Genomic DNA, 72089 nt, shown 5'->3' with positions numbered 1-72089 from the left:
GCTCTGCGTACCAAAGATTGCTGTGCTGTGAACATGCTATGCTCCCAGCAACTGTCTGTTGCACAGATCTCCTACCAGGAGGTAGTAAGTGCAGCAGGGAGAATTTCATTGAGCTGTTTTCAATTTCCACCGAGGACCTAGCTTCGGCACAAAACACATATGATGAATGTAGCCAAAAATACCATTGTCCTCCTTGCACTTTTTTTAAAGAAAAGAATAGAGAAACATAGCTAGTCTTATAAGCAAAGCAAGCCATAGGAATATATCAAGCCTATCGCTAACGCTGCCCAACACTAAAAGCTGCTGAAGAAAGTGCAAAATGGACACTTAACATAGGAGCATCACTTAGAAAGTGGGTATTTTTTCTGAAACTCTGGCAATCAATGTTAAGTTTACAATCTAAACACAGTGATCTTTGGTATCCTGCGTTACATAGCTACTGGATTTAAGAGGCACGGAATTGCTGGAAGCATTCTTTGTCAAGAGCTGTAAATCAAGATCTTAAACATTTTAAACTATTGTACTATGGATCATATCCTAATTTGCATAAAAGTGTTACTTTAAACATCCTAGTAATGCACAGCCCACACAAAAACCCTTTACTATTTCCTTTGCTTTCCTTACTAATCTCAAAGTCTTCAATCCCTACGCAAAAAAAACCTGTTTTGTATTGCTGCTGAGTGTTGTTCAATTTTTATCATCTTCCATCTTACAGATACCTGTTTTGTCGCAGATAATTCAACAGTACTGAGATTCAAGTACTCTGAGAATACTTGGTATGGTATATCAGACACAACATAGCCTGTAAAAAAAGGAAAGAAGTTTTGATAAAATCTGATCTAACTCTGATTCAGTTCATATGGTTTATTTACCTATTTTCTCTTCCAGTGTTTAGGTTAATTTGCAAGAATTGCAGTTCAAACATAGTTAACATTTTCTCTACAATTTGGGACTTCTCCCCTCTGTTTCTGTGTATGAAATATGGAGAGATAAGAAAGCTCAGAAAACAAATCTGCTCTCAGTGATACTTAAGTTTGCAAGATATCTTGTTATATTTTAGCAAATCTGACACTATCCAAAGGCAGGGATCAATAGCCACCAAAAAGGAATTTCTCAAGTAGTTTGTGAATACAAGAAGGGCCACAGGCACAGAAAGTGATGACATTGCTTTTGCCACAAAAGCCAGATAGTACAAGTGCAGTTAGCTCTCTAGGGAAGCATAAATTCTATCTAGCAGTGAAGTCTGAAATACGAGGGCGAGTTAATACAAAAAGAAATACAGTAGGAAAGACTGCCTCTCACATTTAGTTGTCCAATTAGAATCCATCTTAGGCCATCTGTAAAAATAATTGAAATACAGTAAAATCATGGAAAATTTCTCACAGCTCATTTTCTCTGGACAGGTGTCCACCATCACAGAAACATCATGACTGTTAATGCTAATTAGGTTTCTTTTCAACAGCCTCAGAAGGAATAGAATTAAAAGCATTAGAAAATGAAAGACTTTTCAAATCAAAGTGTTCTCACTTGCAACCCTTCAGTGCAGGACTGAGGCTTACTAGTGACATGGAGGGTGGTAACATGATCTTTGCTCATGCTGTTTTCTTCTAGGGTTAGTAAATGAAAGCGCTTATAGCCCTGAGGGGCACTTCAGCACTAGCAAGAAATTCTGAAGGCTGTGTAGAGATGCTAATGAATATTGTGCCTTTTATGTTCACAGTAAGTACAGAGCAAGACAATGGAGGCTAAACATCATCAGCGTCATCTGCTAGTAGTTCAATGCCCTGTGTGCAATGAGCAGGTAGGTCTTGGCCTTGCTGAGGGTTGAACAGGTGCCTCTGTAAAAGCAGACCACAGCCACGGCTAGCACTAATTGGCTCCCTTGTTGGCACTTTTAGTAGAGAGACCAACTAATGAGCAGGAATGAATGCTGAAACCCCTAAATACAGCTGCCTGCTAAGGCACAGGCAAGAAACACAGCTAATATGGATTATATAGAAACAACTGGCCCTGCAAGTTTCTGTAGTCAGTCCATTCCAAATATAAACAAATGATTTTCCTCTTTACGGCTCCCCTCACTGACAAACACTGAAGGCATTTAAAACTGAAACCACTCAATAACAAGTTAGAGGACAGGTACGCGCCCCGCCTTGATTGCAGCCAGGTTGCTACACAACCAGTGCAGCATATATCAGCAGCCATTTATGGGTTGTCCCCTTCAGTGTTAATCTCTGCAGAGAGCAGAGCTATCAGTAGGCATTCAGAGGGACTGATGACTTTTCTGTCTCCTGAGGTTAATAGGTATGGAAGTAGTGAAGCTGCCAACATGGGGAAATAAAGATGGAAAAGCTTGTTTTAAAGTGCACCTTAATGTACTGGGGAAACGAACAAGTAATACTAAATATTTTAAATATATATTCTGTCACTATCCATTTAGCTCAGAGTTTTATAATACTTCCTCCATCACTACATGAAGTCTATTTACATTATTCTAAACCTACAACCCTTAAAAGCAACATTACCTTGGGAAAACATGCAATACAAATCACAGTATTCCCTTTCACAGCCCACTGCACAGGCTTAAGGAGAGACATCTGATGAATGCCTCATATTACTTCATTTAAAGTTAATGAGATTTAGTCTGCATATCTGACAGAACACTACAGAGCAATAGATGATTTAGGCAAATGCTATTGGCATGTGAAACCTTACATATTAGGTCTCTAACAAAGTACTCGTAGTCAGCTGGAATTAAATATGGCTGCCATACTATGTGAGGTAGGCAGTGTTTATACAGAGCGGTAATATAAGACTAACTGATACAGCAGAAAACAGCAGACAAGTTTTTTGGTGCGCAGTTCTTCCCTCGGGTTATTTGCTGCAGTACGTTCTTCACCATTGTATCTGTAACGTTGCAATTACCACGTACCAAAATACTTCACTGCGCTTTACCAGCCACTACATTCACCGTCCCTAAAACACACCTGCTCAAAACATATGATACAAAATAATAAAAAGATAAGAAAACATTTTGTGTTTCATCTTTTTCCTATGGGATATGTACTAATGTTATGGTTTATGCTGGTAAGGTGGAAAAGCAGTTTAAATGTTACGTGCTGAAAAGTTATTCTTAAAACAGGGCTTAAGTAAGACTTAGGTAGTTTCTTTGCACAGAAGTGTATTTCACTCGACGAGAAGAAGTGTGTGGAGCTTGTTCCTGGTTTGTGAAGAAAGAACTTTCATCTTCAAGGCATTCAATTCAAAGTCTTTCTGCCAATTTCAAATTCACCACCACAAAAATGATATATTCCATATTAAAAAGAGAGGAGTATACCCCATAGATTTGGGAACAATGTGGAAGACCAGAGAGGTAGTGCATCTCCCAGCATCCCCTTGAAGATAAAGAATAAGATATATACTATGGAACTTCTCACACTGCAATGAGCATACACTTGCACGTTATAGTGGATTATGCATCAAAGCAGCTGAAAATAATGCCTGTGAAAGCTAGAGGGATTACCCCTAGTACCTGAAAGCAATACAACTAGGCTGACTACAAAGAGGAAAAAAAGCATTGACAGAGCTCAGAGGTAAGATCTGAATCTAAACATACAATGCCTTAGCCTACAAATTTCCTTGAAACAAGCCTCTCCCCCAGTAAGTTATAAAAGGCAGCTAACAATAAGCATTTTATTAGAAGGAGAGCCAGCCTACACATTTTAATGAAATTCAATTCATTCTCTAATTGGGTCACATCAGTAAAAATATATGCAAATTTATGGGCTCACAATGAGTTTGCAGTAATGAATGCCTAATAAATCATTTGTGAAAAACAGTGGTTTTGTATTCTCCCCCCAAGCCCCTATCCTGTCAGTACACAACACTACACATACCCTGCTGAGGTCTGGTATCAAGTACACCCAGCACACATGCACAAAAAAGCAGGACGTAGCTCAAGACTGTTGTTTCCCTTTGAGCTGCTTGCACTAATGGGAGGAGGTGAGGAAATAAAAAATTAATTAAAAAGGTAACAAAATGAGCGCTTGGGAAACTAGTCCTTTAGTGGGTTGATGACATTCAGTAGATAACTCCACTGGAAAGCCAAGGATGATTCAGGTTTTTGTTCCGGTAACATAATACTGTAAAAAGATGTCCCAGTCCCAACAGCGCTTTGCAAAGAAGAGGAGGAAATCACTCAAAGCCCTTTCAAAAGGATTTTTTTTTTACAACTAAATAGGAAGCCATCTTCTCTAAAGACTTAGGAATGTAGGTCTTGAAGCAGGAAGTTTTCTAAGATGATTCAATTACTAACAAAAAATGTTGTATGTTAATTTAACAGGAATTAAAAGCACTTAATGTGAAAGTCTCTTACTTTGCTATGCATTTAAATAGAAACTGAACTCTGTGTTTGAATTTATACCATCCAAGACTAGTACTCCTTAGAAAATTCCAGTGTTTTCATTAGCAAACTGTTTTTGTATCAGTCTACCATTTCTAATGAGAACACAAAGTCTGGATGAAAGAGTTGAATAAGGATAACGCTTCCTACTGAAGAACTTGCAGCAGAACAAGGCTGCCAAATTCTGAGCGAGGGCAACCTGTGCTAGCTTCCTCTCTGCGTATCTTCAGGGTGGGCCACTCATTTAGATGAAATCGAGTCCCAGTGGCAGATACTGTCACAGGCACCCTTTACCAGTGTGACGTGCTTTCTATCCCATGTGAATTACCGCACGAGATATTGAATCACTTCAATATCTCAGGGCCAGCTTCTGTACAAATGCAGGAATGCTGCAGACCTCCTTTCTAAAACTGCTTCAAAAACTACTCATGAAATGCACTCTAAGATTTAAGTATTATCATGGTATAAAAGTACAACCTGTATGCAGAGTTAAGGCAGAAATTTACAGGAACAAGTTCAGTAAAAGTACTATTAATGACAGTATAAATGCTCTGCATTTGGAGATTGTACTGTTTTGGTCACACTGTCAGGTAACATCTTGCAACTTTATAGTATAGACAACGCTCAAAAAGTTACAGGGTAATGAATGAAAGGAAGATTTTCAGATCTATTTAAATGTCTTGATAGACATATATAGTTTATTTAGGTAACAGCAAACTAGCCATAGTCTTATATGTATGCACCCACACACACTCACTCATATTTACGCTTCCAACTTCCTATTAGTGAGTTCTTCTGAGGAATTCCATAGCGTTATGAACATGCAGGGAAAAAATACAAAAAAAAACCCAAAAAAATATTGTGTAAACTTGCAGCTCTTATCAATTATCATTTGTTTACTCATGGCTCAGTTGAAAACAACAGAAGCATAGCCATTCTCAATAACTTTATCTCAAAATGTATGTCTATGTAGCTTTGGCAAACTTTCTCCCATGACCTTCCAAACACGATCTGTGAAGGGGTTCTCAGGAAACACCATGAAATCATTTTTTTTTTAAATATTTAAATGTTACAAACAAGGAGTCAAAGTCCTGTTTTACTGAGTTAGTCCAGCTAACTCTCCTTGCCAACAAGTAAAATCTTTTAGCTCTAAGCAAGGCATCAAGATGATCCTATGCAAAGGAAAGGCAAGACAATTCAGATCCATGTTGATGAAGCCAAGATGTTAAGAAGGGAAGTTTAAAGAAGGATAGTACTTAGTGTCTCTTTAAAAGGTAGTCAAGATCTATCCATGAGGCAGAAACAAGAACAGGCATAAATAAAAGTTCTATTTCACTTTTGCTGTATAAAACATGGAAATAATCCATGTAGTCTACAGTTTTAACAGTCTCATAACGTTATGAGTTACATTGGTACACAAAGTTTTAATACATGTGCATTTATATATATAGAAATGTATTCACTGAGCCGAAGTAGAACTACTTCAGTAGGAAAGGATGAGCAAGTCTTATTCCAGAACACTTTACAATTTGATGATCAGGATATCTGGGAGGAAACTAGACCTAGTTCTAGTTCTCTCCTTTAAAGCACATGAGGAAGAACAGCTTGATCTCAGGTGCCCCATAGCTCAGACAACATTCCTAAGCGTGATTCTGTTGGGTATAAACAGTCTATAATGTAAACATTGACCTGGAGGTTGAATACCAATCCGCAGGATGTGATCTGAGAAAACTTGCTGGCTCTTATCCTAAGATGATTACAGGCATGATCTCATACTACCTAAGATACGACACTATCTGGATTATTGCGTGTGAACTTGCACCAGTGCATTAATTCCCTTTTTTGGAAACCTCAGTAACTCATGCCATAAATAGGCTGGTTCCATAAATTGGCAGGCAGTAGCCAATTAACTTAAGAAAGGGATAAAGGCTGGTAAAAACAGCCAGAATTACAGTTCAGAGGAATTAATGCAAATTCACTATTCACCTTCTCTTTTGGAAAGGCCAGAAAGTTCAAAAGCTTACAGTGTTTTTCAGATTAATACAAATCAGGTAGCCCATGCAGAGTCTATACTTCTAAGCACAGTTTGAACTAAATAAGTCATCTAACTTTCTATTCTTAATGAGTTTTCTTCTTTTTGCATTCATGCATGTGCCTGTCTAACTTCCCAACGTAACGGGACTGAGAAATATCAAAACATAACATGAATCAAGTATTCACTGTGTGAAGAAAAAGGCTCCTGGGATTTCCTTAGTTCCTGTGAAATTTCCAACCTAGACTCAAATGCAATATGAGCTAAATCCCCTAATATTTTGGGGTCCATACAACGCATTTCAAAAGCCACTTACTATGACTCTGGGGAAAAAAGAGCTTAACCACAACTGCTATTCCTTTGGGAGTTTCCCCTCGGAAGACTCATGTTAAGAAAATAAAATACTAGACATCTGGGAAGAGCATGGAAAGCCAGATGCTCAAGCAGTGTTTACTACTACCATTCCCTGGACTTCAGAGATGCCAGTTCCCTCCAGCTGGAGTCTTTCTTCTTAAACTAAGATTAGTGCTGCTGCTTCATCTGCAACATGTCTGCAGAAGAGGATGGCACAGAGGACTGGTACGTCTTTCTACATTGCTAATGTGAAGTGAGTTCTGTGATGTATTACTCAGCATTTATTATTCCATCTGCACAATATGAGCTTCAATAAATCACAGTAAGGTTTTCTTATCCAAAATTTGCAGCTTAAATAAATGATTACACAATAAATACTTACTTTGCTATAAACTATATGATGTCTGTAATACCTATTTTCCATTGCTCCAGCAGAGTGACATGCAGGTAGGGCCTTGGGGTTCTGTTCCTGGCTCTAACTCTGACTTGCCATGTCACCGGGGACTAATCATTTAACCTCCCTGCTCATGTGTTTAAAGTAAATGTAAAATGAACTGATATTATAAACTCGCCTGAAGTATTTCCATCCCAGGTGTGTTGTAAGGCTTAATTAATTAGTGTCTGTGAAGCACTTTAAGCTCCTCAGGTGAAAAGCAGTATATACTGAGGCTTTATTATGCTTATTGTTATTATTAATGCTTCACAGTGCCAAAATTACATTCTAAAAAATATTTTATATGTGCTGTAGTATTTTATTAGGGAGAATTTTCTTAGGGAAATCTACGTATGTAAGGCTAATTCACACTCTTCCTTTCAAACCTGTGTCTCAGCTCTAGAAGACCTCCTCTAGGCATAGGCTCCTCAGCCTTCTGACCCGAATCCTGTGTGCATTTAAAAACTTCTGGTACTTGAGTCTGAATGGAGTCAAGCGGTCGCATATGGCCAGATCTCTAGGCATTCTCTTGGGGAGCTATCTAGAGCCTAGAAAGGTGCTAACTCCAAAGGCTTACATATTATTCAAGTACGCTTTTTCCAGGAAGATAGATGGTCTGAATTCACAGAACGACAGGGTATGGAGATGGATTACTGCAGTACGTACCGTCCAGACATTGCACAGGATGGGACAGAGGATTCATGAATTTCTTTGCTTCAGCTTCCACATTAATGTGACTGCATTCACTGATCTTAAAATGACATTTTTCACCAAGACGGTAGTCAAGCAGTGGAACAGGTTGGCCAGAGAGGTTGTTCAGTCTCCGTCCATGGGGGTTTTCAAGATCAGACTGGAAAAAGCCCTGCATAATCTGGTCTGACCTGTGGCCCAAGCTTCATGTGTATCTCTCCATGCTGATATGTTCCCTTATGCCATTCCTTTGTTCTGATGCTAGTGATTTGCTGCATCCCTCACTGGGCATCAACACATTTCACATGGCTGCTTCAGCCACTGCCGTTAATGCGGCTTTTGGACTCTCAGCTGGCGGAGATGTCTAAAATCCCTGCCAGAGGGTGATTTCACATCCTCATAGGAGTACTCCATAGTACATTTTTATAAATGACTACACAACATCAACCAGAATTCATAAGAGGTGCACAGGTTTCCTCAAATCATCTCAGCCCCATCATGATGTCTTCAGATACCAGATATACAAAACTTCCATTATTGTGCTTCTGTTCCCTAATCTGTTCCACTGATCATATAATTTTACTCGGTGCAGTAAACAAACGTAGAAGAACAAATATTAAAGCACATAAAATAAGGTCATAAACTATGGAGTACCACAATGGCAGGTTGCAATTCTACTCAGGAAGGAAAGATTTAAACTTGTAATAAATCCGATATGCAGTATATATTGATTTAAAAAAAAAAATGTTTTGCACAGACCAATTGTCTGCAGTCATTAAATATTCACCAGCCCTCTATAGGTATTTTCTGGAACTACAAAAAACTTCGGAGAGTTTATAAATTGTTATAAAAATTACAGCATGCCTAACACTACTTTTGGCCTAAACAATGTCATTGTGTTAGACACACTGCAAACAGTTAAGAAAAAGACAACATAACTCAAGAAGAAAACTCAAAGTTGAAATTTTAGTCGTTGCAAATAAGAAAAAAAGCTTAATGTTACAAATATGTAAGCATAGAGCATCTGCCTGACTTCATTCTTTCATTCTGGAGTAAACGAGAATTCAGATTTGACCATGTACTTATTCCAGAGTAGTCTGGACAGTGTAAGTTTAAAAAAGTGAAAAAGACACTTAAATGCTGCTATTACTACAAAAAACATTGTGGTTCACTAGAGAATAACTGATGGCTTTGAACTGCCTGTCACTAGCACATATATTTCACCTAAAACGGATGACTTTGCTCCAGTAAGGTAATGTGTATTTTGGCTATTGTTTTCAGTAAGAACAAATTCAGTCTTTTCAGTGATATATGTTTAGAGTAAAAGTCTCCCCCAATTATTCACAATTATTAGTAGGCTATTAATATAACAAATACTTTCAAAATGTTTTAGCCAACCTAAAACTACTTTTTTTTTCATCTAGTATTTTCTTAAGATTTTGATGGGGACCTTTCTTTTCTTTTAGTTTTCTTCAAAACCTAAAATAAGATGAATAATAATCTGCAGGCATTTAGCAAACAGTAACAGCAATTCATCTCCTGCAGCTAACATATTCTATCTATATATCTGTGTAGGTAGGTGCACACATGTACTGTATATGGACACGCTCACAAGTTGACATGCACTGTTACACCAGTGCCTAAGCCATGAAAGAACCCAGGAATCCTGATCTGCAATTTCCTAAGTACAAACAAAATAATATCCTAAGTACAAACAAAATAAACCCCAGGAAATCATTAAACACCTTTTGAAGGTCACCGCTTTAAATGTCATCCAATTATTCTATTAATATTGGTTTATTTATATGATCATTTGCTTTGTGACATTCAAAACCAACCTGGATTAAACACTAGCAAACATACAGTAGGTAACTGTACAACATTAGCATTGAATGACCTATGAACACAATGTTCTTTTTTGTGGAACTGACTCTCAAAATACAATCAAACTTCAGAGCTGTTAGAAATGTTGCAGTAGCTCCTGCAGAAAGGGAAAAAGCTGTGTTTTGTCAGGCTTAAGGTTTTTGTTGGATTTTTGGTCTGTTTTTGAGAAAACCGTAAAATGAAAAAATTTTCCCTTTCAGCGGGATATCAGTGCGACTTCCTGTTATCATCCAGTCTCCTACTCTGTACTGTGGTGGCATCTGCCATTAGATGAAGGCACCAATGCCTTCTGTTCTCTGCATTAAGTCAGGATTCCTCTACTATAGTTCTGGCTTCTATTCCTTAGGATAAGTCATTTGATTCCCACGCTTCAATTGTGAAAAGGAAGTTAGCTCAAAGATCAAGACAAGCATAGACATTAAACGAATAAATGCTTTCCTGTGAAAGTGGACAGCCTTAATCAGCTAGCATTCCTTAATTGCTCCGAGATCTTCAAATGAAAGTTGTCAACACTAACACCAAATAAGAGCTGTAGCATTATTAATGCTGTCTAATCAAAACTAGTGTCTTAGGAAAGATGTTTTGCTATTACTTACATTTAAGCTGCCACTGGCATTGTGTAAGAGAAACAGAGCTAAGGGCATATGAACCTCAGAGCTAGCTAATGTATACAGCATAACAAAGGAGTCATAAAGAATTACTAGACAATAATTCCACTGAGAAATTTTGCTAACATCTTTAACCATACAGAACTCCACCTACAAACAGTTTCTAAATATGTATAACAATCCAAGGAGGAGAATAATATTATGCAAACCACTGCAGAATATTTATTTTGATGGAAATTGTTATGTTGGGATAAGGAATTCTAATTTTGTAATGTGAAAGTGTGAAAATTAAAGCATTAATTATTTACACAAATAAAATGAGAAAATTAATACAGGCTGTATACCATGGTTCCAGCACTATATATATATATATATATATTACACACATAGACATAATCGGATCTCTGGTTGCATAGCCATAAAACATGCTACTTTTGCAATTAGCTGTACAAAATAGCCACACGAAGGCTGAATCTTTTCAAGCTGTGAAAATGTTCTCATCAGTTCAGGATTTGGATGTAGGGCTTCATCAACTCAGATCTGTTCAATTCATCTTCTTTACGGTATCATACAAGACCAAGCTACTATTATGCCTCCTGCTCCTCATCCTAGCCTGCTCCTCAGAGGTATACTTGAAAAGCCTAAGCCCAACCTGAACATTGTGTAACAAACTGAGATTTGCAATGTTACCAAAGCTTATAATTTTACCTCTGTCCCGGTAGCATTTCTCTTTATGTTAAAGCATTTAGAAAGCATGTAATTAGCTGAGAATTTTCTAGTTAAAAAGGAAAAAAGAACTAAAATGGTAAGTTTCTATTCTTGATAAAGCAGAGAAAGAAAATGAAAGAATACCCCTCATGTTCCTAAAAACAAGAAAAAACCCTTTAGGCATATAAAAGCACCTTCCTTTTCCTTCCCAATGAGATTTAATCTCAACTTAAATCTGTTTTATTAATTTTAGGGGCCTCACTACTTAGGGTTGGAAATAATAGATTAATATCCATAAAAATAAGATGTGATTTCAGCCATCCCATTCACTGATTTTGTCTCAACCAAACCGTTGCATTAATCAATCTGTATGATTTAAAAAGACATTCGCAGCTTGACGAACAGAAGGAGAGGAATGGTCCTTAGTTCCAACTCCAATCCTGAATGGTTTACACACCAGCTTATCTCATGGAGGCAGACAAGTTGGACCTTGCCTTAGATCCCATGGTAGCTACAGTGGGCAGCACTGCAAATCACTCCGTGAATATGTGGGAGAAGGAGAGAAACCAACGGAGAGGATCTCAGCAACGCTAAAGCCTACCCTACCTACAGCAGGATAGGTTTTGAGGACCGACGTTTACCTAGCAATTAGAAGCTGTAAAACATTCCTTATATGTTCAGAACCACTCTTAGGGTGGCAGCACTATCAGCATGTTGATTGCTTGCTGCTGGCCCTGCAAGGATTAGAAGCAATGCTCCCAATGAACATGTTCTCCTACGTTTATTGTTTTGATCCATGGGCAGACTAACAAAGTTACCTCTGTTTCTTACACTAACGCTTGCCTAATAACAGAGCCTGTAGCTAAACTATGCCTGGGCCTGAAGTGCCTATGGTATTAGATGTTTTTTAAGGAACTGATTCCTGTGGCAAGTGAGGCTGCACACAAGACTGCACTCCCAGAGCACTTGGTCTGTATTCCTATTCAGCCACGTGCAAGGGGAGAAGCACTGAATCAGTGATCCAGGAACACTGCATCTGAAGCTGATCAGAACCCATGCAGCTTTCCGCCACTCATAACTGACTGATCACCCTTTACTGTCACATCCATGCATTATTTCCAATACATTTACCTTTGCTCCATCAGAGCATTGTTTCACAGGGCACCCATGACACTCAGGGAGCCCCAGGAGTGATTCAGGTGCCACGCTCCGAACTGAGAACTGTTATTGTCTTAAATGGACTGTGAAGAAGACCTGTCCAGTTCTGTTACAGTAGATCACCTCAGCTGAAAAGGCTACCAAATTTGCCAGCAGCAAGGATTGAAGTGAGCAGATACAGCTGCAAGGGAAAGAGAGCTGTGCCTTTTCTTTTGAACCTGAAAATGCCACCTAAGACTACTACCGCCCTGTAAGCAGTGCTTTGCCACTGCTTAGGCACCACCAAGACTCATGCCAGGAGAATGCCAGCCCCTGTTTCAATCTGCTTTAACTACTGCATATTAGTATTACCGTGAAGCTTCCTGAGCAACTAGCCAAAGGCTTTCCTATCGTTTTTGATTAGTAGATTATTAGATGTTTTTCCTGAAGACAGATCTATTTCTTCATAGGGAATTACCACTAACAATAGGTTTCCTTTTCTAGAGGTAGGTTTATCATCCAAATAACTGCACTGTTTAAACTGGCTTAACTAGCTTCTGCATTTCCCATTGTCCCTGCATCACTCTTTCTGTAATGGTGGTAAAAATATATATTTAATCAGATTGCAAATCAGACTGGGACCCTGATCCAGCCGAAAGATAGCCCAGTACTATTATTACTGTTATTGTTGCTGTTGTTGTTTTTGTTATTATTACTCTTTCTCAAGTGGATGAATTTCCCCATCCAGTTCACAGAATGGCTGCACAAATTCATATGGAGCACCAGCACAGGGCCAGGAAAGCACAGCAGAGTAACAACTACTCAAGCCAGAACTGTGGCTGAAAAGTAGTTCATTAGATTACCCTCTCTCTTGAAGGGCTGCAGGCTGAAAGCCACAGTGTACATTTGAATAACATAAACATTGTCTTGTAGGGTAGACCCATTTCTCTAAGGTAAAGCTCTTCATTGTCCTTCTAATATAGCATGGTCAAAATCTTGCAGAAAAAAAGACCCGCCAGCTGCTGACATTCCTGCCACATGCATCCATTAACTTAAAGCTTGAGACAACAGCGAAAACAAGGTGCATCATTTACACACTTCATGTTATTCACTATGTGCGTCCTCTTTAGTACGAGAGAATAAAAGAGGAGGGAGAGAGAGAGAGAGAGAGAGAGAGAGAGAGAGAGAGAGAGAGAGAGAGAGAGAGAGAGAGAGAGAGAGAAAAGATCTCTCTTTCCTTTATTCTGTTTTGTTTACGCAGGACTAAAACTGTTTTACCCTAGGCACATGGCTGGGAGTTTCAGCTGAAAAAACAGAACTGCTTTAGATTAACACTGCTCTAACAGACCCATATCAGTCTGAGCAAAATGTTTGCAAAAATTAAGTGAAGGGTACATGTTTACTTATTTTCTAAAAACTTACAGAACCCTTCACATCATCAAAGACTTGAGCAAAACAGTCCTATGGCAAGAAAGAAAAACAACAAAATCGGGCAATTTTCACTTCAGTTCTTGAAACTTAAGCACTCACGTGGGTAGGTATTACTCAAGAAAAAAACGTGAATCACAAAAAAGTATACTGCTGAGGAACTGACCAGCTACCACTAAAACCTGGAATCCTTCATTGGTCATCAACATTCACAAAGTTCACTGCATTTCCATAGAAAATATTGAGGCCCTAAAAGCAATGTAACTGGCATTATTTTAATGGCTGAAGGAACACAAGTTTGATATAAGATTTGCTTTGTAAGGAAATAAATTTATGGTAAAAGGCTTAACTTCACTTATACTCACTTCACGTGGTTTCACTTATACTGAGAGGTTCTGCTCTGGAGCTAGATTAATCAGCCAGCTTTCCACTGGAATGAGCTATCATAGGAGGATTCCTACCTCCCTTTGAAAATACATCCTTATCAAATTGTGAAGGATTTAAGGGTATTTTGGTAGATCCCAGATATGTTTACTCCTTTGTGACTCTCTAATTTTCCAGAAAGACTTCGGGACACAGGCAAATAGAAAATACGAGTTAAGTGATGATTTCTGTGCTATGCCCGTTTAGTTCATAACCAGATCTCTCTATCTCACCAAACAGCCTGGTATTTAAATCTCTTACTTGGCAGGTTAAGGCTTTCCACGTACTTAAAAACACATACATAAGCCTATCCCTATTTGCTAAGCATGTGCTTACCCATAGTGTTCAATATATTACACAGACATCAGCACAAGCATAAATGTATGGTTGACTCATGCCTAGAAATTCAGTCCTAACATAAACAGGTGTCTGATTTCTGCTGATCTCTCACATTCTTCACTTTCTTAAATTAGCTCTTTATGTGACTCATCACTAAAACCTTTGTAGCTGCCCACCGTTAAGAATTGTGTCCTGTGTTGCATGTGACTTTTTCACGGCGCTCAGCCTGTAATGTTGTGTTGAACATTAATAAAGTCCAGCTCAGGTATAACTGATTCGTCAGTGGAGTTTATGCTGTTCTCCTATCCCAAGTGTACCCTCTGCAAAATTATAACTCGCTAGAGCTTTGTCCCGACTTACCTTTTACTATCCAAATCTCTGATGCCATGCCATTCCTCTCCCTTATGTATCCTTGGACAACTTTGAACAATTTCCTTCACTACCTGACTTGTTCACCTGCCAAATTCTCACATTCAGTCAATAATGTATGTGAAAGTGCAGGGTCTTCTGATAATGGGTTACCACATTTAATTTCTAGGGGATGTCGACTTCCATCAAATGATGCACAAGCTCCAAATTAATCGATACATTCCATTTCTGTAGGGGTCTGAATGTATCTGCCTCATGAATATGCAAGCGGTCCTGTTTCTGAGTAAGACACAAACATATTTCTTGTCAGATAGGAAGTGCTGGTATGTATATATCTTTTCTCCCTTCTTGTTCTTTTTGCATAAAACAAATGAGGTTCAGTGTTTGCCAGAGCAGACATATTTTTTCCAGGGTACAACAGCAGCCTAGTGTTGAATGATAAAAGCTTTGTCTGCCACCCATATAATGCAATTGCAGTGTGACTATTCTGGGTTCCTGTATTTCTATGTTGCACTTCACAAGCATAATGCTGAAATCACAGAAGGGGTGACAGATGTTAACGATTTATTCAGAGTTTGAAAAGACTAAAAATAAGCCGTCTCACTTGGTCTGCTTTTACTTACATGTTTAATGCCAGAAAGAACTAGTGGATCACCTTGTCTGACCTTCTGTGTAATACATGCCCTCAAATTTTACCATCACCTCTGTATTAAGGTCGATGATTTTTTTTCTTCTTTTTACTAAAATGTATCTTCCAAAAATATACCTTCAAGTGGCTAGTCTTCATTTAGAGGCTTCAAGAAATAATGACTCCACGTGTTCCCTTAGTAGTTATTCCAGTGGTTAATCAATTCCAGTGGTTACCTCTTGGAAACGAGCTACCAAATTTTAATTTGAAATTGACTGGCTGAAACATTCAGCTACTAGTTTTGCTCATGCCTTTCCCTGCCAGATTAAAGAGTCCTTTAATACTCTGTATTTTTGACTGGTGAAAGTACTTATGTCTTGTAATCAAGTCGCTGCGTGAGACAAACAAGCCCAGGCTTTCAAGCTCTTTCTGTAACGAATTTGTCACATGCACGCTGACCCCTATTGTGTTAAGAATTTCTCTTCTATGGTGTCTAAACCACAAATTAATCCTTCAAAAACAGCTGCCTCATATCAGACCATTATTTCTGGACTGTTGTGTCAGTTATAGATGTATTCTGAGTTAATGCCTGTACAAATCCCTTATTTACATGCACAATTATGTCAGTCCTCTGCAGACCTGTGAGAACAGTCTGCTGTTTTAGGAGTAACATATCTTAATAATCTTTAGTTATTAACACTGATAACACATTCATATTGTATCATGCATTTAGAAATCCTTATTTAACGTACTGATCAACTATCCCTCCCAACTACCTGTTTAACACAGAAATCCAGCTGACTGCAGACAAAGTGAAGGAAAAAAGTAAGTATTTCTTCTAAGTTATGCATCAAAGCTAAGGAGAAATAGGCTTAGGACACCTCAGTGCCCAGTACTCTAGGCTACCTGCACTTCCCAAACCCCACTTGCTCTTTTTAAAAATGTTTGAAATGCACTTAGTGATAGGAAAGATCTAGAATCTGAAGCTTCCTTCTGGTATTTACCATCTATACACCTGGCACAAAAGGGACTAAAATACTGCAAACTTTCTGCAACCACTTCCTAGTATCCAGTAGCCCGAAAGGAAAATTTCCTAAAGGTGGTGGGAGACGGTATTGCCCTTGGACCGTTCAGTCCTTACCCTCTCTAACTGATATGCCAAAGTAGACAGTATTTAATGCCAGTTCTGACAGCAAATGGTACACTGAGAACATCACCACTATGAACTAAAACTCACTTTCATTGTTCATAGGATGTTAGGACAACCTGGTATTTTTGCTGGTTTTCGCTGCTACCGAAGATCAATCCTTTTTGCTCGTGAACAGCAGCATCCTGGGTGTGTGCACAGAGGCAGCACAGGGGCACGGTAAGGCCGGCGCCGCTTCCTCAGCCGCAGGGGACACGGAGCAGGACGACGCTGCAGCGAGACGCAGTCTGTCCCCTTCCTCGATGGGAGGCAGGTGAACTGCCACGGCTGTGGAGCAGCGCCAAGGAAGAAGCGAGACCCGTCAAAGCCAGAAAGGGTATTTTGCTGATGAGGAAAGGAAAGGCCCTCTGTTTTTAGTACTGATGTATATCTACCTGCCTCGGAGTAGTCTTATGAGGATTATAGCATTCCCACGCAATCTGTTATATATATTTTAATTAATTTGATGAGAAGAATTTCTATTTTAAATCAATGTTTCTGTTGAAGAAATCAGATGAGTGAGGGGATCCTGCCTATAATAAAATACCTATAATAAAATCCCCATAACGTCTAGTTCTGATCTTCCTGACATGGAAGACCCACCCTGTCCATAAGCCTTAAAAAGGGCAATAAATTCATCTCTCTGCTCTGTCCCGTCCTTTCTATTTTTTTAGTGGCAAACTCACTGTCCCATAGATAGATAGAGCTGACAGCCATGCACACAGGTTCGCTATGTGCATGGCAGATGACCTGCCTGTCAAAAATATATCTAGCTAACACTCAGCATAGAAATGCTCCTTATTGGATACATACTTTTTCTTCCAGAAAAGAAAATCCTAAATTAAAAGAGAATTCATATTTTTAGGTTGTTAATTGTGTTGATTTAAAGCCCAACTCCATGACTAAAAAAAAAAAAAGAGCTCAAAATGAAATTCTTATACAGGCCTAAGCAAGCAAAGTGGTTTATATCTGATCTAACGCAGCCCAAAGAAATTCCATAATGGGTAGCTAACAAGAGATTTCAGATAGCAAACCTGACATCAGGTTTATTCTCTACATACCAGGGTCTCTAAGCAGTCTGGGAAAGTTTTATTTATTTGTCATTTTCTTTAATCATAGGCCTCAACCCTCTACAGAGAAGTGTTCGAATGAACCCTGGTGATAGGCTGATTCCTTGGCAGATTCAGAGGCACAAGAGTGGTTGTATGGTGAAACCTACCTTTCCTCTGTGCTGCGTTTGGACAGTTGAATGTCTTGTTCTTTTCGCAGCACTCACATTATTTTATTCCTTTTCCAAACTTTGCACTGTTTAGTCATGTCTAGTTTCTCCAGCTTTGCACTATACGGTGCTACCATCATCAAAGGGAAGAACTGTAAAATAAATCTTCATCTCACCAGGTGAATTTATTGCAATCATAAAAAAAAGGCCCCCAAGGTTCACTGAGTCCACTGTACTGAAGACAGAGAGCGTAAGCTTGGGGAATTTAGTATAGTATTCCACTGGGTCACTGTACCTATCTGAAAAGTTAGCTCAGCTGACATCTGGAAGCATTAATAACGAAAATGCAACCTAAGGGGAAAGAAACAGGGGTGTTTGATTTGTCAGAAGAAAAATGTACATTATTATGGAGTCTGAAAGAAAGACATAAGCCAGGGCTTGTATTTTAGACAGAAAAGATGTTAGCCGGGTTTTTTTAATGTACTCATAACTTATTTGTTGAAACACAGCCCCTCACACAAACTGCATGCTTATTTATCTGGTTTGGGAGTTTGACCCATAGAGTAAACACTATCATTTTAGCAGGAATTTGTAAATAGTTACACAGCTTTTGTTTTTGAGGTCATTATAACTAAAAATGGTCAGAAGACTCTTTTCTCCTGGCAGTCCCTGAGAGGCAGAGACAGGGATCCCAGAGTGCCTGCAGTAAGAGAATGAGCTGGGGGCAGCGTGTCGCAGAGGAGGAGACAGGAAGCAGCAAAGAGCTTTAGGACCAATAACCAACAGTCTTCGCCAGAGACGTTATAAGCCTGGAGATGGCGGCTTAGGAAAACAGAGCGTTCTCTGCCCAGGTTGCTCGTAACAGACGTAATTAGAAGGCCCACTAGAGGACAAGACCCAGCTGTGCAAACTGTTATGCAATGCCAGAAATAATCCCAGCTCTGAAGAGATTATAGCCTACAGAAAATGGGGAGGAATTTTCAGAGAAATAGAAGTAAGCAGGATAAACTGAGTCTCCTAAGGTTGTACAACAGGTCAATGATAGAGCTGCAGGATGAATCAAGTCCACACCCTGCACAACGTTGTGTTCCAGATCAGTAAGGCTCCTGCCTTGCGGGATTAATCCTCAATTTGAGGACTAATCTCATCTATTTTAAAGACCTACTTTTGAACTAGTCATCTAGACTCCCTGTTAAACAATGGAGTAAAATCAACACTTGGTCTCCTCTAGTCTTCAAAGTCTAGGAGGAATTACAGCGAAGGAGTAGGCAGGGTTTTTTAAACATAGTGAGAAGAATCCCATCCAACATAACTAGGAAACAACTTGGAATCTTATGATTAAAGCTGTGGTTGAACAGTAAAAGAAAATTGTTGACTCCAGAATAAAAAAAGATAGAGGAAATGCTTTTAAAGTAAAATATTTAAGTATTCTGCTGACAGTAATTTAAATTGCACATGCAGTCCACAGAAAAAGAGAGAGTTCTACTACTCAGTAGTTTCACATAAATTACATGCAATAATGATACACAGCAGGATATCAACAAATAAAAATTAAGGGCTCTCACGATGAAAACTTCCCTGGTGATTATAACGGAAACACAGTCCTCTTGTATATTCTCAAAATAAGTCTACAAATTAACTGCTGGCATTGCATGAGGACAAAACTTTTAAAGATCTAACAGTTCCACACATCCCTTACATGACAGATCATTGGGATGGGAATGAGGAGGTGGGTTTACCATTGCTCTGAATTTGTTGTAGAAACATAGTCTAGCCAATGAGAGGACTGTAGAACATTCTGTGTTAAGAGAGTATATACAGGGTAACATTTTCCATTTTGTAATATTCCTTCTTCCACTGTGTTGGAAGCTGTATCAGGCACTTCAATCACTTAAAAAAAATTAGACAATCTGCAACTCACTGCACATACCGATCTGCTTGTTCTCAAGATATCCTCCTCCTTTTTCCTCTTTGTGCCTGTCCTTCTCTAGAGAAGGACGTTCTCTAAGGAAGAGTCATACTTTCCTTCCTACCTTAAAACATCTACACTGAAAACTTCAAATAAAGTGCAGAAATGTTCAAACGGAGATTAAGATCCACAGATCCCTTGTGTTAAGAGGCTGCCGATGGACGATACACATGGATGGAGTCACGTCACAGGGGTGAACATCTGAAGAAAGCATGTCTATGAGTGCTGTTACCTGATGGGAAGGTTCACATTATACCTCTGAGAAGCACATTTCACCAGCTGTAAAAGGCAGAACTGATGCCTTTCTATCTCGTGAAAATCCCACAGCCAGACACAGCTGGTCAGCTTTGCTAACCAACTGTAAAAAGCCTGTGGGTTTCCAGAGAAAATGTCATGCAACATCACTGGAAGTTGAGGATGGGGGCCAGAAGTGTGAGAAGAAATGCCTCATGTAAGTTGTGACAGATCTGGATACTCGGCCGTCTCTTTCCATAGCAGGAATGAGTTATAGTGACTGATTTCAAGGCAGAAGTACAGGATAAACCACTTAAAAATCTTCAGATATTAAATCGGTATCTTTGTAAAGCTACTTTAAATTGGTGTGAAAGTAATTACTAGAGAAGAAGCCTGGTAACTCCCAGAGAGAAACTCAAAGTAAATGTGTTGTCAACTGAATTTTGATGGCTACTATGGTGATGAATCGGAGGAAGTCCATATCAATTCAGCTGCATATGCCACAGACAGGCAGGACCGAGATTACCATTGCGCTCTCATACTGCAGATCAGGCAGCAAATCTTGTGCTTCCCCTTCACTGCATTTGTTCTGCACAGAGAGGTCTCAGGCTGGGATGTGAAGTTTGGGGTGGTATAAGAAGGAGTCATAATGAATGGCTTGGAAAATGGGAGAGGACAGGAAGACAGTAATCTGAAATCTGTGTCACTAGTTAGTAAAAAGTAGTGAGGCATTCTTAGTGTCTAGGAAGATAATACCTGTTATAGCACCTGTTATAGCTAGGTCAGGAGGCCTTTTTCTATTAAAAAACTGTTCTTCAGAGTGCTCTAAAACCTGCATGCTTTCTTAAGAGGCACCTAAATTACTGCTTTGGATTGAGCTAAAACATAGTTTCAAGTCAGCGCTGCCCCCTTTCACCCAGCTGTCTCCATTTGTCTGTCTTTGATCTGGCTTTCTAAGTAGTTTTGGTGCTTGCAAGCTAAATTCCTTTCAGAGGAAACCAAACAAATAGTTCAGTCCCACATGTACTTCAGCATTTAAGTGGGATGTAGGGTCCTGAACACACAGATGGGCCAAACCACTGCAAGATCCTCCAGTGGATACCTAACACACACTGAAATGTTCTTGAACCCTTAAAAGCTCCTATGACCCTGTGGAGCACTTCACATTTTGCAAAGGACCATGTGCAGTGTTTCCATCTGGTATCAACTGCCAGCCCTCTACTGACTTTATTTCAGCTGATCTTTTAGGTACTCCTTCCTCCAAAGCGGGCGCATTTTAAATCTTTATCATGCTTTACTTGGTTTACCTTTTGCTGATACATCCCTTTCTGAACCTTTATTCTTCTTTTACTTCCCTTCTCTCTCCTTATTTTTTTCCTTAAATTATTTCAGCATATTGACACCTACTCCTTCCTCCCAGTAGAAAATTCAAAGTAGTGCAATTTGTTACCCCAAGGAAATGTCCTTACACAGAAACTTTTGCTTTAAAACTGACTTCAGGGGTGACAGAAAACATTTGCCTGTTTGTTGGGAGTACAGTGCTGAACCCGCAGCTCTGTTGGAGTTTTGCTCTCAAGCTGAACCCGCAGCTCTGTTGGAGTTTTGCTCTCAAGTTTCCCAGGTGATCATGTAGCAGCATCCCCTAGAGCGGGCCATCCAGCATTGTCCTGCTCACCCACCACCTTGTGCCTCATAGGAAAGGTGTGCCTCACCTTGGTGAGGTGTGCCTCACCATCCTTGTGCCTCATAGGAAATACTTGCAAGGACACAGCCTAGGACATTGCTTCACTCCACCCAAACCCCCTCTGCAGTACCTTTGCCAGTTCCCAATTCCAAATCAGGTTGGATGGAAAAGCAGCATTGATTTTCTAATTCACATTTTGTCCAGGATGGGGAGGAGGAGGGAGGATGATTGAACTTTCTAGTAGAATAACGACGCTGTACTCAGAAATGCAGAGAAGTGCTATATATCAGCAAGCAGAATGATGGCAAGGGCTTTTGTGCTTCTAAAAGCAATCCTCCCAGAGCCAAGTAACAACTACCCATGTCAGAAACTACCCGCCCACTCCTCACCCTCTTCGAATGCCACACTCAGGCTCAGCATCAAAATGAGCCAGAAATGTGGTGTGTCATGATAAAAAAGCCCCCTAGACCTACACAGTAACCTTAGCTACAGCTCGGTCCCTTGCAGGAAACAGTGGTGAGAGCACTGTTAAAGCTACAGTTTATCCTTCTGCACTGGTTTACTCTAAGTCCCACAAAATGCACATGAGCAAGTTTAGACAGAAGCTACAAGGAGGTTTAAGGGAAAGTGCTACTGTTCTTGAGTGCCTGCTGTTGAGTGCTGGGTGTTCACCTCTTATCTGCAAGTGACCTGCAAGCACTGTGGGTTTTGCCATGCACATTCAGTTGTTTTCCTGGGTTTTTTTCATAGGAGGCAAACGACAGCTTTTGAAATTGAACCTTGCTAGTCTGTTCATTCAGTAGAAAAGAGGTTGATTTATGTATCTGAAGAGGGGAAGTCTTTGAAGACCAATGGGAATGATTGATCACATCATGGGGCAGAACATGGGGCAAATCAGAGGAGCCCACAATAGCTCTCCGAGCCCCAGTTCCCCTCTTCCTACAATCCTGGGACTGCAGGGCATGGTGTCCTTTTCCCATTCAGAGGACTGTCAGACTGCAATGCCAGTGCTGAGTGGTTTGCGCTGATTATTTGGAAGGCAGCTCCAGTGATGTAAATGTGCCCCCACAACTGAGGCATAGCAGGGCTCACATATCACCACATGTCACAACCACAGCTCTAACAAACTTCTCCAATTAAACCTGCATCATTCATCTTCACTTCATGGAGGTACCCTAATACCAGCAAGTAGGACTGCATCCAGACATCTCCCAGGAACTACTTCCAGCTCCAGAAAGAGCAGAGTTAAGATTCAATTAGAATATTTTAACACTATCTCCTAGTTTTCATGAGTTTAAGGTTCAAATACATTAACTTTAGTTCATTTCCTATTTTCACAGGTTTAAGTTTTACTTAACCTGACATTTTCAAAGAAAATACACAGTACTCATCAACTATGACCTTGTGTTGATAATATGTTTCATCAACATGTAGACATAGACAGATACTGCAAAATAGGAATAGCTCATAAGTAGCAATAACTCTACTGAGCTTACTGTATTCGGTCATTACCATTTTTACTTACAATTTTGGTTACTAACAGAGAAAAGGTTTTTGCGGTACAGGTCTAAGTGATCAGCACAAAAATATTCTGAGGAACAGAGATAGGTCTAGATAGCTAAATGCAGCAGTGGTAAGCGCTTCTGAAATTGTGAAAGGAAAAAATAATAGAGGAGATCTTCAGTTCCAGTAAATTCTCCAAATGATGTCACACAGCAGTAGGGTTAAAGCAGGTATTAGATGACACATGAGCATGGAAGAAAGCATTTACCGAAGTACAAAGAACTTTGACAGACAGAGTTTCACTAAGCAGATTTTAAAAGGAAGTGAAAGCAAAACAAAAAGTAATGATGAGAAACAAAAGTAAGATCAAGCAGCTCAGATCTTTCCAAGGAGTACTAGGGGTTTTGAAGTATATCCATTTAGCACACCTTGTGGGATCCTCTCTAGGATGAGAGTGCAGAAAAGAGGGATAAAATGAAATGAAGGCACTATAGAGAGATTACCTTATAAACGAAGAAAGGCAAGAGAGATTTGTCATAACCAAAAGTCAGGTGCCTGCAAGCAGCAGGGGGAAATGATGATACAAAGAGAATTCTCTGATCACTTCTGAACAAGGAGAAAGGATTTTCAATTTAATAAATATAGCAGCACCTAGAGTATATGCCAAGAGTATATGCCAAGACTTTTTGTCTCCCTAGAAAGCATCTGGCAGGCAATTCCATTACATTTGAGACAGAAACCAAAGACATTATAATACTAATAACAGTTGTAGCATGCATTAGGAGACAAGGGACTAACAGAGGTTCACATCACACTGAAGCATTTTGACCATGATTGAATTTCAGTAATCAAACCATCCTATATAAAAATAAAAATCCCAAGCAGTTTAAAATTCCAGGCAGAGGATTAGTGTAAAAGCCAGCTTTACCAGCCTTTAAGGGAGAAATGCAGAACTGGTAAGTGGCACGTGAGAACAGAAAACAGGGCATTGCCCACAGTTTACGCCAAGCATGGTCCTCTGAGGTCCACAACAGGGAAGCTGTCTCCCTGTGCTGCCTCCTCTCCTTCCTTTCTCACCTTACAATCCATCCCACAAGCTCCATCTAACCCTGACTTCAGTGACAGCAGAGTCTACCTTAAAGGAGTACTAGCAGAAAAATCTAGAGGATTTTAACTACTCAGCATGCAAGATTAGTTTCTTAAAAAAGTTTTCACCTATGAGCCCTAATGAATGATTACAGCATTTAAGAATAAATTAGGAGAGACAAAGTATATTTTTAGCATTAACATACAAGGAGTAAGATGCATACCGTTGACAAGCAAGACAGGAAGGGAATCCCAAAGCTGCAGTGCTGCAGATGTCATCTTTTCCTAGCCAAACGCCCTTTGTTCCATTTTGCCCGATATCACTGATTCAATGGTGTTACCCACTTAATATATGCAATTGATATTAGAAATATAGGTTTCCATTCACTGCACACTTTATTTGCACATATATAGTTTGTGATCAAATGCTGTAAGGCTCAAGTTAGCATCCGAAACCTTAGAAAAGTAAGTTAGCACTGGCTTTGGAGTCTGGAGCTAGTTAGCAAAGTACTCCTATACGCAATTTAGCAATCAGAAAGCACTTTCTCCCTGCTCTGAAAGCCAAGCAAACACCCATTTCCTTCTTCCGATGTTCAGGGTCATTCTTGTGAAGGTGAAAATGAAAGTACAGCAACAAGTGTATGGCTAGCTAGGTATTCATATTATTTGTAGCCTGTGCTCCTAAACAGGTTGGATGATTTTTGTAGAACTCCGCTCCATCCTTTTGCCAAGTTTACAAGTTTTGTTGACTGATGTCTTCTTCAGGTAGCCTGAGGTTGCTGTGGTACTTTAAAAAATACATGGGATAAAAGTGCCTTCTCTTAATGAAGAAACCCGTGAAAAAATGGTCTTCTTTTTCTTTCCAGGAACCATGTAGATTCCTTAACCCAATACAGGACACTCCATTCAGGACCAGTTAATTTTGCATTTCTTTTTCTGGTGGATTTGGAAGCGAGCTCAAGGCTAACAAAGGGAAGAACTCAAAACAATTCCAGATTTAAGCTGCAGAAACAACTAAAGATTTAGCCACTACTGTAAGCTCTCTGTATCTTTCTACATGAGAGTACAAGTGCCTCAAGAAGCAATGACTTTTTCACATGAAGTTTCCTTGATTTTATGACACACTATGAACTAGGAGCACGAGTCATCATTACAGTTTGACTTTTCATACACAAATGGATTAAACATTCTTCAAAGTCTTCTAATAAGTTTTCATTTCCATTTTTAGAGTGTTTTACCAACAACTTAGTACTACTTGCTGTTAGTCTCCTTTGCCAACTCTTAGCAGTGTTTAAGGCTTATTAAAGAAAGTTTATCTATGTTAACAGTCATGTTAGAGAGAACACAGACACTCATCATTCAGTTCTTTTTAATTATTTCCTGTAGGAAAAAGAAATTCACCTATGCAGCATTCAACAAATGTTAAGAAGGTTCTCACATACTCCTCTATCTGATATAATGACACACTCGTTCTGGCACTGAAGAAAATGACCCTTGAAATAGGTAACCTCCTTCCGTGTCACATATCCAAACATCAGTAACACAAAGGTAACATGCCAAACAAAAGCCATCAACAGCTCTTCTGGCTAGAACACCTCAGTCATGCCAGCCTTCAGTCACAAATTTAAGTAGGTGAAGGCTTGAGAAGCTGCTAAAACCTGTTTACAAATCCAGATTTGGGAGTACACCCATCAAAATCTAAACTGTTTATTGACATTTACTGACTGGCTTAGACCCAGTGAAACACACATGACTGGTAATCCTTCTTACCACAGAAAAAACAGAAGGTTGGGGGTGGCTCTGCAATCTTCTGTCACCATATGGAGTGTCCCGTAAGGAGTGAATTACAGGTTGGCCTTTTTAATCAGCAAAAGTTCTCGGGTGGGCTTTCTGATAAATGGCATTTTTAATAGCTGTTATGATGTGGGCATCAGACTACTCATTCTATTTCTGACACAAGCCGCCTCTTTCATATTAGTCTCTGAAAGGCTGTCATGTGGCAACAACATCTGGTCACAAATAATCTATAGCCTGGAAAACTTGATATTCTATTTCCAAACTAGTGGGCCCCTGGGACGTGATGTATTTCACATAAGGATACGGCAGAAAGCAAAAAAGCTCAGATAGTGATATATCTTACAAAACACAAAAAACATCATTTCTGATAAGAGGGTTTTGGACTTGCCTGTTTTTTCAAAGTTGGAAATGGGGAAGAAACTGTACAAATCAAATCTGGTAATATCATATGCTAGTCCTTACAATCTGACTTATCACATTTGTTTTCCCACCAGATGTAAGATGTTACAGGCTACTTTGCTAAAATTTAGGTGAAGAATGAACATCCGTGTCGTTTCACTCTGGTGACCCATTGCAAATTATGGCTGAGGACATGAAAAGGAATTTTGTAATCTCATAGAACACATCACCTGAATATATCACTGATAAGCTTTGTTTACCATTTGAAGGTTTATGAAAATCCCACATTGAGGACACCTCAACTAACCTAGTGTGACAGTAAGGACGGTAAGGCAAATCTTCCTTAGAATTAGATTTTGAGGGAACATTAAGACATGTCAATAGATTTGTAAGGGTAACAACATAGATTAGTATATGACAACATTAAACCTGCTTATTCAGGGTCTTTTAAGCCATCAGTCTTTTTCCACACATCCTAAATTAACACATACTACAGATGAGCCAATATGAAAGTAATGAGATAGACTTCATATTCTTGAACCTCTGGCAAAGTTCCTATCAAGCGAGAAACACAGGCAAGCTTCAGGATTTGTATGTCTTCATATGTTAAATAGCATGTTTGGTCCTGGGACAGCCAGAGTCTATATTCTTGCACTAAAAGGGTTGTTTGAGGAAGTTCTATCCTCTTTACAAATGCTTGGACCTTTGAACGTGGGTAAGTTTGAAGCTGGCTAAATCTTAGAATCCAGATTCAGGGAAAGCTGACACAGTAAAGGAGCAAAAAGAAAGCACTAACATTTTTCTTAGGCAAGTCTCTCTCCCTGATGTCATTCGGATTTGCTTTTGTTTTCAGGCTTTTCAAGAATAGCCCTGAAAGCTCTCAAGTTTCTCTGAGGTAAAATGACACATTTGTCTGAAATTCCTTAAGCACGATCTTGACAAGCTGACTGCTCCTTTGAGGCTACCAGAACCATTCTGCATTTCACTGCATGAGCTGGTTATTGTTACGCACATCAGTACACGTTGAAAGAAGACAGCAGAGAAAATGGTTGAGAACAACACAATGGGAAGCAGCAGGATGGACAGAGGTGATTCAGGACTTTGCGTGAGTCAGCAATTGAAAAACGGACACAACGCTCTGAAAATAGATACACAAAAGGATGTGTGTCAGAACTCAGGTCTCAGCTTTTTTTATATTTTCATGGTTCCTTCCCAGTACTTGAGTTACTATGGCTTAAATATGAAGTGATGGGAGAATAGTTAAAACCAAGCTGAAAAATAGCAAGTGTTTGAGAGGAAGAGGGATGAAGTGTGAAATAAATCACCGTTACCTACAGTTATGTCCAGGTAACCCTCAGAGTAATTACTCAGCTTTATCCACATGATATTTTGAAGTACAAAATAGCATTCCTCTTTTGTGAGTAGAGCCTTGAGCAAATTACATGGGAAACGCTCCCACAGGAGACAGCTGGAACTACTAGCTGTGTAGTAGAGAGTGATCTGGAATGATACTAATCAGCTGACACTCAGCAATGAAGAGCAAACTTTTTTGCACTACTGGTTACTTCTAAACTGACAAGTAAGAACTATGTCAGGAAATGAACAATCACTGCTGGAATGACCCTGAGCATGCTCTTGGCCGATCATAGCTCATACTCCCAAACAATTCCCGAGCGCAGCTCAGGAGCTGCTATAGGCAGGAAACACTCCTGATTAACTGCAAGGAATGAGGCCTCATCCTCTTTACAGGTTATCTGTGGAATGATCTGGCAACACTTTTGCAGAGGGTCTTAGGCCTCCATGCACTTGCATATGCATCTTAACACATACATAAGTCCATACCCACTCTCCAGGGCTGCAAAGCAAGAGCTGAACTTCTCCACAAAAAACAGCTGGGCTCCAAAAGTGACCGCAGCACAGGCAGGTCACCTCACAGACAGGGCACAGTCCCACAGTATCCAAGAAGGCTGAGCAAACTGGGGCAGTGATAGCAACAGGTTCAGGGGTCCAACACACATCAAACAAAGGGAAAATAATGAGTCTGAACCAAGATCAACCCAGAAAATTAAAATAGCAGTTCAGAAAGAACAGGGAACAGAAGAGAGACAGGTAGACCTACAACACAGCTCAAATATGGACTGGGTGCCCAGACCTGAGCTTAAATGGAGCCTCAGGCCAGTGAGGAGAGGGTGTGGGGGTGGGTAGTCAGGCAAGGCTAGTCAGGGCAACTAAGGTATACTGGTGCACTCAAGGCCCTAACATTTATTTTTCTCAAGGCATTAGGAAAAAAGCAACTTATGAAATAGCAGAAATGCCACAGAGAAATGAAAGACAATCCTCATGTCATCTATAAAAAGGTAGGAGGTGAGGACCAGTGAAAATACGGCTCTGCCTGGGTTCTCTGAATATATATGAAACAGTAGTAAGGACACTGAAGAAGAAGGGCTATTGGTGGGTGAATGCATGCAGTCCCAGCATGAATTTAAAGAAAAAATCCTGTGTTTTCAGGCTCTGGATTGCAAATACTGGCCCAATGGAGTTCAGCAGAGCAGTCTTTACCATGTAAAATTGCTCCAGTTATTCAGACAGTGAAGCCACTCATCATCCAGGACTCAGCTGAGACGTTCTGGGCCTGCTTTTCCCCTAAGACTTTATCTGGCACAATGAAGTAGACAGCTTTTCCTATATAGCCCTGCTATCATTTTTGCCATCAGGCCCATAATAGACTCCAGACCGGAAGGAAACCATAGTGAACTCTACTTATTGCTATGTTCGTCTTTCAGACACAGGAAGTAGAGGGAGAAGACCAAAATGTACTCAGATGGGGTGACACCATGAAGCCACAGAAACAGGAAATGTAGCTTTCAGGAACAGGGGAAAAAGAGCAGAAAACCATCTTTTCAGCTGAGGGTCTCCCACAGCAACTGCAGCAGACAAAACAGCAGCTACCAGGGAAAATTGTCTGCACAGCAACCACCAATACAACAGAGTATCAGTCACCTCCCATATAAACGTGTGATCATCAAAGTAAACATCATCGCATCTTTCAAGTAAAAATGACTGATAAGAGCATAAACATGCCCATGACCTTGGCATCTTCCCACTCAGGAAAAGAACTATTTTCAGCCATGGTGCTGTGCACTTAAATCCCACAAAAATTCAGAACTGATCAAACTGGCATCCAGTCTGTTCCTCAGGGTCATCTCCCTTCCATCAGACAGTTGACTGAGCTTGAAAACCCTTCCGGATTGCAGGGACTAATGAAGCCAGTACTTGGCCCATGGTTGCTGCCAACAGCCATTTGATTTAGGATTGTACCAGGTAACTGGCATCTGACACAATGCACAGCAGTGACATTCAAATCCCACACAGGCTGATATGAACTAGTGAGAAGAGCACATACCCCTGGCCCTATACATGGAGAATGGGGTTTTCGTACACTGGTAGAGTGGGTCCTGTTAAGTGCAGCACACCTACACCTGTCCTGAGAGGTCTCCATGAATCTCCCCTGTAGTCCACACAGGAGGGACTGAAGTTGGGATGCAAATCCCATGAAGTGACCTTGTGCAGTACTGTGGGGGAAGATACACTGGGAAGTGGCGTTCACATCTTCATAAACATTGCCAGTACAGGTATGGGTAGTGCCTCAGAGTTTGCCCACTTATCAGTAAAAAATCCGGGGAATTTTTCAATTTTCAACTGAAATTGGAATAAATGTTCTATTTTAGACTAGAAAGTTTTGACCTCACTGAAATTCTTTGTTTTTATTTCTTCAGTATAAAATTTCAGACACTGGAACATGTTGATGAATTGGCATTTGCCAGAGGAAAAAGCATCCAGTTGTGTAGAACTGAGGTCAGTTTCGCATAGACATACCTCAAGATAGCCATCATATTTCCCTTTCCTAAGCTGCCACATAACAAGTGTTTATTCAGAAAAAAAAAAAAAAAACAATTCCTTGGCCTATGGCCCTCATCACTACGTCCAAAGTAATAGACATGATGTTATAACCTCATGGGCTGACCAAAATTAGAGGAAGTGCTGTAACTGCACCCTAAATCTGAAAAAAGTTAATAAAGGCAGAAAGTGCCTTTGGAAGGATGGCACAAGTGAGACATTGCAATATATAGGGGTAAAATAATGGATAACTGTACCATAATATGTTTTTTTCCTTGGATTCATTTAGTCAGTTTGAGGTTTTTTGTTGTTGACTGCAACAATAAAGAAGATGGAGCATATAATAGGAGCCTGAGGGGCATAGTAATAAACCCGCAGTTATTAATGGTCTGTCCTGGTTCTAGCAATGAGACCCTGACAGCTGTCAGGTTCCAGGCACATTTCACAATAGGCGTCTGATGTAGTGAGACTATCTGATGCCTGTTATGGTTCTTAGTGTTGCATATGCCTGGCCTTGGGAAGTCTGATAAGCCCTTTGGAATTATGCATCATGCATTAATATGACAGAATTTTTATAGAGGGGGAAAGATTATCTTATCGTGGGACACGTGTCCTTCCTAGCTGTGCAGCCTTCAGCCTTACAGTGAACATGTGTTTGCACACTTTTCTAATGGAGAACTGGGGCTATTGTTTATACTTAGGATCCAAATTTAGGATATTACTGATCCTTTCCTCAATTTAAAATGTAAGGACATTATCTACCCATCTATTTTGAATGTGATAGGAGAGTGCAAGGAGTGCTTTAACTAACTACCTCTGCTAGATTTTCAGTGCCTGTGGAAAGCATCAAATACCTTAAATCTCCCTTTATCTTGGAGACTCACTTAAGCACTAGGCTCCTGCCTCACACAGGTTACTCTAGGGTGAGCGTGAAGAAGCGCCCTGGTTATTTAAGTGCACTCTGAAGGAAACTATGCAGGACCTTCAAGTAAGCGCGTATCTACTTTCTGATGCTTAAAAAGAGCAGAACTGTGGTTCACAATGATGTAACAGTAGGATCATCTCTCCTTGGGATATGCTGAGCACGTTTGAGATTAGTAAGGAGAAAAGGTAATTCAAATCTCAGCCAAGCCGTTACATTGATCAAGAGCCAAAATCTGAAGTTCTTACTTAATTTCCTGTCTCAATAAGGACTGAAACAAATGGAGCAAGTAGAATTTGATGTAATGTAACTACATAGGAAATACATGCACTAAACTGAAATCACTAGAATTCAGAGAAGCAGAGTTTCTACATATTAGATAGAATCAGTCACCAGTTCCCTCTCATCACTGATCCCTTTGCATTTTGATCATACCAGGCACTGCAGATTACAATCCCAGCTTCCAATAGCATTCAGAATTTTTCCTATTTGTCAATTTACTTCTCATGCTACCATGATTATTTTACAAAAGAAACTGCTATGCAGTTGTGAACTGATTATTGTGACCACAGGCATACTGCTTTGTTTTAGGTCCCAAGAAACAGAAAGGTAAGTGCTTGCACCATGCTAATGCAAAAGTTATCCAATATAGACAACAAGATCAACAACAAGGGTTGAACTAAAAATGAGCATCCAATTTATGGTCTATACCAACCGATCAAGAGAAGGACTGGCAGCAGAACTGGTTGTTATAATGCTGGAACCAGCTGCTAGAAGGGCAGGATCCCTGGCACAGTCACATATTCACTTCAGCTCATACCAAAAGTCATTTTCAATGCTCACTGAATATATTCCATGCTTATAAGGGTTGTTAGGAAAACAAGCACAGTTTTTGTCAGAAGGTTCTCAAAACAGTCCTTTCCATTGTGAATCTGTTCATGATGAAAAACCAGGCTGCAAGCTTTGTTAAAAGCTCAGCATAATATGGACATTTTAAAATAATCCACTGAAACAATCTATTTTTAAATAATAGATTGAAATAGATTTAAATAGCAGACTGAAAACTTATTTTTTTTGTCACTGCTGTGGTTCCAACCAAAACACTGCAGCAATAAGTTTATACTTGAAGAGCCGAAGGTGAAAGCGAAAACTCTAGGTGCAATTTCATCCTATCTACACTACCCAGCACAATATAATTCTGGTCTGTCTGCAGCTTGTCATAGCCCCCCCCCCCCCCCCCCTTAATGCCAGCAAAAGAAGGTAATAAAAGAGTAGACAAACATAAGGAAAAGAGGAACTTCTATTTCAGCTAATCAGCGCAATCTGGAAAAATTTAAAAGGCTATTTGTATTGGTAAAAAACAAATTAGACAATCAAAAGCCGAAAGTAATAATCTAAGTGGCTGTTAGAAGCCTAAGGAAAGGGATTTTAAAAGTTATAATTTTTAACTTCATCATTCAGGCTATAGCAAATCACTTCTGTTCATGTGGGAAACAGCAGAGTATGTAATAGAATTATTAATGTGTTTGTTTACAGTATATATGTGAAAGATGAATTATGTCTACTTATTTGTACAAAAAAAGTAACACAGATCTTTATTTAAAAAAAAAGGTGCAAGTTACTGGGTGCCTATGCAAATTAATTTACGAGGATGCCTTTAAATATAAATAAAATATACATGTTTCAAAGATTAATTGAATTAAACTAAGTATGTATTTTGAGGATCTCCTCAGAAATCATGGGGAAAGTGCAGTTCCAGATGTTATCAGTTATAGTGTTCTCACCAGATATGTGAAAGATTGGATTCCATGGTAGTAAATCCAAAGCTAATTCTTTAGCATATAGACCACACACAGAAATTTGTGTTCTTCTCAGACCTGTAAACAGAAAGAGTATTATTTAGTGTCAAAATGTCAAGGTAAAATCTTGTCTCCAGAATTTAAATGGGCATTTTGCCACTGACATGTGGTGGAACAGGATTTCACCTTCCTGAGTCTTCTGCAGTCGTGATGGTAAAAAGCACCTATCTCAGTGAAGCAGAGTGAGAACAGGAGAGCTTTACTGGAGATCAAATATGAGGAATATATTGAAGATTGTGTGGTAAATGACAACACACAAAATGAAGTCCACCTGCCAGCACCAAATGAAGTATGTCTCGGTGACAAAAGACAAAGACCAAACAGTCTAACACAGGAAGTATTTCTCTCAGCCTGAGAGCGCTGCTGGAGAGGAGGAGTTTGGATGATGAAGTGAGGTGGGAGTGAAGTGCAAGGAAAGCAGATGGATGGGAGTTTTGAGAGAATAGTTTGAATGTTTCCTGCAATGTCTGCTAATATCTCCTGGGACAACAGCCCAGGACAATCCCATAGCTTTAGAATACATCTGTAGAAAATGGCTGTCACTAATATCTAGGCTAGGTCACGCAAGTCTGGCCCTTCCTCTCCAGGAGAGGAGCAGTTCAAATGACTTCTTGAAGTGAGGAGTTCTATTAAATAAAAAAACCTTTGAAGATATCTATGCAGAGTTAGACACGTTCAAGATTAGGCAGAAGTTCACTGATATTTCTGATGACCTACATTTTGAATCACTGACCAACAGTGCCAGTCAACTCAGTTCTGAACAACTCCTTCATGGACTGATTACTCACCAGAGATTACAAAGGACAGGTCCCACAGACTGAAATGGAATTTAGGAGGCTAATTCTCATGATCATTTCTGAAAATCACCTCACCAATTTTGTAAATCCTGGTTTAAGTTTTTCTGTTGGATTTTTTTACTAGCTAATGTTGGATCCCAACAACTTATCCATCAAATCAAAAGCATCAGTATATGATCACCCTTTCCATGTCTGCCTCCAGATACCTAGACAAAACTAGTAATCTTAATTAGTTGAACTAAAATAGTAAGATATATACAAGCGCCACTCTTTAGACCAAATTTGCTCCTAAAATGACAACTGATGCAAAAATAATTAAACCAAGACAGATGTGGGGGAGGAAAAGGAGAAATAATGAATTTAGAATTTGAAGAGAAGTAATCAGTTTTGGCAGGTAACTTATTTATGCAAATTGAAAAATTAGCTGTACTACACACAGGCAGCAGATACAAATGTCTGCTTTGCTGCCTGCTCACAATAAAAGAAGGAGAAAAAAGTTATGGCAAAATAGCTCACTGCATTTCAAAGGAGGTAATACTTCCTCAGACAATACATAAGAGTGTTTTCTGAAATGAAATGTCCCTGACTACGGGCTGAAAATAGTACGCCAGTCCTACTAATCTTAAAGTTTATGATTTTTTGTTTGGACATTTGATAGATTTCATTCATTCTAGCAGTTTTAAAGTTTTCGCATCAGTGTTGCAGCAGAAGTTTTTCATACAGTTCACAAAATAAACTGGAGTGTGAATCAGTTACATTGCTTGGTGACTGGATTAGTACTGCCATGTGGAGCAAAATAGATGTTGTAAAGTAATTTTCTTTTAATTTTTAATTAATAAGATTTTTTTCTTTTCTAATATTTAATTTTCCGTTGATAAATTTTCCTCTGGGTACATGACTGATTCCAAAATGAGAACCTCTTGGCAACAGGTACTACTCTGTCTGTTTTTGGATACACAGTACCATTTTAGCTAACGTTAAATAAGCAAAACTTGAGAGGCTACTGCTAACCCATTACACAGTCTTTTAGTGGTTTGTAAAATGCCATTCACTAGCTTTCCTCAGCCTTCCTTCCCATCTTTCACAAGTTCTCTTCAAGCCACCTACACACATACAAAGTAGGGTTGGCCATTTATTTAACATGTATACTTTTAAGAACCCATGCCATCATCTTTCCAAATTCATCCCTATCCTAGCAGCTGCACCTTAGCAGTTTTACCTATACTTTTCATCTGCTTATTGGAAAGGAAAGGAAAAACAAAACTAAACAAAAAAATCAAAATACAACTGAAAACTACCACCTCATTCGTATGACTGGCAGAACCACTCCACTGAAGCCAGTGGAAACTCCTCCGTTAGCTTAACTGTAGCGCTTCCGATCCACAATAAACCTCAAAATGACATTAAGCTTCATATGGAAATAATTTCTATAGGACCTGAAACTATTTGCAAGAAGGATCAGAGTTCTTTCTGAGCTACACTGGTGTAGAATAATATTAAAAGGATATGTCTATATTAGCAATTTGACTCAAAGCAATGACAATTCTTTTCTGTAAATTTCCAGATGATTTCCAGTTACTTTTGTGTTGATTCAACCTTTATAATAGGTTTCAACTATTTGGAGTGTTTGGAGAACATACACATTCAGATTATTGCAAGAGTCTGCTATCAGCTATGTACACACCATCACCCACACGTTATTTCCAGCCTGTATGTGAACACTTACACACCACCACTGTCAGAAGGTATCAGACCCCCTGGTGCAGGGGTTAGACCCCTTGATCTCCTAGGATCAAGGCAGAGTCAAATATCTTGAATGATCCTGTCCCTTTGCCAGCAGATTATGCATACGTCCTCAAGGTTTTCCAGGCCTGAGCTCCAGAAAATATAATTTTCTAATGATAATACAATTGTCCAGTGAGCCAAAATGTCTATAAATCTCCCTCATACAGCCTGGCATGGCAACATATAACAACATTAGTGGCAAGGCCTAAGGACCCTTGGCTGGGCTCCAAATGGGAATATAGATCCTCTTAACGACCCTACAGTTTTAGAACTTGTGGAGGGCAAAAGCTTACAAGATTTCAATAGTGTTACGTCCAGGCAAGAGGGAACTGAATGGAGGATGGTCTCCAAGCCCTCAGATATGACTTTGCCTTTGCTGGAGTTTCCCATTTCAAAGTGGCTCATGACTGTAGAGATTAAAGGTGCCAGGGAGCAAGGAAGGCTCCCTAGGGTAAGAGTCACTCTTAAATAGTTTGGTTTCGCAAGCATCCTGCAAGGAAAGGAAAGACAGGGCATCAGCTCCTCTCATAGAGCCTTGAAAGCAGCCTCTCCATATCCAAAAGTTGAGCGCCCATTTCTGATCACCCTGTAGTCCACGACTAGTACGGTTCTCTCAGTTTTCTCCTATTAAACTATTAATAGCAAGGATAATCGCAAGAGGTCCCCAAAACATTTCTGGATCTTCCTTTCTTCCACTGATTGAGGAGTAGGATGAGCATCAGTTTATGCAAGGTACCTTGCCAGTATTGCAGTTTTATAACCAGGTCTGTCATTAGCACAATGCAACGTTTGCAGTACAAATTTAGATATTAATTTAGAATGTGGCCACAGAGCAGGTACCAACCTTGCAGATCCCAAGTGCAGGAAGAGTTTCTTCCACATACAACCCAAGTATGGGTGCCTTAGGTGCCGTGGCTGTAGATATGTTTATATTACCAGCACGAGGCAGAAAAAGAACAGCCTACTGCTCCTTAGAGAGTCCTGTCACAGTTGAAACAGAGGTCTATGTGATAGCTTCTCTTAAATTTCAAACCATCCATGCAGTAAAGATGTGCAACTGTTTAATACTCAAATTTAATACTGATTCTAAAGTAAATGTCCCATCCCCAAAATCCTAACAATATGAGGGACCTTAGCTGTAACTGCTTTTGACCACTGATCGCTTCCGCCCCAAAGGAAATTTGAGTAGCTACAGCGATCAATCTGAGAAATGTCATGAGATCAGAGACTTCAAACATATCTTTTTAATAAAACTGTGTATTCTCTTCCTCCAGTGTGTTTGCATTTACACACTCCTCCAGGATACCTGCTTATTTTACAGAATACATCCTAGCATTTTGAGGAAAAAGAACTATGAATGACATACTGCAAGAGTGGTATGTTTTTCATCTGAGGACAGTGAACGGATTAACAGCAAGACCAATGATCATTTTGATACCTAATATTAAAAAAAGAAGCACCTAAAATCCACGCCGTTTACTTGTCAAGAAACCCAAAGAATTAACCTTAATCAGCCTCTCATTCATTTAATCCAGCTTCCCTCTCTCTAACAGTGGCCAGCACCATATATTTCAGAAGACTGCATGAACAACCTGACATTATAAAAGCAGAGGATAACTTTCTCTCCACATGAGGTGTCTTCTGATCCCTAGCAATTAAAGATTCTCGCAGCACTTAAAGAAGATGGCTTAATAGCTCTTCCAAAAATGCATGTTAGCATTAACTATTATATAATTGGCAAGAATATTTAGTTATAAAATATATTCCATCTCGTCTAAAGCTCACTAAATTTTTTTGGCCACAAGAAAAATTTGCATCTCTAAATTTTGCCTTTACTGCTTCACCTCAACGCTTCCACATTTTGATGACTTTGTTGTGAAAAGTATTTCTTTATTTCAGACCCGAATTTGCTATGTTTCCATATCATTACACAATGGCGTCTTGTTTTATTGTCAGGCCAAGATTATGAATTTCCTAACCCATCTTCTCTCATCCAAATCATGTCTGAATAAACTCTTACCATAGAATTAGACTAATTTAGGTTGTCATTCTCAGACATCCACAGACACTGGTAACCAGTAATCAGATATGTCCCTCCCGAATACCCACCTCAGCTGCTTGAGCAATTTCACCATTTCCCCACTGCTACCAGCACTTTTAGTAGTCAGTGGCTAAACTTAGTCAGGGAGATGTTGGGGCAGCAGGCAGCAATGTCGCTTGTGAATGAGCGAGAAACAGAACCAAGCAAAGCACAGGACTAGAAAAAATGGCAAAACTGACATCACCTGCAAGTCCTTTTAAAGGGACAGCTGCAGGTGTGGTGACAAGCTATTGCCCTTTGTGTGGAACAGACAAAAAGGATACTGTGGCATTTCCTGGAATGGCTTGCTACTGGGACTGCTGCCCTAAAAGCAAAGAGGAGGAAGGAGAGGGGAGGGAGGAATCAAAGCATATTAAATTTCTGACACATATGCACAGTTTATAGATACACAAAGCAATTCCAAATAAAAGCAGAGGAGGATTCAGGACCTTGAGTTGCCATTGGTAACAAATGAGCTCTCTAGTCTCCCATTTCAGTTCCTTCTCCTCAAATTATAGAAGATATCATTTACTAGCAAAAAGGGAGAAATCCTGGATTCTAGTCCCAGTCCTGCCACTGAGGGAATTCAGAGAGTTATCCAGTGTGTATTGCAACATGTAACCTTTAGACTGCACCTTCTGGAAAGAATCCAGAGCTCTGTGTGAACACCACAACTCTCCAGCATCGCATTCTTCACATCTGATGAGAAATACATCCCTGCAAATGTTAACGAAAACATTTAGCATACTCAGCAGTGACCTACCTAGAGCAAGCCAGCAGAAGAACTAAATTATAGAATTAATTTAAATCTGAAGCGAACATACCTTCTCTCCTGAGTAGGTACAAAGGATCATTTTCCCAAAAAGCAGAAGGTTCTGCATACTTAGAAGCTTTAGGGAGTCGAGATCACTTCTCTCACCTCCTAGAGAAGCACCTCCATGTTAGATGGCAGGTTAGCTTTAGTAGCTGGTGGTGTTTACTCTTTCACATTGCAGCTATTAAATGCAAGAGTCAGAATATAAGCAGCTACAAGACTTTATAGTCCAGAGACTGTGCACTCACTCAGGAGGTGGGAGTCTTGCATTTCATTTAGATACCTGAAAGAGAAGGTTAGTTTGCTTCAAATCATTCAGTAACACCTAACATAAAATGGGAACAATGCTTAACACCAGGATCAGAAACCAATATTCCCCAGTTTGACTAATCACTAGGCCCCAACATTGGTTTTGCATAAACACTCTAGGTTTGGAAAGATTAAGACAGAGCTATTTGAGTAGCACTTTCAGACTGAGGGACTTCAGTTCTGCTTGGTTCTGCTTTAAGCACCATGATCTTGTAGAGGATATAGCCTTTCACCTCAGCACCTGCATTTCCTGATTTGCAGACTTAGCAGGCATGCCTGCTGCAAGGCATACTTAACATTTGCACTCCCCAAGGAGATCAGAAGCCCAAAGGCAAAACTCTAAGTGCAAGGTAACAACAAAGAGCAGTTATTACTGCTGTTCACATTCACTGCCTTTGACCCAGAAAGCCTTTCAACCTTTGAAGCACCCCGGAGTTGCATTTTAAGTCATTGCAGTCCACTCTTTCTGCTCAGAAGCACAAAATAAAAGGCAGCAGCAGGACTATAAATTGCTTGATGGATGCTATAAATACAAATAACCCTCACCCATAAAGATGCATTGGCATTAGAAAGATCCAATCATCTGTTTAATGCATGGCATAGCTACTCTGCAGCACTCAGAGGACGGTGATGATCATGCTGTCAGAAGGATTCTGCCTTTAGCATGTGATATGTCCTTTTGACTCAGGTAACACCTGTGAGAGAAAAAAAAATGGGGCAAATATAAGCACCTGCAGCACACAATAGCCTTAGAGTCACAAGAAGCAATAAAAGGACTATTTGTATGTATCAGCATTGAACCTGGATAGCTGCAACCAGTGATTTTTCACTCCTGCTCCCCAAAACTCCCAAAGAGAACTAGAATCACAGTTAGGAAAAATCCTGAAATAAGTTAATTTAGGAAGTCTTCCATCGGGTTTAGCTTTACCAACCACAAAAATTCTGACAGTTGTATTTCAGCAAGAAGCTGTGAAGCCCAGTGCTTTTTTCTTCATCAGCCTCTGCTTTATTTAATGACCATATTGGGGCACTTGATCATTGCAAAGCAGAGGCTGCCAGGTACATAGGTTACAAAAAACAAAGAGACAAACAAACAAAAACAAAAAAACTAGCATGCCTAAGAAAACCCTCTGCAAGCACAGAGACTAAAACGGTAAAATAAGATTGAATACAGCTGTATGTGTAAGTCTCTTACATATCACTCAGCAAAACAGAAATGGACTTGAAACTAAGTTGTTCTGTTAAGGCTTTTAAATTTTGGAAGAGGTCTCTACTTTGTTGCTCCATGATCAGATTAAGACAATCTAAGACATTTTAGTGTGCCACAGAATGTGATTCCTCTTCTCTTTGGAGAAAAGTGGCACAGTGCATTCTTCCCTCTCAAATTAGATATATCCTGTACCTTCCTGGGAGCAGTGAGGAGATGTCACAGATCATCTCTGTGTATCTATATTTTGAGAGTGGATGGCAGTAAAAAGATCTCAGATGCTAGTCTGTTCATTTGGATGCATATTCAGCTCTTACTACCATATTCTCCATCCTCACCTTTCCAGTCCACGTTCTGTCCTGGTTATAGTACATGCTTTATTTATGAGCTCAGATTAGCATGTTCACCACTCCTGGAAAAACTTGTTCCCAGGTTTAAAATTTTCATGTGGAACTAATATGATGGCAAAATGAGTATCATTTAAATGAACAACACACCACTTGGCCTTCAAGAATCAAGGTTATACAACAGGGAGGAATTACCTTGTTTACTCTCAGTTCTTATTCCCCTTTTAAAAACCAGATATTTCACTCTATTTTTCAGTTCAGAGGAAGATCTTTAACAATCTATTGAAACAGTAGCGTCTGTCTTCTGGACAGAGTTGGATAAAGGTCATGTTTTAAGAGTTAGTACTAGAAATGGCGTTACCCTAGGAGACTGAATAATAAGAGCTGTGACAAGTGCTATCTTTTTCCTGTCTGAGACTGATGGTTTTGGCAAAGTGGGTGGTACAATATCATGGCTTTAGAAAGACATTTCCAGCCAGGGTATGTGGTCCCCATCTTACAGGGTGATGATACATGTCACTTTTAGAGCGCCCTAGGGAAGTCATCCTTTAAAGAAAAGATACTCCCCTTTGGTTTTCCCACAGTAAAACAGTTATTATAAGACCTAACTACTTTACAGTAAAAGAAGGTTAGGTTTTCCAAGTGCAAAGAAGCTCCAAGCCAAGAAATTCTGGCTCAGATCTACACACAGAATTAGACACTTAACTGCTGTTTAGATGCTTAGGCACTTAGCAGCTCTAGCTCTATACTGATGTTTTGTGTTTATGCGGGATGAAGCACTCTTTAGTGCTTTTAATTAATTTAATCAATTAAAAAAAAAGTTTGTGGTCCAAGAACAAAGGCCTTAAATCAGTATTTTACTACTTTTTTGTTCCACCATTTTGAGCTGGATCTTTGCTGTAATCTAAACAGAGTGTGCTCAGATAAAATGCAAGACTTGGAAAAAAGCAATTTTGTAGAATTCATATGCCATGTTAATAACTGGAGAGATTCCTGTGGAAACTAAGAGCAATGGTCTTTCAGGTATTTGGGTATTTTGTATGAACAGTGCACCAAAGAGGTGCGCATACACCTCCTAGCATCTCTGCTAACAATCAGCACTGACATATCATTATAGTTTCTGGGGCATATTTGTTTGTTTGCTTTCTTGATGAATTAAACAGTCGTGAAATACCTTGATACCTTGTGACACAAAGAAACATACTGAAAGGACGTGTTTGTCCTGTAACATTTTTCTCATAGGTGGTTGGTGCACACATTTACTAGTAGCTTGGGAAGGCACTTAAGCAGGTACTAAGAAATCATGAGGAACATAGGTACAACAGGTACCTCTTTTGTCTCCAAACCTCCAGTCCTTTAGGAGAGCCAAGTCAACTGACAAGCAATAGCACAGGTGTGGGTGCAGAGTGTTAGCTAATATAGCTCTGCTGACTTCGGTGGACCTTCCTCAGTCAACAACTTGGCCTCGTGCCAGCTGCAGCCTCTTAGTTAAGCGTCTTCACTGCTGCCTTTATGCACAACCAAGCCTCTCAAACGAGGAGCCTTGGAAAGAGAAAATAACTTTCCTACCACAATTCTACCAGTCCTCAGTGGGCCCATATGCTCACTAACTTTCTCTTAAGGGATCTTCAGATACATATTTCTTCTGTTCTTTAAATTGTTTGAAGTTATATTCAGTCTCCAGTGAACCTTTATTAGGCAGGAACAAAAAACTAACTATGAAAAAAGTCCTTCCAAAATTAACAAACTAAGCAGTGAAAGAACGGGCCAACGCAGTTCAGAGCGAATCATTTAAGTGGGTTTCCAAAATAAAGAAATACTAACCTAATTAAATACCTATTCCCACTTATGAATGAACAAAACATCTTAAACATTTAAAAAGGCAGCACAAGGAATAGAGACTGAGAGATACAGTACACCCTAAAATCCTGTGGTTAGGACAGTCCTGTGGCAAATGCACTTAACTAAGCAAAGGGCAAGAATGGACAGTTAGATAGCATCCAGGAATCTAATGCATTTCATGGTTTTAGCCTCTGATTTGCTGGTGCACTTAATATCATTCAGTAGTGAATATTCTCCCTGCACAGCTTCCATTGTCCTTCCTTGAAACTGTCATACAACAACCCAAATGTGACATTAGTGAAAGTCTCAAATCAAGGTATTCTGAAAGTGAAATATAACAAATTTTTCATTAACCAGGTGTAAGTAATTTGTTTAGCATCACCTAGAAAGATAGAACCTTTCTCTGGGGAAGAATTCAGCTACCGTAATCAAGAAATCATACTTTATTTTCCTGCTGTCACCAATACCATTTGCTAGCCATCTTCCAATATCTTCAAGGTTTTGCAAAGGAAACTCTTAATATACAGTGCTGTGCAATGAATGAGACAGAGTTCTTACTACAAAAAAAGTGTTTAGGATCATATTCCTGTACAGAAATGCATCTAATCAAAGGAAAGGCATTGCACAGGCAACTTTAATTGCTTCATTTCCCAATTGCTTAGTGATTGCTAGGCTTCTTTAAGTGCCTGCAGCTAGACTAGGTATTTCTTGCAGCATTGCAAAGTTATAATCACAGACGAGGTTCTGATCATCTTTCACAGCGGTACTTTCACTATGAACACAGCCCCTGGGGAAGCCGCAGATTTCTAGCCAGAATTTATATAAGATGTATAAGCATGTTTCCAAAGACTTTATTGTGCATCCAAAGATTAATTTCTTTCTCCAACGCAGGCCAGCATATAAAAAAAACCAACCAACTAGAACATTCTCCCTACTCTCACGCTGAAAAACATTGAGCTATTTAGGATAACATATTCAAAACCAGTATCTGCCTCAAGCAGGCATTTAGCTTGGAAAATTCTGGGGCCAAGTTTCAGTTTGGCAACTGAAAAACTGTATCTTTTAAAGTAGTTGACCTTTAAATATAATACAGTTCTCAGCCTTAACTATTGTGGAGCTGCTACAACTGGCAGCATAATCAGGCCCACCTAGAATAGCTTGCATGCTAATGTTTAATGTAAATTGTTAACAGTTAATTCTATCCCTTGTTTTCTGTGTCGTTATGCTTTAAATAGTTATCACTTGATCAGAGCACTGAATATAAAAAAAATAAGCAAACTTGAATTTTAAGCCTCAGGAAGAAAATGAAATAGGAATCTGAGACATGAAACCCATATTTCTAATATACGCTACTGCAAAAGGTCAATTTGTCTCTAGGCTACCTGAACCAGCCCATGCAAAGCTTTATGTAAGAAGAATGATGATTCAGTGAGCAGTAACATGCTGCCGACTACAAATTATTGCTACTCCAAAGGGTGATGCCGAACTTTTTGTCCCACTTTTTAACAATTGCACACATTAAAAAAAGAAAAAGGTAGCTCTCCCAGAGTGGTTTCCACTACATTTGGATCATTTTTGATTTTTGAGGTAATTTATAAAATGCTAGCTAGTGATTTCTTTGAATCTCTAAGGAATATTGCCTTAACATTCCCTTCTAGAGATATCATTCAGATAAAGTAAAATGTAGAGGGAAGCAAGTTGGTTAGAAATAGCTTTATAAAGGGCCAGAAATCCAAGCTAGAACTTTTACCTAGGCCCAGTCAGGATCCAGATTTAAGCCTCACTCTTGGGAGGCTGAACAAGCCCCTGCAGCTCCTGTGACGAAAGGCTAGCCAGCAGCAACTATGGGTACTGCTCACTGGCAGAGGGAAGAAGAAAGTGGCAGAGAGGCAAAATATGGCTGTAAGGGATAATGAAAGAGCAAGAGTTGGTCAGAAGGGTGTCCTGCTTTCTATGGCATGGGGTTTAGTCAGCATTTAACAAGCGAGCTAAGCTCCGGACACAAACTGAGACCCTCAACTCTGATCTGATGGTTTTAATCTGTAAAAGGGTTCAGCACAGTTTAAAGGAATCCTAGTATCTGCAGTTTCAGTTAAAGAAGGATTTCTGTAGTACAGCTGCCTTATGTCCTATTAAAACAATGTAGCAGACCATGCCAGGGTTAGGCCTGGAAAAAGAGGTTGTTTCCTAGGCAGAAACTCCAGTCCCACAGGGCAGTTCTGGCAAGCTTGCAGAGAAGTAAACCGTTCTCAAGGCTGTATTTTTCACCTCCTCAAAACTGAGGAAACCAAAAAAAAGGGAGGGGAAGGGGGGATTTTGAAAGTAAGTGTAAATAACCCCTCAGTATTTCCCTGCAATCCATCAGCATGAGTGAGTTAGCTTCATTAGCGGAAGTTACCACACTGTTTAACCCAGGTGGCTGCAATGCCAGGGTGTACTGCAAGTCAGGACTGAGCTGGGCATCCTTCCACCTGAAAAAACAGGTCAAGAATTTGATGACTGAACGTAGGCCTGCAGGAAAGGCTGGGACACCACATGAGCCAGTGCTGCCAGTTTCAGTTTCACAGGCACTAAGCCTCTCCCTCCACACCACTAGGCCAGGGAGAACTCTTCCCTTTAAGATCTGTCTACCACAACAATTCATAAAATACCATCAAGAGATGAAGCTCTGCACACACCAGAAAGCTATTATGAGGGCATTAAATGTAGCTCAGAACTGCAAGGCTCTTAAACGATAGTAGCATTTGTTTCGGGACGTTTGCCTGGAAATGTTAGAAGATCTTTTAATAAATGTACTAAATAAGATGCATAATTTAGCTTCTTCTCAGCAGAACGCTGGCTATCTGCCAGCTCTAGTCTCAGACTTGACTCAATGTCAGGGCTACCTGCTGGTCCAGTACAAATAGACTCATTAAAAAACAGTTGCTGCTGTGCTTTCAGGTTCTATTTCTCCCACTAATGGCTCAGTTTATGCCTTTCCCTCTTGAACAAACAGACAAGCATCCTCCAGAGAGGACAATATTCACCCCTGCACACATTCCACACATATGAATACAGGCAACAAGCTGTGAAGTGAAGGAACAGAGAGGAGAAATGAGATCCCCCATGTAGGAGAAGGAAGACTTTCAAGCTGACTGTATCACGTAACGTGAATGTTGACTGATCATACTATTTATTAATAGTAACAGGGAAAGATTGCAGCCTAGATCAGGACTCCACTATGCTAGGCATGCTCAGATACAGATCCATAGGCAGAGGCTGACATCTAAAAAAGCAGAACAGCCAAAGATGGGAGGAGGAGAAGAGACTGTGAGAGGCAACTACCCATGATCATAGCTCAAATCTCTCTATTTTCAAGTCCTAATAAGACAGCTGGCTTCTGGACTATAGCTGAACATTACAGAGCTTCTCAGCAGTCAGTTGTTTTCCGACTTGCTTTAAAAAAATTTGCTTTTCGATTTGCCTTCTGGTTGCTAGTGAAAATAACGATATAGCTAAAACTGGCTTTTTGAAACATATATGTTAGGAGAGCAAGGAGATCCTACTTTATGTTCCACCTAGACCCCTAGCAATGTCTAACATTGTTGCATTTCTTTGACTTGAAGCTTTTGATTCTTCTGTTCTAAGGGCCATACAAAAGGCTGATGCTTGCACCAGAAAGCTCAACATCAAAAAACATTAGCAACATATGTTATTAGAGGTAGCATACAACACAGTAGTTTTAAAAGTGGGTATAGAAGAAAAGGCTCAAACAGTCTTCTTAAAACATTTTCTCCACGTCAAAACTAAAAAGCCATAACAGCCCAGGAATTATGGTTCTGTAAACTTTACAAGCACCGTTAACTCATGAAATGGCTTTAAAACAAACAAGTTCATAACCCCGGCTAGAAGAAATTAAGGAAGTCTCCAAGCTTACACACTGTCAGGATGAGAGGCGATAGGCACAAACTGAAACATGGGAAATTCCACTTGAACATAAGAGAACACTTCTTCACTGTGAGGGTGGTTGAACACCAGCACAGGTTGCCCAGGGAGGTTGGAGTATCCATCCTTGGAAATATTCAAAACACAACTGGACACGGTCCAGGGCAATGCGCTCTAGCTGACCCTGCTTGTGCAGGGGAGTAGGACTAGATGATCTCCAGAGGGCCATTCCTACCCCAACTGTTCTGTGGTTCTCTTGACTGAAGTGATAGTAATGCTCACTCTTTGTTTATTATTTGGAGTGGGGCATCATGTGTAGGTACTGGATAGATCAGAGCACTGCACAACCACATAATGAAGAGGCCCTGCAAAATAAAGAACTCTTCCCACATTTAACTCAGTGGCACTATGTCACAAGACCAGAGCAGGTCTCTAATTCCCAGGCTAACAGAAATCATTATTCCACCCATCTCTGACCCAGTGAATCATGTCTTCTTTTCACCAACCTCCAGAAACATCAACTGTCTTCCTACATTATCACCTTCTACAATAGCCTGTGCCTGCATATTCTCTCCACATACATGTTTACATTTAAAGCAGCCTCTACTCAAGCATTTCTTGCAGCATGTTGGTCTAAGAAGTTAAAGTCTATCAGGCAGGGGGGAAACTGTATCACTTTTCCACTGCAAATGTGAGTGCTTCAATGAGTTGTTTGCACCATAATACAATAATATTGCAATAACTCAAGTTTAACTGATGTAATGTGATGCTGTAAATAGTAGGACATTCACATACAGTAGTCCCTACAGCCAGCATTTACTTCATTTTTAGCCCAGTGTTCACGCAGCATGTATAAGATCACAAAAAGCAGGTACCAGATCCCTAAGTTCTCCACTCCCTCAGTACCAGCACTTTAGGCCCCCTGCAGTGCATGTTTCATCTCCCTCAAGTCTTAGTACAGCAGCTTCAGTAAACTAGGGACCCCCTCCTTCTTAGAAGCCTACTGTTCATACATTTTCACACGAGATTAATTTTGGGTTTAAACTATCTTAGGTTAAGGCAAGCCTAAAATCCAAGTCTCACACCACCTATTCTTACCACTAGGCTAATTAAAAGAAAAGACAGGCACACAAGTTTGCTCTTGGAAAAGAAGAGCATAATCAGCACCTTTTCTCAGGTAAGAATTCTAAGGCAGAAATCAAGATACCTAGCCCTTAAGTTTCAGGCATACTCTTATACTCAGTATTTCCTATTCACAGCTCTGCGCTGTGCTCTCTAATCTGGATTATGTTCCAAGTTGCTGAACTCTCTTGGAGACTCTGCAAAGAATCTTAGCGTCCAACGCACAAAGCAGGTTTCTGCCAGAATCCAGAACACTTCCAGCTTTTAGATGCTATTTATGAAGTGACACGTAGAGTCAGTAATAGAACAAAAATATTTCTTCACATTTAATGCCTCTTGCTCTCTACAAGCCCACAGGGACATCCCATCGTGCTGGATTTTAGAGCTGGAGTCTGAGTGTACCTTATACAATTTGCATATGGATTTCAAAAGCCCTGCAGTTTAAATCTAGTACCTGAGTCCCCACCCTATTAATTCCAGCCTGACAGCAATATGAGGCTGCTGCACTAAGTTAATACCAGAGTGAACGAGCACGTAGAATTTTAGATGATTTCTTCTCCAACTATAAACCTCCCAAGTGTACACTGTTTACCGTCGGACTTGAAATCTCTAGATAGCCCACTTAGTAATCATTTTTCAGTCCTTTTCCTAGCTCTCCACTTCCTTTCTCATAAAGCTTAACCTTTGCTCACAACATACTTTAAAACCACTGTACTTTCCTACAAGGAAAAAACAAGCCAGTACGATTGTTAGCTTTTTAAGGAAGTTGAACTGGCACACTTGCTAATTGTTAGCATTTTTCTGTCATACCTGACCTTCTCTTATTTTTACAGAGCCTCTTGTTAGTCTCACCCAGTCGTTTAGAAACACGCATGTTATTACAGTAGTTGTAGACTATGGCTTTGCAGGAGATGCTAGATACACAGTTATGTATTTTTTCTAGGTGCATTATTATTTAGAGCATGTAATGTTAGGAAGTACAGTTATAAAGGTTTATAAATACCTCCTAGAAGAAAGACAGGTGAATATACAGCAGGTAACACATGTTCTGCAACTTCTTCACTATCTATTGAAATAGCTTTCCGTTCTACGCAGCTAAAAAAATCTCTCTTCTAAACTGCAGTAGTGTTTTGTTAAAATTGGTTAGCTTTCTTCTTGAATCAAAGAAGAACTCTACAAAAAGAATAGTTTAAGGATGCTGTCCTTTCAAGTATACTGCTATCAACTTTTCAGATAGCACGTTTCATTCCTGTAGGACAGGACTGCTCAGATCCTAATCTTCCTACAATTCGGTAAACTAGTTTATTTACCCTTCTTTACATGAGCAAAAACATACAAAACTAAATAGTTCTGTGCAAATATGGAATCTGGTTCCTATATAGCTCAAACAGGAGTTTAAATTCTGACTAGGTTCCTATCATCACACAAGTTTGCCTGTATACTGTCAGGTACCCATTCTTCATTTTAAGAATATATGGTGCATCGTTTCCCAATTAGATGCTACATCAAAATCAATGGAGTCCTCCTCTGTAGCAAGATAGCAAAGCAAGGTTCCAAAGCTTTATTGATTTTAAGAAGACTTTGCTAGGACAGAAAGAAGTTCCTACACAAAACACCTTGTAGGAGTGGGGGCTGGAGTTTTCAGAATGTCTAAAAGGAAATGCCATTCCTCTGAGGGTTATATTCTTTTGTGAGGGCTATGAATGGTGCTCTGTAGTTCAAACATTACGGCTGTAGCTATCTTATCTCCTTTGTCACTGAGAATTACAGGCATTATACACACAAATGTACAGTGCTTCATAACTGGGATTTAAAAGCTGAGCGTACAAAAGAAAGCAAGCTTATCTAATATGTGCCCAAATATTCCCAACTCTCTGAATATGCTAAACCCGTTTCCTTGACTCTTTCCTCCAAGGGATGTAATTTCTGAGTCAAGTTGTAGAAAATTCCATCTCGTCCAAGTCGCATCAAATTATCCACAGTGATTCTGAGGGTAAAAAAATAATACTTCTGCTGTGCCAGCATCTGGAAAGCAGCCTGACTGGCAACACTAAAGAGCAGTATTTCTAATCACGTGTTCAAACGTTTTAACTGTGCCCTTCTGTAAGGATTAATCATTCTGTTAAGAACAAAGAGCAAAAATTCCCCGTGACAGAGGTGTTGGAAAGGTCATCGTTTACCAATGTTAGGATGTCCAGGCGAAAAATTGCATAGCTTTGAAAACCTCTAGTGCTGCAAAGCTTTCAGATTCAGATTGGCTGAGACTGAACAAATTATTTAATAAGCTATATATGCTTGCACTGATTAGCTGAATAGACTCAGCAGTTCCAGAACATCTAATGTTATGTACTCAAATATTCACAGAAATAATTCACAGCCACAAAACCTATTAAGCCTTTTTCGTTACAAGGGCATCCTGGGTCAACTCCAAAATAAGGGAGCAACAGCATTTTGCCAAGTACTATAGCACAGTCACAGGAAATCGAGAGTTGCATAGCATAAATATCCCCCAGCATACCCCGGGCTCTGATTAGTGGGAAGTGAATGACAGCAGTGGAGTTACTCAGCCTAATTATCGATTTTGCTGCATTCCTAATAAGCTCTTAAATTTTGGAAGTGGGGGTTTTGTCTCCTGCAGAGGGAGTGGTTGACAGAAACAAATAAGATTTCAGTTTGTCGAGCCTGGTCATTTCTCTGACACTTAAGTTTCTCAGTGAATCAATAGGTGAGGGGCAGCACAGTATTTATATAAACTATAATGCACTTTACCACTGGTATTCTGCACTTTTCCAGGGATACAAACCATTTCCACATTTGGTCATGGCTCTGCCAATTCTGAGCTCTCCTCCTAATGCTGAGATATTACTGAGAATAGCTCCATGGTTTCACGGATAGCTGTCTATTAGGAACTAAGCTGGTCAATTAATTTCAGAGAGCCACTGTGTCACAGCTGGATGATAATAGTTTTTAGAGACTGTTTGTATTGTGAGGATCAAAGCTTGTGACTCAACTATGAAAGAGTCAATGTTTCATTAAACTACAGGAAATATTCAGTCACTGTTTTAAGTATACATACATAATTACACTTGCTGTAGTAATAGGAATTAAGCTTTTCTCTGCTCTCAGCTCTACCTCCACTTCCCTCAGGCTCTACTTGCCATAGCTGTGCTAGTAAGAAAAGGCATTTAGCCTTTTGTTCTGTCCAGCTAGGGGTCTTAGGCAGGTATATCCGGGGGCATTAGCCTGCAAACAAGTTAATGACTCTTGATACTGACTAATTTCTGAAGGATAATTGCCTAAGTAATTCACTACAGAAAATGGTAATTTATTACAAGGAAAACGGATTCTGTGACCAAAGGAGAGGTCAGGTGACTGGCTCTTTCCAGAGCCTATGTATTATCTTTGCCTTATTAGACCATAGGAGATCAGTGAAAGAGCTGTTGGGTTAAAGCTCTGTGATTCTTATCCAAATCCACAGCAAGGCATGGGAGGGAGCAGGGAAGGGTTCTAACAGGGCAATCCTGGGGTTAAGAAGAATGGGGGAAAAGGAGCAAGAAACTACGGGTCAGTGCAGGCCATTTATCATCCTAAATTGCGAACTCATGGAGAGGTCAGAATTGCTAAGTACTAGTGGGATAAGAGCCAAAGAAAGATTAATAATCTTGTATGCAATAGGCCCTGTTTACTTTGCTAAAGGCACTTCTCAAAAGGAATCACATTAGAGCAATAAGAGAATAAACTCGACTGGAACAAGAAAGACTCACACATCACATTCACTTATGAACACTTGCTCACTGGCACTTGCTCATGCTTCCTTCTTTTAGAGAAGAACCTTGCTCATGGCTTCATGGTGTGCAAGGGGCAAGCTCCACCAGGTGGTTTGTGGTGTCTTACTGCAAGAGGCAGAACTGTATTTTCTGAATGAAGGATTTAGCTGGGCTACAGAACTCTGATGGAAACTTAACTTACGTGTAAGTTAGACGAAATATGTTTTCCTCATTGAGGAATTACCTGTCTCATAGAATTAGAGCTGAATAGGGAGAAGGCTTGCAACCTGGAAAAAGGCCTGACATTTCAAAATATTTTCTGTTCAAAAATATTTCATTTTGATAACTTCAAATGATCTTTTTTTGTTACTTTACTGTCAGTATAATTGCAATTTACAAATGAAGTAAGTATTTAAAAACTAAAATGGAAACTTTTTCGCCTGCAAACACAGAATGGGGTATTCAAAGGTTTCATTTCTATCTTTAGAAACCAGAACTGACCATTTCCTCCTTTTCAGTCTCAAAGAATTGCCATTTTAAGAATATCCCCATTCTTACAGATGCAGAGCAGAAGCAGAGAAGAATAGCTGAAGACTTGAATCCACCTCAGGACAACATTTTCAAAACTCAGCTTGATCATATGTTTGAAATATCTCATGTCCCATTTGGAGGCAGAGAACATATATAGGAGTCTCTTTTCTTTCCTTGAGCATGCTGCCATTTTGAGGTCAATGTCAGATACTGCAAGTTGCTATGGGATTAGTCGGTCCAAAAGATCATGAACTTACCCGGTTGGGCTCAAGAACTAATTACCTTTTTCAGCCCCTCGCTATATTTTTGCAGCCCTGAGGAGCTATGTGATTAGTTCTTCTTTGTTCCTTTCTTCATCGTGGAATAATTATAAGGATGCACCTGACTCTCCTGACGCAATTAAAGAGTCTGATGTCTCCAATGTGTAGACAGTAGCAAGAAGGAAGCTGTAGCGAAGCTTGGTGAAGGAGACTTGTTGGGCTACTGAAAATGATGTTCTCATTTCATATAGGTTTTTTTCTCCTGGCTAGTAAAAGTGGAAGCAGAGATGTGCCAGTTCCTAAGCTGTGCTGCTCTGGTGACTTCCAAAACAGCCTTGTTGTCTAATAATTCTGTCTCTAAAAATTCAGAATTTTAGGTGCTTTTCTGAATCAAAATTCCAAATCTTCCAGGTTTCACTTTTGGCTAATTTCATCCTTTCACAGCAGTGATAGCACTTTTGTATTATTTTATTTAGCCTTTTAAAGTTGTAGGAAGCCAAAGCACTGTGATGCTTTGATGATTATAAATGCTTTGAAGTTCTTGTTTCCTATTACCACTGCCTTCCCTTCACTCGCTTGTCCAGTCCAACTAGCTGCTATATATTTCACTTTGAAATACAGCAATCACTGAGGAGCACAAGCACCAGCTGATGAGTTCTTTTAATGGGAAGTGAAAGGGTTATGGAACAAGGACAGAGGAGAAAGGATTATTAGCTAGTTATTTTCAACCTGTTCTAGACTTGCAGTACTCCATCATATGCAAAAAATAGTCATGTGGCTACCCAGGAACTCTCGCTCTCTCTCTTCTCCTCTTTTATAATCAAACAGCTCTTCCCAGAATTTGGAGGAATTATAGAGGAAACGCAAAAAAAAAAAAAAAACCTAAACTAGGCTGGAAAATAACAATTTTGAGCAGCACTAGAAAAAACAGAAAGTGACTGTATAAATTGGGGATCAGACATAAAGGGAAAGTGTGATGAAACACAAGGATAGAACTCCTGTAACTGTTGCATTAATTTGTTCTAACAGAGGATATTGACTAGTAGTTCAGATATTTATATTGCTTTTACGAATATCTTGGTCTGATCATTCTTCGGATGGATCTGAAAAGGAGATAGTGGCCTCAAAGTCATCATTACAGTTATTTTATTCCTTTTCAGAAGTCTGATTCCTGTTTGGAATCCAGAACTTCCTTTTAAGTACCTGCCTCTCTCAAGGCATAACATTTGAAGCCCTGGGTCCTGAAGTGTGGGCAAGCACACACCAAACAGGGCAGCCATCATAATATCAGCTCTTCTCCTATTTGCAATCAAAACAGTGTTTGTAACTCTGAAGACTCCAGTTTTCTCTGTTCATGTTACACATCTGAGATTGCCCACCAAAGACAGACACTGAAGTGATGCCTACTTTCTGCAGCCTGATTACACTTAGTTTAAATTGTTCATTTCATTCATCACCACTTTTATGTATGAAGAGAAGAATATCAGATGCCTGGGAAACTGATAAGCTGAATACTTAGGGAGTTTAGAGACTTCTGAAATTAAATGGTAGTTGAACAGGGTTTTCAGGCTGGCATGTTTGAGCTTAAGTTTAGGATCTTAAACTTCACTTTGATGCCTAAATCCTATTCCGGACACAGGTATCTGTGGACAGGTATCTTCTGTCCACAAAATGGTGGCTAGCAAAGAGGTGCTATTAGGTTGGGAGCACCGAATTTAGTAAGTGGCAGTAGGAATAGAAGTAGCTATGGTATCTTTGTTTAAAACTACTTCTGTCTGTACAGCCAGATTGATTAATGTACTTCTCAGGTAAGCTGCAAGCAAGAAATGTGAGCACCTAAAATATAAATTAATCAGCACTTCACCACAGTCCTCTATGCCCTATTGATTAATTATACTACATAATTGATGCAGATTTAATCACTCTATCTGATGGATTTCAAAAGGGACAGCAGCACTGAAAAGCTGCATGTTACAGAATTTATTAACGTTCTACAATCGCTTAAGCTGTTAAAAGATTCCAGAGGTGCTTTCAGTGACAGATTTCTGGAAAAGTCTTCGTCAATAATAAGCAAGTTTGTGTGTCCTCACTGAGGTAGTTTGATGCAGTATTTTCGGTGGGTTTAGTTGGGAGTTGTTAGTATTATAACCAATAAGTTCAAAAATACTGAGATACATCTCCTAAGAGAGAAAGAGATCTTTGCCTAGATCTATCAGACTGTCGACCCTAACTCACTATAAAAATGATTTTATTCTAGGCTGTTATAGAGGAAATAAAACTTTTCAACACAAACCTCTGGAAAACCTTCACGTGATTTGTTGTGCTTTTTCTGAACATTCAGGCTTCTTTATGGCGTCTCATTTTAGGAAACCCAAAACAATGGTCCATAAAATGAACTGTCACTTGAAAATTTAGTTTCTCTTGCCATGCAGCTAGTGATTTTTCAGCTAGTTAAATCAAAATTAATGCCCTGATATTGTACCAGGAACAGCCACGTTTGGCCAGCCAGAAGTCTGAAGGCTGCATCTGATTTACAGAAGAAAGATCATCAAATTAGAGTATTTAAATCCACACTTTGAACACCTTTATAGTATGGGACATTTAAACTGAAGATTTTGCTTTGCTTTGTCTCTACCTGGAAATTACATTATAATATAACACCCACTAGCAAAATCCAGAACATTTGGCCATCATATTCATTCGACTCTTGCTTCCTAATGTAAAAAAGAAAAAATATTTGTCAATAGAGTGATTGTACACCTTTCCTGAAAATACTGTAATGCTCCCTAATAAAATACAGGACTGTCAGAGAAGTTGTCACAACTATAAATGTTGTCACTCCTCATGTCAGTTCTTCCATTTACTGTTGTGTAAAGATGAAGATGAAAAGGAAATGCATTTCAGCATGAAAGAGGAATGAATTAATCTTTTTAACTATAAATCAGCCTATATGACGTACTTTGTACTATAAACATCTCCTCTCTTTCATCCTTCTCTCCATCCCGTCACCCACAAGAACTTGTCTGCCCAGTAATAGACAGCCCAACAGACAAAATGATCATGGTACTACCACATGCCTTTAAGGGACTAGGCTATCCCATTCTTCTGTGAGTTCAGGGAGGAGCACAGAGGCAGCCACACACAGATGTAGCTGTTCTGAGGGAAAGCTGCTATAACAGAAAGCCTTGAGGAAAAGAAATGAAGGGTAACCCACTTTTCTTGGATAACTTTGTACAATGGGTGACACTTCATGGGAAAAACTAAATCAAAATATCAGGAAGGCAATTTTTGGTGAGATACAGATATCATCTCATGTGTCGTCTGAGACGCAAAAAGTCTGTATGTACTCACTGTAAGTAGTGGTCATTCTGTCTTTTCTGCATCTTGCTGTTGGCTCATCCTATAATGAGATGGTAGGTTCTCTTTGTTTTGCATTTTTCACTTAGATTGAATTTGGCAGTGAAACAGTAAAGACGACTCAGAAGTTTATCACCAGATCTGCTGATACCATCAGGCAAGAATTTTGGAAATCTGAATTTAAAACTCTTCTAACGAAAACGGTGAGAAACAAAGGAAAAGTATTCTGAGCACTTCACCAGCTGGTTAATGAATAGGAAAAAAGGGGAGTAGATGAAAGGAAGGAAGTGCGGGCTGTTTCGGGATCTCTGTTTAATTAAGATTTATAACAGTGACTTTCTGATTAAGTATAGAATATAAGCAAGAAACAAAAAAACAACATGGACAGTTAAAATCAGCAAAATAATGACAAGAATCTGATTTCTATAGGATTCTGAGTGTCTGCACCTCTGAAAAAGGCTATGCAATCAATGTAGTAGGGCAAAATCATTTTCTAAATATGCGTTGTGGCTCTCAGTCCTTTCACCTTGTTCTCTTCTAATTCCCTACTCTACACATAGTATTTGGATAGAGGAGCAGGTATTCGAGGTCACCAGACAAGAATTTATCACTTTTACAGCTTGCTCCCCTAGTTTTTCTCTTATACACAACAAAGCCATGGCTATATGGTAGGTACATTTGATTCTTCACAACTACTTGTTTAGTTTAGCTTGTCATGCTTCAGGAAACCAATTCCCTATCACTTAAACTCAAATTCTGCTTCCTATCTAAGAGATTTGGGAGACAAACAGCTTTTGGACCAAGTAAAACAAATGATAGTGATGGGCTTGCGTTTAAATGCATGCACTCTCCAACTCTGTCTTGAGAACACATCCTTTGTAGACAAGGTGAGTTTAGAATATTACACACATTCAAGGACAATGAAAATTCCTAGCCTGTTTGTTCAAACCTTTCTTCTGGGCTTTAACTGTCTCAGAAGCTTCTCATTATACTACTGAGTAATGAGAAAGTCCTCAAAACAGTTCCTAAGCTCCGTTCTGAAAGTGGCAACCTGAAATAAATTTCACTGAATAGCCTAAAATGAGCCCCTAAAATGTATTTTCCCATAATAGGCTCTGTCTTTATTTGCTGTCACTAAATACAATCTGCACCTGTGGCAGCCAAAATGAAAAGCAGCAATGCAGGAAAGGAAAGGAAAGGATGCTGTTGCACAAGTTTTGTATCACAGAGCAAGGAGTTAATAGCTTCTCTGTGCTGTTTCAGTGAAATCACATTGAGAATATGGTATTTGGTCCTGGACTGCTTACTAACACAAAAGAACCGAACAAACTAAAGGAACCTAGGAAAAAATGAAAACTGAATAGATGAAAGACTGATTTTAAGACAAAGATTTGATGAATGGACTAGTATCTGCGTTAGGATTCTTGGAACTACTTAATTATGTGTCAATCAGAGGCAAAAATGTTCCAGAGAATACCCTGACAAGTCTTGCTTTTTTTTTCTCTTTCTGACTTGACAAGCAGATCACGATTTTGTTGAATTAGTTTGCTATTCAAGCTTATTTCCCAGATAAATTTAGTGACTCTTCCACAAGTACTTAGCTGTAAGGATTTGCTATTTGAAATTCCAGCTGTACTGTTCAGCTTTGATTGGCTACACCAAACACATAGCATGTGTTCGTTCCTGGGAGGATATGTGTAACATCTTTGCTGGCAAGCTTGCCTACTGGAATATTTTTGGAAGGCAAGCATAGAAGGGGCAATAACAGTCACAGAACATTGTGTTCAGAAATGCAGGAGATATTTTCAGGGGATGGTTCTATTTCAGGACCGCATTTTCAAGCGGAAACATCTTTTAGCTCAGGGGGTGTCAGCCAGTACAGCAGAAGCGGAAGAATACAAGCTCTAACCCGCATGCAGTAGCAAGTTCCATGTCGCCAAGACATTAAGAGTAGCAGGTACTGGTTATACTGGTATCAGCCATATGGCAGCTAAAGTTGAAGAAAGAGAGTGTATGAAATCCAGTAATAACCACTAAATCTATTGGCATAAGGACTCATTTACAGAATAGAAATAAAGTGAAATTAAGTAAAGGAAAATTAAACCAGATAGATAGCAGGAGAAGTGTCCAAACCTGCAACGTGTTGGGCTATGGCACTAGCATTTTGAAGAAAACAGGCAGAAGTGCCATCACTTCAGAAACACGCTGTGAGGAAATATTCCTATTTTTATCTTTGAGACAGACAGACACAAGATAATGAAATACATATGCATCAGCTTTGCTTTCAAGTATAAGAGGAATCAGTATTTACAGGTTTTATTTTCAGGCTCCTTCTGCACCACCATTATTGAGGGCCAAGAATCTGCATGCAGTAAGCGTGTCTAAATGACTTGCAGCTCATTTCCATTTAGAATGTCCGTTTAAATACTGATTTGACCTCTCGCTGTATTTGGTGTTGGGTAAGATATGTGAAATTGTCACCAATAATTGTGTATGAAGCACAAGTTGAAATGAACATACTGTACCTTCTTGGCTTTTTTTTGCCTACTTGTTTTGTTTTCTCCTTCACAATGCCCAAGACAGAGAAGAGTCAGGCAGCTAATCAGTAAGGCAAAGATGAACCAGGATATTTGCAGTAGAACATTAGTAAAAGGAAAACTGGGTGCTTCTCATTTCATCACTTAAAAAAATGTGTTTTATGATCACCCTCCTGGAACCTAGACTACAATACTCTATTTGGTGCTCAGATATCATGTTGATGAATTGCTTCAACCACCTTGCTTGATACAACAAATAGAGTCTCCAGTAGCTCAGACCTAAATTAGGTTTTGTTAAAAAACTGAAGATTTATTACAAGCTAAAATGTGATATGCTGTGGGGTTTTTTTTTAAACTATTTATAATAAAGCTTTGGGAAAGGTTTTCTGGTTTTTTTAATGATGACTTCCCCTGTAACAGTGGAAACCAGAACATCACAGCAGGGAATAAGAAGTGATTATGTGCACGTATGACCAGTGAAGTTCTGTGAGACATTTACCTCATGCTGAGTAAATAGTATGTTTTCTGGTTTTGTTTTTTATTCTATTTTTAACTCTCCTTCTTTTAAATTCCTTTATTTAAAATCTCCATATAAGCTATGTATCATTGTAAGATGTGTTTATAACTATCTTGCTATGTATATATATGCTATGTATATATATGTTTATAACTATCTTGCTATGCAAATATATAACATTGTCCATATACTATCCAATGCTCAATATAGTATTGTGTAACGTAGGAAAGAAAGAGGTTTCTCACTTGTGTTTAGGTTCAGAATTAATCAAGAAGACTTTCACATCAAATGTTGAAATATAATTGTATTACATGGCTGAAAAATGTGCACATTAAAGGAAAATTTCTATTACTTCCTTTTTAGACTCACACTTTTCAGAAATAGTTGACTTATATCCATAAATAATAATTAGAGTTTTTAGATGAACGGCTACCCAACTGGAAAGAAGCTCAGCATATTAGCTTATGCTCCACTTCTACAACATCTTCAGCAGATTGTCTGGTAAACTGTGTGCTACTTCTGTTTGTAACATTTCAGTCGGGCACTTAACTAGAGGTAGGATATCGTAAGTGGCACAAATCACTGTTGTGCACCTTGATTTTCTTTGTCCGAAGATTGGTCTAGTGATACTCCGTATTACTTGTCAGTGATGTAAAGGTGAATTTGTTAATGTTTGCAACATATTGTACAGCTTGGAGCTATCTGACACTTGCTCAAGCAGAAGAAAGAATGACTATGTACGTTAAGTTAAGGCACAGTTCTTGTGCAAGTTAAAAGTTTACATTTTCTAAATAAAAAAATAGATTAAATTTGTGTGGACAATTTCCACTGTGTGTACACACTAGAAAATATATACAGGGAATATATTCAAAATATGCCAAGTGAAATGTTGGCTCTCTCAGCCTTTACAATACTCCATTTAAAGTTTAGTTGAGCCATAAAGGTTTTTTACCCATAGGAATCAACACCTTCATTTAGAAGTAGAACTAAATTGCAATATTTCCTGTATGAGGAGAGTCATTAACCTTTGCCAGATCATTACCTCCAGAGATCATTAACAGTGATCTCATAGAAAATCTAACTAATAAAGGTCTTGAAAAATAATACGAAGAACAAATGTGGTCTACCTCCCAGGTAAGGGATGCATGTCCCTGGAGAAAGCAAGTTTCTGTGAATTTAAAAGAAGGACAGATGAAACGGAAGGGGATTATTTTAATCTAATAAACCCTCAAGCAGTAGTGATTTTAAAATCAGCTGTGATGTTGGTGTGGACATTTTATCTTGATATCAAGTATACTCCAGGTTACATTAATTAGACAATAATAAAATTCAGTTCCATCAGACAATAATTCAATTAAACAATAATAAAACTTTTCACCAATGACTCAGTGGCTAACCTGTCTGGAACCTGATGAATATTAATTTGCCTAGCTACAGAAGAAAGTTAAAGGCTTAACAGTGGGAAGCCAATGCCCCTGTCTTGCCTATTGACTTCAGTGCTCACCTTATCTCTTTTCCTCTATTACTCATCTGTAAAATAGGGATAAAAACACTGAACTGATTTACAGAAGGGTTGGGAGGATAAAAACATTAAGGAATGGAGTCCAGCAGGTATAGCATACCTTATGTTCTCTTAGCTCCTAGCAGTTGCATGTTCTTTATGAAGTTGCAGGAAGTAAATCACTAAAATTTTAATCACTCCGTAATCCTTCTATGCATTATTTATAAGAATCTAGTAATGTGTCACACTGATTCTTGCTGTAACCCTATAAATAATCAAATAAAATATAAAACTGTATGTGCATCAGAATCAAGCAAATTAAAATGAATATTTACCACTCTCACAGTCTCAAGCAGTTAATTGTGACCAGAGATTAGGAGACCTGTTATCAGAACAATGTCACAACAGCCTTTTCCTTCTAGTGAATTAACTTAAAGAGTAGAAACTATGGTACTGGGAAACACCAATAGCCTACCTCATTTAGTATGGTGTCTCTTGTTACAGCATCTGTTGGCTCTTGAGGGAAAAAATAAATGGAAATTAGGCCATTAATACAAGATAGGTTAATACTTCTTGTCAATTCCTCATCCTGTTATTGGACCCCTTGGGGAGCAGAAGTATGAAACTGCTCACTCCTAGCTACTTGATGAATAACTGTCCTCCCTGTATTTGGGGTTGGTTGTATTTCGAGTGTAGAGCTGACTTCAGCAAGGGGATTAACTAGGCAGCTACAGCATCACTGCTCAATACAGAGTGCGCAGTACAATGCTCTGAGCAGTATTAATGAGGCTGGGGAGGCAACACCCACCTTCCACATATGTTCATGACTGAATCACAGAATTACAGAATGGCTGAGGTTGGGAGAGACCTCTGGAGATCACCTAGTCCAACTCCCCTGCTTATGCGGAGTCACCTAGAGCACGTTGCACAGGATTGTGTCCAGACAGCTCAAACAAAGTCATGCCAACAGAGAACAGCAACAGTCACTAATAAGTCATGCATATGCTGGAAACCAGGACAGTACTCATGCACTTTTAACATAAAGGTAAGTGCTGAGGCGTCTGCCGTTTCCATTCCAAGGAGATCATCTTCAATAGGTATGAGCAAGTCCCTCTGTTACACAGTCAGAAAAGAAAAACCTCATTTATAAACCCAAATAACATGAAATAATGCTTTGTCTGATGACCTAGAAACTTTTATTCTGCAACCTTTCAGCCATTTATTCTTATGTCTTGAGTAAGTCTCTTGGATACTACTTTTCCCTATTTTGTGTGTGGCTATCGCTGTGAGTCTTTTTCTTGATTTAGGCCTTTTTCCTCCGTTTATTACCATAATCACAGAATCACAGAATCGTTTAGGTTGGATGGGACCTCTGGAGATCATCTAGTCCAACCTCCCCTGCTCAAGCAGGGTCCTCTAGAGCAGATTGCCCAGGATCACATCCAGACGGGTTTTGAAAATCTCCAGGGAAGGAGACTCCACTACCTCTCTGGGCAACCTGTTCCAATGCTCTGTCACCCTCACAGGGAAGAAGTTTTTTCTCAGGTTTAGGTGGAACTTCCTGTGGTTCAGTTTCTGCCCATTGCCTCTTGTCCTGTTGCTGGGCACCACGGAGAAGAGGCTGGCCTCATCCTCTTGACACTCCCCCTTCAGATACTTGTACACATTGATCAGATCGCCTCTCAGTCTTCTCCTCTCCAGGCTGAACAGGCCCAGCTCTTGCAGTCTTTCTTCAGAGGAGAGGTGCTCCAGCCCTCTAATCATCTTGGTAGCCCTCCGCTGGACTCCCTCCAGGAGTGCCATGTCTCTCTTGTACTGGGGAGCCCAGAACTGGACACAGGACTCCAGGTGAGGCCTCCCCAGGGCTGAGGAGAGGGGCAGGATCACCTCCCTCCACCTGCTGGCAACACTCTGCCTAGTGCACCCCAGGAGACCATTGGCCTTCTTGGCCACCAGGGCACACTGCTGGCTCATGCTTAACTTGTTGTCCACTAGCACTCCCAGGTCCTTCTCTGCAGAGCTGCTTTCCAGCAGGTCAACCCCCAGCCTGTCCTGCTGCATGGGGTTCTTCCTCCCCAAGTGCAGGACCTTGCACTTGCCTTTGTTGAACTTCAGGAGGTTCCTCTCCGCCCACCTCTCCAGCCTGTCCAGGTCCCTCGGAATGGCACCACAGTCTTCTGGTGTGTTAGCCTCTCCCCCCAGTTTAGTCTCATCAGCAAACTTGCTGAGGGTGCACTCTGTCCCTTCCTCCAGGTCATTGATGAATATATTGAACAAGACTGGACCCAGGACTGACCCCTGGGGGACACCACTAGCCACAGGCCTCCAACTTGACTCTGCGCCATTCACCACAACCCTCGGAGCTTGGCCATCCAGCCAGTTCTCAAGCCACCTCACCGTCCACTCATCTAGCCCACACTTCCTGAGCTTACCTAGGAGGATGTGATGGGAGACAGTGTCCAAAGCCTTGCTGAAGTCCAGGGAGACAACATCCACTGCTCTCCCCTCATCTACCCAGCCACTCATTCCGTCATAGAAGGCTATCAGATTGGTCAAGCATGATTTCCCTTTGGTGAATCCATGCTGACTACTCCTGATCACCTTCTTGTCCTCCAGATGCTTAGTGATGACCTCCAGGAGGAGCTGTTCCATCAGCTTTCCAGGGATGGAGGTGAGGCTGACAGGCCTGTAGTTTCCTGGCTCCTCCTTCTTGCCCTTTTTGAAGACTGGCATGACACTGGCTTTCTTCCTGTCCTCAGGCACCTCTCCTGATCTCCAGGACCTTTCCAAGATGATGGAGAGTGGCCTAGCGATAACATCCGCCAGCTCCCTCAGCACTCGTGGGTGCATCCCATCAGGGCCCATGGATTTATGGATGTCAAGTTTGGTGATATATGGTATATATAATGGTGATATATATTTCTTTATACTGATTTTTATATTGCCTCCCTTTAGCAGGGTAGTGCCAATCCAAAGATAAGCCTAAAAAATACATGGCAGTGATTACTTTACTACAGTAACCTTTCTTGCTAATGGAATATCAGTGATCATGAAGTCACAGCTCTATTAAATCTGATGAAAATGTTCATGTGATCAATAACAGCAGAATTTTTAAGCTCTTTAACTTGGGCTGAAGAGTTTTATTTGGGTGTTTTGGCATTTGCTACAGCTCCAAATAAGAGAAGTACCAAAGAAGTAGTTTGATTCATTTTTGTGCAAGTTTTCACATGTGCATATACTTTAAGCCCAGGCTTACTGAACTGTTCACTTGCTAATTGTCCAGGTGTTCTATGTGAGATCCTCTTTATTCCCAGACTGAATAAGTGTTTACATACTTCTAGAGCAAAGATTTGCATTAACAAGTTTAAAATTAATTTTCTTCTAATGCTTATATATATAGCTGTCTGTCAAAGTACCTTCAGGCCAGTCAGCTGAATCTGCAGGACATTTACAGAAAGCAATGCAAGAAGTATGTCAGCATGTGAAAAGTGAGTGGATTTTAAATGTAAGTGAATATTGGCAGAAAGTTTCTTATGCTATTTTGTTCATATGTATACAGGAGAAAGGGATGTAGTAAGGGAGAAAGTGTTGCCTGAGGCAGCACAAATGTAAATAAAATACTAAATGCTGGAGAGTCACATTGATCTTAACAAATAAGCCTAGTGGTCAGATAGGAGATGCATATGCATGTTGAATTCTTAAAGCTAAAGCAGAGCAACCATGGCAAATTAAAAAAAACTAGTTCTGAAAAATTTTAGTTGATAGTAGAGCACTGCAGAGGTGGCCTCAAAAAGCATTTAATTATTTGCAGTTTTTCTGATTAACATTCCATGCTCTCAGTTTGAAGTGTCCCTTTCCTACCTATTTGCCAAATTACTTTATTGTGCTCTCAGAATTTGATTCAATGGCATATCAACAGATAGTACATAATTACAAGTCTAATCAATATCAGTACTGAAATGTATAAATTCATTAAAGATAACATTCATTAAAGATAAAGAGTAGCTAATGATATGAATGTGGGATTAAGGAAGTAAATTCCAAATTAGGAAGGAAATTCCCCAAAATTCCATCCTGAACCCAGGAATACTTTTCCTAATCTAACTATTATCCAGTCCTCTAAGTTCCTGAGTGAAAAATGCATATTTTGACCAATGAACATTTTTCTGATGACACTCTGTTCATCGAAAGCATGTTGAAATCCATTACCTGTATGTATTATGAGCAGTTATCAAACTTGAAATAAGATCTTCCTCATACGATCAGAACCACTGTCATCCCAGAGAAAGAACCTTCCTGAATTGTTCAGTTCTCAGTACTTTTTCATGATACTTTTCTATATCACCTGCCTAGGTATATATTTTACTGTTGTACTGTACTTTTCTCTTTCCATGAAAAAGCCAATTTGAAACAATTTTTAAGATGTGCAGAATTATGTGTCTGTTCTAACCAGATCACCTCTGGGCTAATGTTCTCAGGAATAAACAGCCAAAGTAAGATGAAGAGAATTCCCCCTGTACATAGGAAGATCTTCTTCAAAAGAAGTGCCACATGATCAATGTGAATGTAACAGAGACTCAACAGTCAAAAAGAAGTAGCACAACAGACAAGGCTATACTGGAATTAAATCACTTCAGTTCACTAGAGCCATCTGTAAAAATCCTAGCTGGTTTGCCAGCCAGTCTCTAAAAGAACCTTCCAGCAGGCTTAGCATGTTTGCTCTATGCTGCTTCTTTCCTAGGAGTGTGCCAATTCACTTAGCTGAGGAGAACGGTCTTCCTGCTTATTCCCTCGATCTGCCCAGACTGGGGACAAGAGTGACTAAGTCCCCAGTCACGTTCTCCCTTCTGCTCCTGGCTCCTCTCCTGGAAGCAGCTGATAGCTATGGCAACAGTCATCTGGCAACAGACACACATGTAAGAAGCTAAAGAAGACCTAAGGCATATTACTTGTCAACTTCTTTCCTGGAGAACCTAATTCAAACCACACTCTCATATGGAATACGGTATTTCTCTGCGTCTTCCAGGAATTCTCTTCAGTAAGTAATGCGACAGCTGAACTACCAGACAGAGGCACTACATCATCAATACAAAATCCCAGTGACTGCATATATCCTGAGGGATAGAGAAAGATTTAGCAACTTTTGAGAGCTATTGCATTCTGTGCCCCAAGATGTTTGGTTCCAAGAATAAAGCTAAATAAGCCTTGGAGACACTTTTTCCACTTCCAAGACATCCCATAATTTTGGAAATCATGGAGATTTCATTGAACCTTCTGTACTTGTAAGTACCAAAGACAAAGGTCTGTGAAATAATAACAGGAACAAAACAAAGAAGACACACTGAAAGAAGCATGATCTCAAAACCAGAGGGTAGGGTAGAGGCATTTTTTAACTGCTTAAATGCACTAGAACATTTGGCAGAAAAGGATAAGAATGTGATAAGACAAGCAGAGTATAGCAGAAACTGCAAATTAGGTAGAGGGCATACATGGATCAGATCCATCAACACCAAAACTTTGCATATCTTCAATTCAGCTGAACTTTGTGCAATTTGGGCCCAGATATTTAAGTTCTGGTACAGATCCAGCTAGGAACAGAAAATTTAATCACATATTGAATATGACTTGGTGAAATGAAATAAGCCAATTTTTTGCAGTCCCTGAAGATTCAAGAGAAAAACTTAGGAAACTTAAAAGGGGTTTTATGCTTAATGCTTGCACTGTCAGCTAACTACAAAGTAAAAGTTGCCACGCAGTTGCAACTAGGATAAGAAAAGGTAAAATACACCTCTTCATTCACCATCATCGGTGTTCTAGAGTTAGTGGTGAATACAAAACAGGGTGTCCTACAAAATGCATTGAAAACTCATGAAGCATTATCTCCAAACAACAACCAATTCGTCCTGAATATTCCCAAAAGACACACAGATAGACCTTCAGACACCACTGCACTTGTTGGAAGAATGTATACAATACACACATGACCACTCTACAATAACTTCTACACACCAAGAGCACTCCTCTAGCAAATAGATTCTTTTTTGAATAAGCCTCTCTTTAGTATTTATAAATGTATTATAAGCCAAAGACCTGACCACATACTACCCTATCCTGGAACATATATTGAAAGCGAATCCTCAGATTATAATCTATCCTGGAAGAAGATCAAAATTTGAATTCCTCTTCCAAATTCCCTCTTCTCTTCAAATAAATCTCTTCCTTTTCAAACTCCTCAGAAACAAATTTCCATTTGGTAGGTGTGTGGGTGTATGGAATAAGCCTAGCCTGTGCCTAAGCAACACATGCAAGCCTTTCCAATGCATTTCTCACACCCTCAGCACAGTATGTTCATCTTGCTCTCATCTCAAAGCCCTCCCAGAACATAACACGTTTTATTCAGTACATTACATGCTACTATAGAAGCTCTGTGGACAAAAGCAAACAACAGCTTATATTGCAGAGTGAACTTCCTCAGAGCAGTCCATAAGTCAGAAATACCCACTTATCAGAAGGGCAACACTATTCACAAATCAATCACTTCATCTGATCTGTCTGTCTCTGACCTGGCAGCCCAGACCTTTAACGGAAAACTACAAAACACCATCAAAAGACAAAACTGGAACCAAAATTCATAACTACTGGTAAATGTATTCCATGCTTTTATTGGGTATTTGAGTTATGGGTTGGGTACTGTTCTTTGGCCTATACATTCCACTCATAGTCTAATAACCAATACTGCTCTGCAGACAATAGTCCCATAGTGTGTAACTATCATATTACTTATCTCTAAATATACAATATTAGCATTTAATGATCAGTACAGATTCTTCTGTGATTTAAGCTAAGTATTCTATGCTCAAGTTTCATTCTGTAGTTGTTATACAGAGAAGACTTGTGTTAGAAAGGTTTGTTTCTCCTCGTTGCATCATTGGCTCTGAATCCTCGTTCTCCCTTCTCCTACACTTCTGGTGCTTTAAGGTTTTAGGAGGGAGGGAGATGAAATCAGAGCTGGAATCCACACTTGAGTTGTGGATCCACAGATCTGTACACCTCAAATGTGCTACTGGCAGCTGAACCATAAGCAAATCCAAATTCAAATAGAGAGCTGGCAGCTCAGTTCAGAATTCATTGGCTTTGGTGGATTATTTTTTCTGATTGCCAGTACTAGTATTCCTAGAAACACTGCTATGTGCTGAAGACTAAGGGAATCTTCAGGGATGCTCTCTCTTGGTTTCTGACCAGGACTCTGGAATAGGAGACATGGAAACTATCTTTCTCCCATTATCAGTACCTTCCAGGTGCTTCCAGATAAGCTATTTCCATAACAGGCTATTTCCATAAACACAGGAGCACCTACTAGGGATGTATCTGGGAACCTACCTTTAAAGTCAAAATGAATCGTAGAATCGTAAAATAATACAGATAGACCTCAGGAGTCATGTAGTCCAACCTTCTACACTGGCATTTGCTCAAGAATAGATTTCTGGACATAGAAATGGGGAAAACACATAAAGAAGCCAGTGCTGGAAAAAGAAAACTTAGTTCAATGCTAAAGTATTATCCCTAGGGAGAAAATAGAAGTAAATAATCATAAATAACAAATCAATATAATATAACTGAAAGAGCAGAAGGAATGAGCCAAATTTCAATTTGATGTGATTCTGTGTGAATGAATGAAATGTCAGTACCCAATAGGGGTTCAAAACAGCAAGAACAAATTTTAAACACTGAGAATAAAACAAAGCAAACCCTCAACCTGGGTCCATTTCTACATGCAGATGATACTGTACATAATGATGTGGAAAACACAAACAGTTCCATCCTATCCTGGCATTACAGTGATAGAGTTAGCATCTGCAGCAAAGGCATCATGATTCAAATAAAACATTTGTAAATGGACTGACCTGGATAACTTGTGCTCCACAGTTGTCAGGCAGCAGCGAGGGCTGGCTGCTCCGCAAGAGAAGGTGAATCGGGAGCCGAGCCCAGTAGCAGGGCAGGCACCAACGGTGACCTCACCAGCAAGGAGCCAGGACGCAGACCCACAAGTTCAGGTCAGGATCGGGCGCAGAGACAGCGACCAGGATCAGGTACAGTTCAGCAACCACCTAGCAAGTTCCATAGTGATGAGGCAGGTCCAAGGTCAAGTCAAGAAGCTGAGCCGGTGGGTCTGGGTCTGGGTCAGGGCCAGGGCCAGACTCATGGAATCAGGAGATTGGGCACAGATGTAACTGCTGTACAGCTGTAGCACACACAGGGGCCAGCAATGGAGCCTCAGCTCAAAAGCAGCTCCCAAGGGAAAGGAGGGGCAGCTTTGCTTTTAGCTTTCTTCACAGCTCATATCAGCAAAGGAGCTGACCTTGGACTTAGCCAGCTAAATTCCTCAGTTTAGCCAACTAAATTCCCACAGAGGGGGATGTGCTTCAGTTCCTGACAACTGTCTTACCAAAACCCATGTGAAGTACCTTCTAAATCGTTAATGCCAATTGGTAACCATTTCTGAAAGTTGGAGAAATGCCAAAGAATGGAGAACTGCAACTAAAATCTAAATTATGACAAAGGAAAATCTTGACCAGGAAGCCTGAGACAGCCTAGGTAAAACACCAGAATGATATAATGCAAAAAAAAAAAAAAAAAAAAAAAAAATCAATAGAAATTTAGAAAGTTTCAAGGAAGATAGGTAGAACTTAACAGATAAAACTTCTATTCCCCACAAGTTTTAGTAGGTTGGTTGCTTATAGGCAAATGAGTGGATATACTACACATAGATTTTTCCACAGCACTTGCTTTAGTATTGTAAGAAATTTTGATTTAAATTTTAAATTTCAAAACTTCACTTTTAGAAGAAAAGTTCATGTAAAAAGTATTGCATGTACACTTAAATAATCTTTAAAAAAAAGGACTTTAAACAAAAATCTTACCGCAGAAAGTTGAATTTGCCTTCAATACCTTTACTGGAAAGAAATGCAAAAATGTGCTCTGTGAGAAGAAAAGGCTGACATACATGAAACATCTCAACTGAAGCTCTTTGGTTAAAAACAAAAATAGACTTTTTTTTCCTTCCTTTTGAAAGATAATGCATTTTCTTTTTCCTTCTTCATTTCTTTCATAGTTTTTTGTATGGATATAAGATATAGTGACCTGAGTGACACTTTTTCCTTTTTTTTACCAAGTTTGGCAGATGCTTATCGCAGGCATGCAATAGAGATATTTGTTTTCAGAGTACTCTTCTGAGACATTCAGACGGCAGCCATGCATATCACAATATCATAATATCTTGTGCATATCATGCAACTCAAGGAGGCTAATATTCAGGCTAATGAAAACAACTGCACTGTATATTTTGTAGCAAACAGATTTCTAGAGTAGGACATGGCTACTACTGGTGAGTGAGGAAAAGGTACATAGAAAGCTACCCTCATTCAATCAATAAATGAGGTCATGAGGCAGGGTTAAGCTGTCTCACCAGTGGGCTAACTAGTTCAATATTCTGCTTCTGGAAAGAGCCCAGGCTTAGTACTTCAGCAGAATGAAAAGCTAGCGACAGAGGCCATCATTATATAACAGAAGATTTGTCTGACCTGTGTAAGCAGTGTATTTACAAATGCATGTTGATCTCAGCAAGAGTAAAGGGCAAGGTTCAAAATGCTTCTGAAGTTACTTCTTTACAGCTGAATGACGTTGTTCTACTGTATGCTTTCTCTTCCCATTTTTCAAATATTTAGGAGTTGGTTATATAAGGCATTGTGGCAAAGGGCTACAGCTCCTACTGAAACAAACAGGAACCAATAGCATTGAGAAATTCTTGAAGGCTAGTCCCTGTTCTCTATTAGCCATATTGTTCTTGACAAGCAAGATAGCACACTCTTAACAGCAAGCTTGGTCCTGTCAACATATCAAGCTAGAGTGCTAATCATTAATAACTCATTATGAAATAATATTGACAGCTGCTTTGCTTCATTATCAATGCCATCTGTGCCTAGCTCTCCATCTTCCCCTCTCTAGTACTCCTGAGCTTGCTCTCTAAATATTTTTCATGATGCAACAAGCAGAATAGAAAAAAGAGCCTGAGCTTCTTGAGAAATAGCAACTCAGTGAGCCCAGGAGAGGAGTAATATGACTGTAGAGTCCCACTGAGTTTTCATATAAGCCTGCTTTATGGATAACATGCTGCCAGAGACTATTTTCTAATAGTGATCACCTCCACTATATGCAAAGAACAATATCATACATGTAATATGATCAGCTGGTCTTATTCTGTTTTGAGCAGCACTAAAGCCTTGATAGGACTGATTAGGAGTAATCTAATCTAATCTAATTGTTACGGTACCTCAGCATACAGGATTAATCATCTGTGATATTACTATGTTCACTACTTAGAGGAATAATATCATTATTGCTTTGATCACAAACTTCTGGAACTTACCCAAGACTATAGTGAACAAATGTTATAAAAAGGCAGCTCCCAATCCTCTGTTGCGGCACTTGGAAATGTTTCATTTGTGAATTTCCAAGCTGTTTGCATTTTAGTACAGGTTGGTAACTTGAGCAGAAAAACACTTGTCCTTTGCTAACCAAACTCTATACCTGTGAATAAACGAGAAATTTCTGTCTTAAGAGATTCATTTAGCATAAGTCATGAAGGAGAAGTCAATTTTAAAACAAATTCATGAAATATTACATTAGGAAAAGTCTGAAGAGAAAAGATTGGGTGTTCACTCATGCCTCTCTTCTATATCAGCTCAGTTTTGAGGAAAATGTAGAGATAAACTGTATGAATAGACATGAGATTTGATTGCTCTATGCTAACATTTTTGGAAGAGGAATGGAAAAGTAGGAAGATTTTTGAAAGAGCCATGGAAGATTTTTAAATGTAGATTTTTTTTAAATATACATGCATTTTTGCTTTTTCAATAATCCTATTTTTGAGCAGATATGGAAGAAGCCAGAAGGTCTAAGGTTTTCCTCGGGAAAAAAATACTGTCTTGTTTCTAAGTGAATTTAATCATTTGCAGTTTTTAATTCAGATGGAAGAAAATGATAAACTATTCTTTCTTCATATGAGCTCATTTTGAATGCAAAGATTTGAATGTAAGTTCCATCCAAAGCAGCAAGGTCTAGAACAGATGGCAGAAAGTCTTGTCAATTCCTGTAGAAAATAAGTTGTCAGTGGCGAACAATGCTACCGCTACCTTCAGCAAATAAGAAAGGAAAAACTCTGTAATGAAGGAGGAGTTTAAGTAGCTTGTTAGAGTACTTGTCAGGAAAAGAAGGGAGTGCTTCCTGGCTGAAGAAGATACAATTCTAACAATCCGAGGAAGAGATTGGGAGCTCAGAAAAGCTTGTCTGCTTCTCCTAGCCTTATCATTGATCTAATAAAAGACACTATTTCTACAAAACTTACCTCTCTTGCAGTCTTAGACCATCAGAGTTTCAGCAGCCTTACTGCTGCCGTGCAAAAGACACAATTCAGCCTTAGGAGAGGGGTTTCAGGAGGCTGATTAGAGGTTGTTACTTTGAGGTAAAACATCTGGCAGCCTATGGTGGCCAGGCTGAAATGGATGATGAAGGAAAGGAGCTACTGCAAGCTCAGTGTATGCAGTTGTCCCACATGGATGGTTAGTCAGGGCTGAAAAGAGGCTGGTAAATCCAACACAGGGAATATTTTCTTAGCCCAGGTAGTGGAGGTTTGTGTCTATGGTATTCATTTCTCATTGAATGACCATAATCTCTGCTTAGTTAGGGTATTGTTACGGTACCTCAGCATACAGACCCTTGCCTGTATCCATTGGTAGTCGGCAGAAAGAAAGCCAGTCACTGTAACCCTGACTCCTGTATCATCCTAGATATAGTCTCAATAGAAACAGGACCTACTGTAGGCATATACAACTTTGGAAACTGGATTTTATGTCTCCACCTATCTGTAATAAGACTGAATTGCACAAAATCAATGGCTGCTTTGAGTTCCTCTGGCTCTCTGGACCACAACAGGAGACACGATGAAGGGTGAATACACAAGCAGCAGACAGGCTGCCATGAGCTCCAGCCTAACAGGTCACATCAGAGCTTCTCTCTGATGTGGTCTGGTTTTTGCATGAGACTGCAGCTGCTTGTGAACAGTTGAGACCAGTACAGTCTGCTTTGAGAAAGGAGCAAAAGAAAGGCTCTTTTTGTGTTCAGTCATTACTCTGTCTGGTGAGCTGTA

At 39.6% G+C, this 72089-nt stretch overlaps 1 long non-coding RNA gene across 1 annotated transcript; it reads right to left on the bottom strand.

Moving 5' to 3' along the window:
* Window positions 1–33122: 33122 nt before the first annotated feature.
* On the bottom strand, window positions 33123–68073 carry LOC104141259 (uncharacterized). Its single transcript, XR_693501.2, has 5 exons — window positions 67789–68073; window positions 39519–39667; window positions 38674–38946; window positions 38485–38566; window positions 33123–33205 (listed from the first exon to the last, which is right to left on the bottom strand). It is a non-coding gene; the product is annotated as an uncharacterized lncRNA (long non-coding RNA).
* Window positions 68074–72089: the final 4016 nt, after the last annotated feature.

The sequence above is a fragment of the Struthio camelus genome, chromosome 5 (assembly GCF_040807025.1).
Source record: "Struthio camelus isolate bStrCam1 chromosome 5, bStrCam1.hap1, whole genome shotgun sequence".
NCBI classification, from domain to species: domain Eukaryota; kingdom Metazoa; phylum Chordata; class Aves; order Struthioniformes; family Struthionidae; genus Struthio; species Struthio camelus.
The sequence above is the reverse complement of the archived record's forward strand: the minus strand, read 5'-3'. Positions and strand labels throughout refer to the sequence as shown.